Below are 52,918 nucleotides of genomic sequence, written 5' to 3'. Positions count from 1 at the left end.
ATGGCATCTCAGGAACCACACTTCAATGGTTTGAATCTTACCTATCAGATAGGTCCTTCAAAGTATCTTGGAGAGGTGAGGTGTCCAAGTCTCAGCATCTAACTACTGGGGTGCCTCAGGGCTCAGTTCTTGGACCACTTCTCTTCTCTGTCTACATAGCATTATTAGGTTCGGTCATTCAGAAACATGGCTTTTTCATTCCACTGCTATGCTGATGACACACAACTGTACCTCTCATTCCATCCTGATGATCCGACGGTACCTATTCGCATCTCAGCATTTCTAACAGACATTTCTTCCTGGATGATGGACCATCACCTTCAACTCAACCTTGCCAAGACAGAATTGCTTGTGATTCCAGCAAACCCATCGTTCCATCACAATTTCACCATCAAGTTAGCCACATCAACCATAACTCCTTCAAAAACAGCTAGAAGCCTTGGCGTTATGATTAATGATCAGCTGACTTTCTCAGACCACATTGCTAAAACTGTCCGATCCTGCAGATTTGCTTTATTCAACATCAAGAAGATCAAGCTCTTGTTCTGTCCAGGCTGGACTATTGCAATGCTCTCTTAGCAGGTCTTCCAGCCAATTCTATCAAACCTTTAGAATTAATCCAGAACGCAGCAGCAAGATAAATTTTTAATGAGCCAAAAAGAATACACGTCACACCTCTGTTTATCAATTTGCACTGGCTACCAATAGCTGCTCGCATAAAATTCAAGGCATTGATGTTTGACTACAAAACTACCACTGGCTCTGCACCCATTTACCTAAATTTGTTACTTCAGACTTATGTGCCCTCTAGAACGTCGCTTGATTGTGCCATCCTAAAGAAGCACAAAGTCACTTTTACGGACTTTAAAATTAAATGTTCCCTTCTGGTGGAATGAACTCCCCAACTCAATCCGAGCAGCTGAGTCCTTAGCCATCTTCAAGAATCGGCTTAAAACACATCTCTTCCATTTTTATTTGACCCTCTAACTTTAACACTCACTATTCTAATTCAATTCTTTAAAAAAATCTAACTACCTTTCTAATCTTTTTGTATTCTATTTTCTTTTCATTTATTATGCGTGTGTGTGTTTGTGTAAAGACCTCTTACTAGCTTGCTCTATTCTTTTATTTTTTATTCTATCTGTTTTCTTTTAATTTATTATATTATTTAAAAGCCCATGCTATGTGTACTGTGTTAGCTTAACTGAGACTTGTTATAGCACTTATATATCATTGCTCTTTTTGTTGTTTTTGATTGCTTCCACTGTCTTCATCTGTAAGTCGCTTTGGATAAAAGCGTCTGCTAAATAAATAAATAAATGTAAATTGTGATAATTAATCTAGTCAGGATAATAATGGTTCAAAAGTGTTTCAGCTTTACATAACCTTTTTTTTTATTGGAAATTAAATTATTATTAAAATCTGCAACATGGTATAACTCATTCATTATTAAAATATCAAGGTTATATGTTCACAAAATTATCTTTAAACTCTGTATAATCTTATGTAAAAAAAATAAATAATAATAATTATTATTATTTCATATCAAAATGATCATAATTAAGAAATAAATAGCTATTGTTTCTACCCTGCTTTGTTTGAATGGGCATTTCTGCTGTGAGACTTACCTGTATATGCTCCCTGCTATGATTGGCTAACATCTATGGATATGAAATAAGTATTATATGTGGATCTGGTGCTTCCTGGCAGTTAAGAGAAATTGAAACTTGACAACATTTTTACTGTTATAACTGCTTCAAATTAATCTTGAAAAGTTGATTTTTAGCTCTATATTTATGTCTACTGCAATTGCAATGAGCATCGAGCAGAAAACCGACAGTCTGTTAAGTGCATGAATGAAGAGATCTTGTCATTGCAACTTGGTTTCTGCATTCTCATGAATGCTGTCATTATTACTAACAGTGCAGTAGAATAGAAATATTCATGATTCTGCTTAGATGAAAATACAGAATTACTATATATAAACAATGTTTAGTGCAGACTGAAATATCTATTTTTAAGTGATATTGGTAAACAAAAATTATGAAATAACAACTGTACCTTCGAATTTTGTAAGCATAATGAATTGTTAAATTACCATTACAGTTTTATACGAGATCAATGCACTTTCTGTACGGTTGTCAGCTGTGCTTAATTTGAGCTGTTCTGTGGGTGCACCCAAGACATCAGAGTTTATATGTTTGTATATTTTGTACATCTGTAATCCCATCACCCAATTTTGATCATCTTTGCTTTTTAACATGTTGACTGGAGGCTGTTTTCTGTTACTGGCCACAAATAAATAAATAAATAAATAAAAAGACTATTTTAAGTTTTTATTTCTTTAAAGAAATATGTTGAGAGATAATAATCTTTATCTTAATTAGATGAGGATGAAGAGCTGCTAAAAAAGCAAAATAAAACACATGGTAATAAAGCATTGACAACAAGCAGACCTTTCCGTGAGTACATATTTCACACATACCATTGAATAGTTTTGATCTGTAAGATTTGCTTAAGGTTTTAAAAGAAATCTCATGTTCACCAAGGCTGCATTAATTTTTTACAGTAAAACAGCAATATTATGAAATATTATAACGGTTCAAACAACTGTTTTTATGTGAATATAAAGTTACATATTGTTTACTCCAGTCTCCAATGTCACATGATCATTCAGAAATCATTCTAATATGCTGCTTTGCTGCTCAAAAACATTTTATTTTCAATGTCCGAAACAGATCTGTCCAATGTCCGATCACATGCCTGGGTGTGGTACATGACAAGACACACATTTGCCTGTAGATATTTACCACGCATGTACCAGAGAAGTACACTAACTGTAAAGAGCTACCGTTGTGTATATCATATTTAGGTACATAAAGTATGTGTTGTGGTTGTGATAGTTTCATTTTAAAAAATAGTCTTCTCACAAATCCATCCATATGCCACATTACACGGAGAATCATTCCATCCATATGAAGCTAAGACACAGTCTTCCTCTAGACCCATGAAACTGTTTGGCTCTCCAGACATCCAGAAGCTGAAATTATAGATCAGAATTAGATGTTCAGTGCTGCTGTCTGTGCGATATGATACTGATCGTGAGGATCATATATGAAATATTTATCAGATTGATTCAGTGACTTCTCACCCAGAGGTCATTGTGCTGCCATCAACCCATTTCCATCTGCCTTCTTCATCAGCGTCAGTCAAACCAATCCAGATTGCATTAAAAACAGACACCTGCGTAACAAAGTCCTAAAAATAATAACACAGATACGTATCATCACTTAGCAGCCACACACACACCTACCTCTTACAGAGAACTGTGCATTTTCAAAAATAATTGTATTTATATGCTTGTTTCCTCATGGAGACCAAAAAATGTCCCGACAAGGATTTCAGACATAACTGTCTTTGTGAGGACATTTTGTCCCCATAACGTAGGGTTTACCAGGACCACACACACCCAATCTTTCACTCACTTCTTCCTCTCTGTTGTTGATGATGATCAGATCTGCTCCTCTCTCTCTGCAGGATCTTCTGCTCTCCGTCCAGTTCTTCCTCTCAGAGGAAAAAAAGTACAGACTGGATTGATGGCAGATCCATCCATCTATAAACACAACCAGTGCTTTATTTCAGTCTCCTTCAAACAAATGTTTTAACTCGTCTCTGTCCTCTGTGAGGTTTACCCCCGGTTTCACAGACAAGGCTGAAGCCTAATCCCAGACTAAAGTGTAAATCTGAGCCGTTTCAGCAGAAACAAACTTGCACTGACTGATCTTAAAATATATCAGTGTCTCTGTTTTGTCTCAAGATGCACACCAGTAATGTTTTTTCTTAGGCATGTTAATTAAATTACTTAAATGTCAGAATTGAACTTATCTTATTGCCTAATCCTAAAACCTGTCTGTGAACCTAAGTCTTATTGTTCTTGGCTGGTAGCTAATACTTATTTGATATAGGTCACTTTTGGGTTTATTTTGTAGATGTTTTTCTGTGTTGCAGCAAAAATGACAAAGAAACTCACCCACTTTACCGAGACTGGTCTGAAGATCATTTTTCTCCTGTTTCAGCTGGTCTCTCTCTCTAGTCAGATTCTCATTCCTGGACACGAGCTGTTGTCTCTCTTGAGTGAAGAAGACACACAACGCTACGACTGCAGTCAGCAGAAAAACACACAGCAGCTATGAAACACAGCGTTCGACACTGGAGCTTCTGATCTTCACACCATCGCTTTCTGGAAATCAGCAAACATGACTTCAGTCTCTTTATTTATCCACTTCACACAGCAAATGAAATCATGAGAAAACTCAGAAAATGTTTGTGTTAGGAGTCATTAACGATCTGATTTGTGTGATGAAATGTGTCCATGATTAATCTCAGTACCTGTATGTTTAGATGACTGAATCCTTGTTGTGTTGCAGGTTGTGATCTCTTTTCCAGATCGACCATATATAACGCCACTATTTTCATACACATCATCTGCCCTTCCATCTTCTTGTTGCATTTTGTGGGTTGTATCCTTTTCTGTAATTTCCTACCGTTTCAGTGTTTTTGAGAACACTCGTTTCAATACTGGAGGGGACTGTTGCGTTCCTCATCTTTATATGTGTGGTCAGTATTTATGCAGAAAGGAACTTCTTCTTCAACAATGCTCAGTGTGTAAATTAGATCCTTTCCCTCAGGTATTGTGCTGAACATTTCCTCAAAAACACAATGACCACTAATAAATATTTGAAAAACACAATCATTAGTACAATTGTATGTTAATGTGTAAAGTCATCCGGGTTTGTTCATTTTGAAAGTATGTGGTTTTGAAAACCTTCAATGTTTGATGAGCTTCAGGATGTTTAATCAGAAGTTCAGATATCTGAACAGTTGATGGATTTACAAGCACTGAATGCAATTGAAGCTCTGCCTTCAGTCTGATTATTAACTTGTTTGTGTAAGCAACTTATGATATTAGCTGTCAATCAGCATTCTGACGCCACCCATTCAATGCAGATGATCCATGTTTGAGCAAAAAACATGAAGAAAAACTTGTTTGCATTTTGGATGGCCCAAGGCTACAATGTCATCTGTTCCTTTGAACTGCTTATAAAACATGAAACAAGTAAAACCTGAAAAACATTACAATTAGATGTGATTATGAATGATTAGCTGTCTTTAATGTCTGTTTATATACTGTAAATCCTGAAATTAAAGGGTTAGTTCATTTAAAAATGAAAACTCTTCATTAATTAATCACCCTCATGTCGTTCCAAACCATTAAAGGCCTTTAATATTTTCAATGATATCTGAGAGCTTTATGACCCTCCCATACTAACAAAAACAACTGCAGAGCACGTCACGGAGGCAGCCATCCTGTACCGGCGCCAGGATCCTTACATGATCAAGGTCCAGAAACATGAGCTAGGAGATCAGTAAAATAACCCATGTGACATCAGGGGTTCAACCGTAATTAAACGAAGCTACAAGAAAACTTTTGCATGAACAAATAAACAAAAAACTAATTTATTCAACATTTTATCTCCTCCGCGTCACCTTGGCACCACTTTGGAGAGTATCCGCTGAACGCAACCAGCGTAAGCTACCGTAATCAATCAAATAAAAACTGGTAGTCAAATAAACGCCGGGGCTCTTATAGTGGCCGGGGGATTGGTCAACATGGATAAATATAGGCCAGGGGAAAATTTGTGCAGCAGAGCCAGATAACGAACGTACACGCCCACTGCCGGAGCGTTTCTCGTTCTCGAGTCGAGAACCGGTTGCATCGGTTTTCGGATCACCAGTACACTGAATCGAGAACAGTTTCTGTCGGACGCGTCTGATTCGAGAACCGAGGAGCTGATGATACTGCACATGTGTGATTCAGCGTGAATCACTGTGCGTCTGAACCGAACTGATTATGTGCTAATGATATGATCTCTGTGCACTGGAACGATATCGCTTTTAATTTAAAACGGGTTATTTAAAACAATTACTTATCAAACAGATGGAATTAGAAATAAAGTCCTGTCTCTAATAGAAGCCTGCTTCGAATAAAAAACTGTTACCTTCTGCATTTCAGGTAAATAAAGCCCCGGCTTTTATTTGAGGAATGGGCTAGTTGCATATGTCCGCCATTTTGGATTTCCGGTCTTATGAGTGTGCATAGATATTTCCGGTTGTGCTAAACGTCCATAAAGTCCATATATTACCTTCTATATGTTTACAGGATTTATAATATCACTTCAAATGCAATTAAGATATACACTGCTATTATCACTATACTAGAACTGTTAACTGAGCCAGTGGATTTTAAACTTGTGTATGTTTGGGTCTGGTGAATGAATTAAATACATTAACGTTCCCTACTTTTCACGAGATGAAAGTTGAACTCATGGTGTGTATGCACATCTATATAATGTATTTTTATCTTACCAAATATGTAAATGCACAACTTACTTATTTCTCGAAAATGTTTGCATTATTTATTTTTTTAATGAAATATTTAACTCATGAGACGTGGGCTGCGAAGTATCCATTTCTCAATTGTACACATACAGTCTGTTTCATTGTTATTTTTACAACATATTTTATTATTTTACACAGTAAAAAATGCATGACTAATTGTAATATCTGTTTAATCTGATAATTAATGCAAAAGAATAACAATATACATGGCTGCTCATAGACATATAACGATTTATGCTGCAGATCTTTCACAAAACAAATAAACATAGATGAAAACACATGAATGCAAATAGCGATCTTTCAATTAATGCAAACCTACCATAATTACATAACGTTTAATTGTACAGTTACAGTTATGATCAAATAAAGTTAATAAAACATGCTTTATCAGAAATATTTGTGCGTCTCGTTTGACAGTCAGAAACATTGATCTTACGTAACAGAACAAAACCAGCTCTTCGAACATGTAAATAATTGCATATTTGAGTGGTTTATGTTTGAGAGAAGAAATCTCTGTGGACCTGACCTGGCACTGATCCGCATAATCAACAGAAGAATCAAGCAATCTCCACGTTGTATCTTAATGAATTTCCACACAGAGATACGCAAAAAAGTATGTTTCCCCATGTTTTTGATATACCACTATCCGCTGTTAAATAAAAAAAATCATTGATTATATACATCTAGCCAAGTTTCCCTTAGTCAATGCAAGCGTGGCAAGACCGGAAGTATGCATGCACACACTCGCATCGCTGAAGCTCACTCTTATTTTAAATCAAAGCTAAATACACGTAGAAACAGCACATACAACGCGGAGGACACAGAAGAGCACACGCAGCATACGGAAATATGGAGAGACACAGAGGAGAGTGTTGACAAAGGGATTATTTAATAAAGTTGTTTTTTTATGTCTCTTTAAATTACGTTTATTCAATATCAGTTCTAAAAAGCCACAAATCAATCTTTTCAGATATTTTGCAAACATTTAAAAGATCTGATAAATGTGAATCTTTATATTAGTCTTCTCTACTAAATGTCACCATGCTATTTACCTCACAACAGAAAACCTGTCACTCACTGAAACACAGTGTAATTTTGGCCTAGGTGCTATAGGTCAAAACTTGCCCAAAACTTTCCAAAACTTAAATAGGTTTAAACTAGTTGTTAACGATATTGCCAATATCCACACAGCTGACAGCTTTACCTGTTGTAGTTTGTTCAAGTTGTGCACGAATTAGACGATGCTTTACTTTGACTTCTTACGTCTCCATCATTTCGATTTCTCTCGAGGTGCACATCTGAGCTGCGTTTATCAGGTGTGCGTCAGCGCGCGGGAGAGATGAAGACAGTTTGAGCTTTTATCCACTAAAACTTTAATGTGCATCATCTCAGTTTAAAACGTGAACATAGCAAATGATGCAATTGCAAAACAATCCAGAAAAATTAAATGCTAATTTTAGGTTATTATATGTACATAGCCCTCGTCATCAGTGGCAACCTCGCCATTTAATATTTTTGGTAGCAAATGTGACTCTTGTCAATTTAGTGCTCCAAACTGTGACTAAAACAAAGTACAGCAAGAATGTAGTGCTCCAAACTGTGACTAAAACAAAGTACAGCAAGAATGATTCAAAAGCATAAAGGACCATCTGCTCTGCTCTCTATAGCTCTTGTGAATGTCATATAGTGATTGATCCGCACAGTGAGAATAGTTAAAATCTGGATATTTGATCCAGTATAGAAATCCTAGCAAGGACGTGTCCCATAAAAATGGCCTGTATGGTCCCCCTAAAATTGCCCCATTTTATAGAATTAGTACTCTCCCAACTTTAATCTTTAAACAAAGGGAAACATGAAATCACATATATGATCGGCCTATGTACCATATAAAAAAGCATGGTTCTTTTAAGAACACTATGAAAAGGAATTTATTTAGCATAAAAAATTGTTCTGCTGTTAGTACAAGCTGAAGAACCATTTTCTGGTATGGTTTAGAACCATTTATCTTAAGAGTGTATGTGAAAGATGTCTCTAGAGAATGAATGTTTTCATGCCAGTTAAGGCGTTTCTTGTCTGTAAGTCTGTCCACACTGATGACAATGAAGCATCATGTGGTACGTAAGGGTATATTCACATGTAGGTTTCATACAAACCTCAACCCTTGTGCATTGTTCAAATTTACTACCCTTCTGTTATGTTCAGGATGAAGACATCCACTCAATTAAACTGCTGATAAAATGTATCAGATAAATATATATATCCAGTCCAGATCAAAACTACCCAAAAAAAATTTTTAATCCAAGGTTTTAACTATTTAATAGCCAAAACACTTGTAAATGTAATTGTGGTTGGATTATTTTTTTACTTTTTAATTACAGTCTTGGGCACGTCAAAAATTAGTCACAACATTGGCTTTGATGCATTTTTTTGCCCGATTGACTTCCATTATTACGACATTTTTTGATTGCAAAAACATGACACCATATAATCATGCATTCTTGATTGTTTGTGGTTTTCCCTTTTGGAAGAGGTAAAATTTGTTATTTTTTCAGTTGATCACTAGATGGGACCATTAAACCTTTAGATGGGCCTGTGCAAAAAAAGCCTTTGCTGTAAAAAAAAACTAACTAACAATACATAAAGCCAATGTTGTTACTAATCTTTGACATGCCCAAGCCTGTGAAAAAAGGTTAAAAAATCCAGTCCACAATCACTTTTTATATTGAAAAAAAAATGTTGTGTTGTGTTTTTTCCCCAAACCAAATCAGAAACATAATTTATTAACTTGGTAATTAAAGAGTTAAAATCTTGGATTGTTTTTAACATTTGGTAGTTACGATCTAGGTTGATCAATAGATTTATGCAAAAAAAATATTTATCTGATATATTTGTACTTTTAGTGGATGTTTTCATCCACGAACATAACGAAAGGGTAGTGAATTTGATTAAAGTGTATTAAGTTTTTTTTTTTTAGCATTTACCCCAAATATGTCAAAATAAGATTTGTCACCAAAAATCATTCCATTTGCTGAAACACAGATAAAGTTGTGGCCAAAATTAGACTCAACTTTACCCCCAGTGGATTAAAACGTCCCCAACAACGCATAAGGGTTAAGATTTCCTTTTTTTTATAAGTTATTTCCCCACAGTTTGCAGGTTTAACTACAGCTGACTTTTCATGTGTGAATCAAGGATTGCTTTATGTCTGAAACACTTTCCACACTGATCACATGAAAATGGCTTCTCTTCATTGTGAATGACCTTGTGAATCTTAAGAGATCTTTTGTGTGAGAAGCTCTTCTCACAGTGTGCAGGTAAAAGGCTTCTCTCGTGTGTGACTTTTCATGTGGATATTAAATTGTACTTTACGAGTGAAGCTCTTCCCACACAGACTGCAGGTAAAAGCTTTCTCTTTAGTGTGAATCCTCATGTGAACCTTAAGGCTTATGTTCTGACTGAAACTCTTTCCACAGTTAGTGCAGGTGAAAGGTTTCTCTCCAGTGTGGATTCTCATGTGAACTTTGAGGTTTGCTTTATATCCGAAACTCTTTCCACATTCATGACATTTGGATGATCGAAAATGAATTTTTTCATGCCAGTTAAGGCGTCTCTTGTCTGGGAATCTCAGTTCACAATGATGACAGTTAAAAGAGTTCTCATTTGAGTGAATCCTCATGTGGTAAGTAAGGGTTTTTTCACGTGTAAAAGTTTTTCCACACTGAGTGCACAGGAAAGGCTTCTCCTCTGTATGAGTTGTCATGTGAGTCTTGAGATTACTGTTTTTTGAGAAGCTCTTTCCACACACTTTACAGGTGAAGGGTCTCTCTCCTGTGTGATTTCTCATGTGGGTATTAAGGGTTGACTTATTTGAGTAGTTCTTCCCACACAGAATGCAGATGTATGGACTCTCTTCAGTGTGAGTTCTCATGTGTGAATCAAGGGTTGCTTTATGTCTGAAAGATTTTCCACACTGATCACATGGAAACGGTTTCTCATCAGTGTGAACAACCATGTGAATCTTAAGAGATCCTTTGCGTGAGAAGCTATTCCCACATAGTTCGCAAGTGAAGGGCCTCTCTCCTGTGTGATTTCTCAAGTGGGCAGTAAGGGTTGATCTATTTGTGAAGCCATTCCCACACAGTTTGCAGGTAAAAGGCTTCTCTCCAGTGTGAATTTTCATGTGTGAATCAATGGTTGCTTTATGTCTGAAACGCTTTCCACATTGATCACATGTAAACGGCTTCTCTCCGGTGTGAATGACCATGTGACACCTAAGAGATCCTTTGCGTGTGAAACTCTTCCCACACGATTTGCAGGTAAAAGGCTTCTCTCCAAAGTGGCATTTCATGTGGGAATTAAGGTTTGCTTTATTTGTGAAGGTCTTCCTACACAGATTGCAGATAAAAGGCTTCTCTCCACTGTGGCCTTTAATGTGGCGTTTTAGGTTTTCTTTACGGGTAAAGCCGTTTCCACATTGTTGGCATTTGAAAGCCTTCTTTCTAGCATGAAATTTCATGTGATTTTTAAGGTTATATTTCTGACTGAAAGTCTGTTTACATCGATGGCAGGTGAAGCAACTGTTAGATTCAGTCTTCTGTACTTCTGTTTGTGATGAAGTTGCTTCAGACTGTATGGATATTTCCACATTCGTGAAGTCATTTCTCTCATATTGATCTTTCTCTTCTATACCTGTAAGTTCTTGCCTCTCTTCTTTTAGTGCCACCAGGTCTAAAGTAAAAATAAAAAGACAAGTTAATGGCAAAATATTGGCTAAAAACAACAGACATCTAAACCAACATCTTCCAACAAAACTTGATTATAATAAGCTAGTCACTCCTGGTCATAGAGATCCACCTCTGCATAATTAGTTTGTCTACGTTATATGACAAACCTGATGCAGATCACCAATTCATTAGGGGAGAAGGGAAACATACAAAATGTGCTGAGCAGAGGGTCCCAGGACCAGGATTGAAAACCACTGTTAGAGACCAGTCCTGAATCTGTCATTCATGTCAATAAGCACTAGGACGGTTTAGATTTCTTATATCTAGTGTTCCTTTAGCTCAATTGGTTGAGCATTGAGCTATCAAGCTCAAGGTTGGGGGTTCGATTCCCTGGGAACACATGATAGGTAAAAATTGATAGCCTGAATGCACTGTAAGTCGCTTTGGATACAAAACATGATCTGACTGCTAATACTTTTATATAAACAAAAAGACATTTCATCAAACTCAAGTATGGAGTGCATCAGGGCTCAGTATTAGGTCCTCTGATTTTCTCATATTACATGATTACTTTGAGGGACATTATCATTAGAGCTCACAATGTTATGCCAATTACAAAATTGCGCAACTATCACAATTTAGTACAGATTATTACTGATTTTGTGTAATAAGCGATGATGAAAATGACCAATTACTTTTATTTGTTGATTTTATATTTGTATTTATACTTAATTTAATCATGAAGATCCCATTAACTTCTTTATCATATAAACACTTTATTATGAGAGAAAAATACTGTAGCAGGCAGATCACACACTGTACATGAATCACAAACTATTGGGAGAAAATCCTCAATATTGATTTGGAGGTTTATATGAATATGTTTCTGAGGGGAGCTGACTTTATTTGGAAAAGTTTATGGTATTTTTGTTTCTTCTCATCTCTGTATAGTTCATATTCAGCGCAGCGCAGCTTTGTCTACAGCGTTAACCAAGGAAACACGTATGTGATATTACAGAGCCGCCTCCTGCTGTCAGAGAGTGAACATGCGTCTCATTCAGAGTTTCTGCTGTTTGTTTCGTTCAGGCATGTAGTATAATTTCACAAAAGTCCTTCAAATTTGGATATTATTTACTCAAATTATGTGTATGACTATTATTATATAACTAAATCAAATGAAATTATAATACATTTTATGTATATGAATTATTTAACTACAATTAAATAACTAATTTCAGATTAAGGTTATATAAAGATGTCAGTCTAAAAAGAAAAAAAAGAAAATATTAGAAATGGTAGATTAAGTTTATTTTTCTTTATGTTGCTAAAAATCAAAATATATATTGTGTCCAGAAAAAATGAATAAAATGAATATATTTCAGAGCTGTAACAACATATTTTTGCTTAAGGTTATCATCAGTGTTGGGCAAGTTACTCTGAAAATGTAATCAAATTACTGAATATGGATTACTCCTTTTAAAAGTAATTATGTTACTCTTCTGATTACTTTATTTTAAAAGTAATTAGTTACATTACTAGTTACATTAACTTTTCTCTATGAAATTGATGAAATCCCAGCATACACGCTCCAGATAAATATTTGTTAATTAAGCATCAACATTCACAGAACACTTATTTTTAACTAAAGCAAGCGGCCGCTGCGTGCATGGTTTGACAGAATGCAAGCAAAGAACTCTGCATTTATAATCTCCAAAAGACATCTAAGTCATAGGCGGTGCGTGTGTAAGGCTCAACACGTATGGGGACTTAGGGGTAAAATGCCACTTAATTGGACAAAAAAATGCCCCTGCACAAACAAATATAATCTATTATCTCTGTTGCAAACAAAGTAAATATGAATAGACAGTGTCAAATGTGGCAATAAATCCTGCTCATTGTATTTTATTTAAGGCATTTTTACAGTGTTGCGCATTTTAACCAATCACACACAGTTCTGTTGAGTTTAGGAATGCAATGGCAAAACAGAAGCGTTCAGATGAGTCCTCGCTGAAACTCATCAGTTTTGTTGAGCGTGTGCACGTTCGCTGACTGAATTACGGACTCTTGCGAATTCCCTCATCATAAACAAAGCGTAGATGAATAAGTGAGAATTTCATTTCACAGTTTATCCAGCTTTAGTGATTATAATAAGTGTTTTTTTGTTTTGTATTAGAAAATCAGCTAAAACCGTAACTATAAGAATAACTTGAATCTTGAGAGTGCCTAAAGGGTTAGTTCACCCAAAAAATTTAAAATATGTTATTAATGATTCAGCCTCATGTCGTTCCAAACCCGTGAGACCTTCGTTCATCTTCGGAACACAGTTGAAGATATTTTAGATATTTTCCAACACTGGTTCAGTTGGAGAGGCATTTATTACACAGAGCTGTAGTCCACCGACCACCTACACAAAATAGCTTTCAAAATCGACAAAGAATCGCCTGCAATTTTAAAGTGACCCCAATACAAATAACGTAATGTTTAGCCCCTAAAATTTGAATTTTACCAAGGCAACCCTGACAAAAAATGTATTTTAACCCTGGGACGCAATTTTTATTGGGGAACCTTTCCTGGAAATGCGATTGGGCTAGTTTTGAGAAGCAAGTGGGCAGGATTTGTTGTGAAAACCTGACAACCCTGATCTGAGCGTACGTGCTGGAGATGTAGTTCTAATTACAGAACGCCTTCACTGACAAGATGCGCATGAAAATTGCATTTGATTTTTTGCACAGCCCTAATATTAAGTATGCAGGGATGATCGCGCTTTTGCAATGATCTGCCCATTTTTATTGAATGGCTTCATCTGTGGCCATTTTTAAGTCTCAATTAAATACCTATCTGTTCAATAAGGCTTTTAATTCTGGTTGAAGGACTCTTTTTATCCTTGTTCTATATATTTTGTATATTGTTGCATGTTATGTTTTCTTTTTCTTTCATTTTTTGTTTAATGGTTTTAATTTCTCATTGTGTTACTGATTTTTTTAGCTATTCTGTTGTAAAGCACATTGGTCAACTATGGTTGTAATAAATAGTACTATATAAATAAAATTGCCTTTGCCAAATTAATTGTGTTTATATTGTCATAATTATATATTGTCACAATTATAAACGTGACTTTGATGCTACATTCCTGACAACCCAAAATGTAGATTTTTTCACCTTCTATTTGGAAATAAAGTCTGGACCGGCGCTTGAAGCCAGTCATCTGACCTGTGAGTTATAGTTACCGTAGAGTGATCCCAACGCATGTCGAGGTTAAAAACGTTGATATTAAGTTTAATTTTTGCTTATATTTAGCTTTTTGTCAACCATTTTCAAAAATTAACAGAAGCATTTTATTAGTTGTTTTTCCTCATGTTTTTGGATTAACTGACTCAAAAAGATGACGAAGAAGTGTCATGGTGGCATCATGTGATCAGTGTGTATTTGACTGGAGATTCACTGGAACTCATTGAGGTTGGAGCACTTCAAATCAAATGTTTCCATATCTGACTTGGTCTCAAATGCAGCGTAAAAGCAGAACAATCTTTTTACAATTTGTTGGACATGACGCAGATTTGACACAAGTCTGTTTTGCTCCCTTATTCTTATCCTAAGTCACTCAACAAAAATTGTCATTTTGACCTTTGACATTTTGTGTGTTTTTGTCCAGTATTTGTCTGGGCAGCATGAGGACCTACTCCATGTCAAACAAAACCATATCATATTCTTAAAAACCATTATTCCTTTCTGTAGAGCTGGACATTTTAATAAATATCATGAGTGAGTTCAGCTTTGAGAATAAAAACCAACCTGTTTGTTCCTCAGTATCTTCTTCTTCTTCTTTAATTCTGAATATTTCTTCAATCTTCACGTCTTCACACTCCTCTTTAATAAACGCCATCTTTATAATCGTGTCAGGTGGATCTCAGCCAATTCACCAGCAACTGGACACTTTGTCTTGTTTAAGATGAAAATAAAAATGAAAAGTAAAAGAAAAATTAACAAATATTCAAGTGCATCTCAATCAGCTCCCTAGTTACTGAACTGTGAGTCAGCCAGAGTGATAGTTAATGATCTTAAATCAACAGACAAGACACAAACAAAAAACAGACAGCATTTATGTTTTACATTGGGTATTAGATTAAGGCTGCCAAACGTTCTGTATATTTAAGGCATCAAAGAAGCGTTTCATATGAAAGACATCTGGAAAACAGTTAGTCCGTTGGTTTTCATGAACAAACAGAATTTCATGGCTGAAATAATATTTTAGTAAAGTGTAAAAATTAAAGCAGTAAATATTATCATGTTTAGACAAATCCGGTTATTAGGCTAAATATTACACAACGTTTATCAATGGTAGATAATTTATTGAATTGTTTAATTCGTCAATAATTAAGAATTTTTTTTAGTTCTTCATCTGGCTGCATCGATGTAAACTCATTAAAAACACATACCCGTCTTCAGACGATCACAATAGATGCAGGAGGGCGGCGCAGCTTTGTGACGTCACAACACTACACCAAAATAAAAGTCTTGTCATCAGACGGCTGTCTGTAAAAATGCACATTTGAATGCCTAAGGAGTTCAGAGTTGATTTCTTGGTGAAATACATATTTAAAAAAAAATGTCTTCCATTGATGTGTTGGATATATTGAACTACAAACGAAAGAGTGTGAGATTCTGTCTGGGAGGCAGAACTTTGTTGTTTGGTTGTAGAAACCATTTCTTAAAATGCAAACAGAGGGTTTTGATAAGAAAAAAAAAAATAATAATCTCAGTGTTACTTAAAGGGTTTATATCCACACACACACACAAACACATTTTCTATTATTTGTATGTTTTAGGTAATAATAAATATACTTTATATGGCACAAAAAGCACTGATACAAAAAAAAAAAAAGAAATAAAATAACTAACTAAAGTAACTTCGATTTTGGTCGAAAACGAGTTATTGATTTATTTTTATTTTTTTCATTATAATGCAGATTATTCACCAGGCTGTCATTCCTATTTGGACACGTGCTGACTCTAATGTGTAGCATGTAGCAAGATCAATTATACAATCAGTACTAACAGTTTGCAATTAAATCCATATCCTACCTTTTCTTGTAACTTGATAAACTCAATCCATGGCCATGAATGTTATTGGAGATGTTAATCCACAAGCATTCTGAGCATCCTGGCATTCTCATCAATCCACAAGTTGCTCTTTTAGGTTAGGCTATTTTCACTCAAGTCAATATAAAAGCAATTAAGCTATCTTTAGCATTCTTTTACATTACTGAGCATAGCAAATAAATTGGTTGCAAAATGGTATTCACTCATGTTTAACTTATAGTCTGCTTGTTATGGTTAAATAAACAAGAAAGTAACATTACTATATATACTGAGACAGCCCATGATCACTAGATTTTATACAGGAGTTACTGTAAAGATTTTATAAATGTTGATCAGCAACCAAATATTGATAATGTGGAAGTTACTGTCTTTTGCCTTGGTGTGTCTTCTCACTTTTTGCAGAAAATGTAAAGAGACTGTACAGTAACTTCAAAACGGATAAAAATCAAAATCAAAAATCAATCATTTTTGAATGTAGACCATTTTAAATACTAATACATCTAATTGACAAATGTCCAGTGTCCTACCTATAATTAATTTGGCTGGACAAATAAAAACTTTAAAAGTAATTTTTCTCCATTTCACACTCTAGTGAGTGTTTTACCTTTGTATGGCAGTGTAGTTTTATCCTCACTTCCTCCTCCCCTCAAACAGTTCTCATCACGTAGTGTTAACAGTGCTTCTGACACTCTCTGCTTCACTTTGTATAATGATAAAATCATGATTAATAAATCAGTACAATTAATGGGATCCTTAACCCTAATGTCTTTCCAAACCCATAAAAGCTTTCTTCATCTTCGAAACAAAATGTAAGATATTTTGGATGAAAACCTGGAGGCTTGTGGTCCCATAGACTGCCAAGTAAAATACACTGTCAAGCTCAAGAAAAGTACAAAAGACATCGTGAGAATAGTCCAACTGCCACCAGTGCTTCAACCAAAACATTTTGAAGCGACAAATACTTTTTATATGAAAAAAAAAAAAAAAAAAAAAAAACGACTTTATTCAACAATTCGTCTTCTCTGTGTCACCACAGCACCATTTTGGAGAGTATCTGCTAAATGCAAATTAATATGCTGTTTTATTCAAAGCAGAGCGTAAATAGACGTAGGAAACGTATTGGTGTGGTGCTGCTGACACACAACAGCGTTCAGTGTATACTCTCCAAAATGGTCCTAACGTGACACAGAGAAGAATTGTTCAATAAAGTCGATATTTTTATTTTTCTGTGAAGGAATGTAACCATACGTAACCAAGAATTTAGTTCAGGGCTCTGAACCAGTTCAAGGAATGAAAGAAAGTACAACATTTTGACAGTAACCGAACCAGAAACAGTAACGAAATCAAATTGTATAGTTCTGAACAGATTCGAAAATTTGAAATGGCCATTAACCGGTTAATAACGTTGTTTTATCATTCCATTTCATATTAGAAATTTGCTGTAAGCCAATCACGAATTCCAGCAATACAGCATATGCAAACTTGATGCTGAAGCCAACGAGTCAAATGTCTGCTCAGCTGTGAACTCATCATAGGTAAGTCAATGCAACGTTTATCTGAGGATAGTGTAAAATGTAGTGATGTGTCATTCTTGAACGATTGAAGAAAAAAAAAAAATATATAATCTCAGTGTTACTTAAAGGGTTTATATCCACACACACACAAACACATTTTCTATTATTTGTTGATTTTGAATCAGTCGCGCATGCGCAATATTCTATAGGTTCTGTTCTGCTAGCAGTAATTCAGCTGCATCAGTCAATGCAGTCTTGAGCCGAAAAGAGAACTGATTAGTTCATCTTTCGGGTCTTTCGGGTTTTTGACTTGTTTCTTAATCACGTGACAGGCCCATGAGCCGGAAAGAGAATTTATTAGTTCATAGTTCGGGTCTGTCTGGTTTTTGACTCATTCCTTAATTACGTGACAGGCCCATATGCTAAACCAATGCAGTCTGAGCCGGAAAGAGAATTGATTAGTTCATCTTTCCGGTCTTTCTGGTTGTTCGTTCTTTTGTCCCATGACATGGCAACATTGACTATAGAAATAAGTTCATTTACAACCTTCCTTACAAATATTGGTGCATAGTAATTGTTTATTATTTTTTATGATTATTATTATTTACTCTTGCGTGATCCATTTCTGGTTTCAAATTGTTGCTTTTAATTTATGTAATGATGGCACTTTTCCATAACACTGAATTTGGTAATAAAGAGTTAGTTATGCTTTAAATTTCGTCCATATGATGGCGAAATCATTTTGATAAAGATACAACAAGCTTGGTCATAAATAAGGTATAAATTAAATATTACTGTGCCAAAAAATATTATATTATATCAAAGAGGATAACTATTAACAAATGACCGTTAAAATCAAAACAACAATAGCAACAAAATATTGCACAACAAGCTAGTCTTTTTCAAAATAAATAAAAGTAAATAAGCTTTAAAATTAATAACATACTGTGGCTATATTTTTAGGACTTTTTTAAGGCATGTTTGCATAAAACAAGCTCCCGGAGTCTGTTTCTTCTCTCTGAGAGAATCTGCCCAGTTTTAGAAATAATTCTTTCAGATGGCACGGATGTGGCCACAATGAAAAGTCTTGTCTTGTTGACTTCAGAAAAGGTTTTGTATACTGGTGAAAATCTCCTCCACCAGGCCAGAGGGTCTGATGCAAGGTTGATGAAGTATTCTCCTCTTCACTAGCTCCTGCAGCTGCTGTAATCCTCTTTACTGTCTCTTCTGCTGCCTGGTGATTGACAAAAGTCTGCTTTTTGAACCTTGGGTCCAGCCAAGTAGCATCAGCAAGCTTTTTAATGTGTTCCACTTTGCCAAACCTCCTAGTCATTTCTGACATCAGGGCATCCACTAGTTTTTTTAAGAGGGTCAAAGCTGGAGACTTTGGCTGCAGTCACAAACCTATGAAGAATAAAAATTATAAAAATGAATAATAACAAAATAAAATTCTAATATACTTCTCTGTTAAAAACAAGGCTACATGCATCAAGAGACTGTATAAAATGTGGTTTTAAAATTAAAATAATAAAAAATGGCTTAAAACTACTTACTTTTCTGCACTCACTTCTGTGGTGACCTCCTCAAATGGCTTAATAATGTCCAAGATTTCTCTGGAAATTGTCCACTCCTCTGGCGACATGGTTGGCAGAGAGGCATTAGTTAGCGCCAGGGTGGAGATGATTGGATCTTTGATTTCAGTAAATCTTTTAAACATGTAATATGGTGAATTTCACATTGTTCATCTTCAAGTTTTAAACTAACATTAATAATTCGAATTCAAAATGTTATTTGCTTTTAATTTACGTCATTATGTCCTTTTTGAGCAATCTTCTTATATAAGTAAGACCAATATGTCAAGTCTGCCCAGGGAAAGCAATTATTATACCAGCAAACTCAAAATTGGAGTAAAAATGAACAAACTAGGCTTGAAGTACTTTGTATTGTACAATAATCCTCCTTTGTTTACGTGAGCGATTCGAGTAATAGTTATCGATAATGTTCATTTTCAAAGAAACATCGATTCTAATTCATATTCCAGCTTTGAAACAGCATGTATTCCCTATAGATAGTCTCTCCTTCAATCACAGGCACTGTTATATCTCAGATCTTACAGGAGTAACTGACTGGTTCAGCGCACCACCATCAAAGTTTTTATGGATGGAAATGTAATGTGTTCATGCACTCTTGTCTTCACCACGCTGCATACAGTCATACACAGAACGACTTTGCGGCGCTGCATGGAGTGTTTATCAGCGAGCGGATTTTCTTCAAAGCTTCATCTAAATCTGTAAGTTACACCATGATCCGTCAAATTCAGAAGAGTTGTTGTGGTGTTGAGTGTTTTAGAGGAGGTGATGAGAAGCAGCGATGAAGAGCAGCAGAAAGACTTGGAGAGATGCATCTCAGACGGGGATAGCATGGTGTCCAACGTCGATTCAGCTCTAGAGAAGATGTTTATTCATGGACTCGATCCCGTTTTAGATCGGTACGTTTCAACATCATTGTATTGAATGTTTGTATATGTATATTATATGTTTATCATGTATTTACAGTGACAGCTGTGAGGTACAGATTTTAGGGTGCAACCTAACCTTATGTGATGGGGATGTATATTATACATAAATAAGGACATCACATTTATAATCATATATATACATATTATGTGTGAATTTGGTTCACTGAATATAATAGGAAAGGATTACAAGGTGAAAGTATATGGGGAAAAGTATAAAAATTATAGATTATATATAATTCTGTGTATTATAAGCAAATTATTTTGCAAACAAGCATTTATAATTGGAATGTGCAGAAATATTGATGCTGCTAATAGTTGTATGTCTGTTTTACTTGTGTGTGTGTTTCTCTGTGCTATAAATTAGGCCTTGAACTGACACAGATGAGGACTGGAATCAATTCATCTTCATCTTCATCTGAATCTGCTGCAGCTACAAGAGGTAGAGGTAAAGGTACAGGGAGGGGGAGAAGGAGCCAGTCAGTCCCTGCTGTGTCCCCTAGCACCTCACAGGAAAGATGGCATAATGTGGATGAGGATGACATTGAGCCTCCATGCAATCCGATGCAAACCATCGTTCAACACACAAATTCCTACAGATCCAAAAATCACCAGGGAAGAGCGGGCCATGGCAGACCATCTCTGTTGAAGACTTGACGTCTTACCTGGCACTTGTTGGGAAGGTCTCTTCTGTGACTGATTATTAGAGGAGGTCTCAAATCTATAGTGTTCCCCTTTCTGTCCTGTAGGAAGTTTCTGAACATAACAAACGCTATCTTAGCGATCCTCAGGATGTTGAAGAAAATGAAAAGAAGAAGGGAACAGCATCTTATGACCGCTTGAGAAAGATCAAGCCTCTCTATGACAACATGCCGTTTTTGCCGTTACACAACTTTTACACCAGTCCCATGCTTTTCAGAGACCTCCTTCTCTAAGAGGATTTGGGCATGTGGCACCATTCGTCCAAACAGGATCGGTTTTCCAAAGACAACTACCAACAGATTGCCGCGGAATTCTCAATGAGGGTTCATACAATGGCTCAGAGAGGAAGAGCTGCTGTTGGTGGAATGGAAAGACACCCGGGAAGTACTGATGTGTTCTACATTCCACAGAGCATATAAAGGTGAAGGACAATGATGGGCAGTGGTCTCAAGCTTGTTTACTAAAGTGTCTCAAATGTGCCTATTCCAGGTGCTGTGCTAGACTACCAACAGGTTCATGGGGGGAGTGGACCTGTCCGATGCCCTCATTGGATACTACAAAGTGCTCCACAAGACACGGAAGTGGTATCGGACCTTCTTTTACCACTTTGTAGATATTGCTGTTTGCTTCAGCATCTGGCCATAGCAAACAAGGAAAGACCCCTGACCCAGAAAGCATTCAGGGAAACACTTGTTCTGGAACTTGCAGGCTTGGACTGAGGCACAGCTGCTCCTGAGGCTTCAAAAGTCGACTGCCACAATCCAAAGCATGTCACAGACGACAGCACTGCTGGATGGAGGAAGTCCCAAAATGGGACTGTTACAATGTCCGGCATGAGCAGGGTGGGAAATATTAATCGTTTTTAGTTTACATGTTATATTGTATAAAAAGTTAAAATCTAATAGTTGTTGAATGCATAGCTTTGATTTATTCTAATTTATTAAAGTCTTCTTTGGTCTGTTTACACTTTTTGCTCTGTCTTTTTCGCTCTTATCTGCAGTCTTCTGAGTCGGCTCAGTTGAAGCAAGTGTGACAGGTTGGCGTGAGGCAGTATAGGTTAGTATTCACACACACATATACACACACACACACACTTGTGTATACAGCGTTGCAAATTTGATTTGTTCTGCTTCCACTTTCCCACTTTCTCTTTCTCCCTTTCTTGTCTTTCAGTGGCTTTGTTTTGCAGTTGGTCAGAGGACAAACCTTCTTCGTGACTACCTTGAGTGTCTTCCTATACATTGTAAAATGTGCTTTTTTTCTGGATAATTAATTAGTAGTTTACTGTTTTAGATTGATTACATTTACAAATGTAGTAAAAATAGTTTGTTCATTAGTTCTGAAACTTATCACTGGTCACATCTGTTTTTATCTGAATTGTTCAAAATAAAGACTTTATTTAGACTGTTGATATACACGGTATATGTAGTATGAAGTGTCATTTCCATTCTCTAAATAACCATTTTGAAAGGTCCTGAACTGTTCTTGGGGAGAAAAAATATTACAGAAACTACAGATTTGAAAATACAATATAGATGTCGTTTCTGTACACTTACTTCAAAAAAGCTTTTGTTTCAAGAAAAGTATAGGCGTCCTTTTAGAAATGCCTCCAAATGGACACATGCAAACTAAATGAGTCAACATTACAAATGTTATTCTGATTGTTTCTTGTGTGGTTTGGTGGGCAAAGCAGTTCTGAATTGATGTGTATAATGTAGTTTCGACTCATTAGGTGACAGGTGTCCATCTGGAGTCTCCAAGTAGCCTTTCTGAAAGGACGCCTAGACTTTTTTTATTGGGGATCAGATGGAATCGCGGAATCCAGTTATAATAATGAAATTTAAAGTTTAACGCGGAATGTCACAGAATTTGTTAAATTCTTAATGAATTTATCAAAAGTAGGTCATTGCACTTAACATCAGATCGTGATATGGACTAGTACTTGTAAATATTAAGCCGGAATAGTCTATTTAAATATAAATCCTGCATGTAATGCGTCTGTGTTAATGAATAAAAACACATGAACAACATCTCCAGAACTGGTCTGAGAGTCAAGATCATCTTACTGTTTGATTTGAGTAAAACTAGCGTCACATGACATACACAGAACTATAATAAATAAATATCCAATTTAATCCATGTAGAAACATGGCTTTTCATACCACTCCTATGCTGATGACACTCAACTCTACCTCTCATTCCATCCTGATGATCCGACGGTAGCTAATCGCATCTCAGCTTGTCTAACAGACATTTCTTACTGGATGATGGACCATCACCTTCAACTCAACCTTGCCAAGACAGAACTGCTAGTGATTCCAGCAAACCCATCGTTCCATCACAATTTCACCATCAAGTTAGGCACATCAACCATAACTCCTTCAAAAACTGCTAGAAGCCTTGGAGTTATGATTGATGATCAGCTGACTTTCTCAGACCACATTGTTAAAACTGTCCGATCCTGCAGATTTGCTTTATTCAACACCAAGAAGATCAAGCCCTTTCTTTGGGAACATGCTGCACAACTCCTTGTTCAAGCTCTTGTTCTGTCCAGGCTGGACTATTGCAATGCTCTCTTGGGAGGTCTTCCAGACCTTCTATCAAACCTTTACAATTAATTCAGAACGCGGCAGCAAGATTAATTTTTAATGAGCCAAAAAGAATACACGTCACACCTCTGTTTATCAATTTGCACTGGCTTCCAATAGCTGCTTGCATAAAATTTAAGGCATTGATGTTTGCCTACAAAACTACCACTGTCTCTGCACCCATTAACCTAAATGTATGACTTCAGACTTTTGTGCAAATCAGTTTATGTGCAAATGACAGGAATTTTCAGAAAAATTAATACAAGACGTATTTAACCAGACGATGAACATTATTTACAGCAATTATTATATGATGCAGTCACACTGGTAGCAATATTTGTTAGTTCTGTTTGTTGATTCAGGGTTAGCATTATCTGAGGTCCTCTGAAGGTCAGCATCATCTCTTCTCAGGTGTTCTGGATCCAGACTGGAGCTTGTGTAAATCCTAGTTACCATGGGATGTAAATCCTGTGACAAAACATAGAAACAAATGGAGATATCATTAGCATAGCTGCTGTTCCAACCAAGTAAAATTAATTAGTAAAATTAACCCTAGCTAAAGAATAATAATGCATATTTGATCAGATACAACTGCAGTCACAAATTATGAGATGCATTGTTCGAATGCTTGGTGAAAGAGATGTCTTTAATCTAGATTTAAACCGAGAGAGTGTGTCTGAACCCTTAACATTATCAGGAAGGCTATTCCAGAGTTTGGGAGACAAATGCGAAAAAGTTCTACCTCCGTTAGTGGACTTTGCTATCCTAGGAACTACCAAAAGTCCAGCGTTTTGTGACCTTAGGGAGCGTGATGGGTTGTAACGTGGTGTAAGTCAAGTCCTTTTATTTATATAGTGCTTTAAACAAAATACATTGGGTCTAAGCAACTGAACAACATTCATTAGGAAAACAGTGTCTCAAGAATGCAAAATGACAGTTAAAGGCAGTTCATCATTGAATTCAGTGATCTCTGTTCAGTTTAAATAGTGTCTGTGCATTTATTTGCAATCAAGTCAACGATATCGCTTTAGATGAAGTGACCCCAACTAAACAAGTCAGAGGCGACAGCGGCAAGGAACCGAAACTCCATCGGTGACAGAATGGAGAAAAAAAACCTTGGGAGAAACCAGGCTCAGTTGGGGGCCAGTTCTCCTCTGACCAGACGAAACCAGTAGTTCAATTCCAGGCTGCAGCAAAGTCAGATTGTGCAGAAGAATCATCTGTTTCCTGTGGTCTTGTCCTGGTGGTCCTCTGAGACAAGGTCTTTACAGGGGATCTGTATCTGGGGCTCTAGTTGTCCTGGTCTCCGCTGTCTTTCAGGGATGTAGAGGTCCTTTCTAGGTGCTGATCCACCATCTGGTCGGGATACGTACTGGATCTGGTGGCTACGGTGACCTCGGAATAAGAGGAAAACAGACTAATATTAGCGTAGATGCCATTGTTCTAGTGATGTAGCAAGTACATAGAGTGTTATGGGAAGTGTTCCCGGTTCCGGTTTACCTAATTAATGCAGCCTAAAAATCCTTTAACAGATTTGGATATTAAAAGCATATTATTATGTTGTAAGCAAGGTTAAGAGATGGGTCTTTAATCTAGATTTAAACCGCATTCAAACAAAAAGTAAAAAAAAAAAATGTATTTTACTACAGATTTAAAAAGTAATCCGTAATGTATTTTGTTACATTACTCAGATTTAGTAACTTAATCTAAATACTTAAGCTTTGTAACACGACGCTTTCCGACATCTACCAGCTGTAAGATTTTTGTTTTCTGTGCATTTTATTTTTAAGAAAATCTATTTTCCACAGAATTTCTATGAACAAAAAAAAGTTAAGTCATTTAAATCTTCCAATCAATATAAATTCAATTTGAATACAATGAATGGGATTCCGTGCAGTTTCATGCTGCATTCCAAGCTAGAATAAAGTCGTCGTTTTTGCTATTTTTGGACCAAAATGTCTTTTCGATGCTTCAAAAAATTCCAACGGACCCTCTGATGTCACATGGACTACTTTGATGATGTTTTTCTTATCTTTCTGGACATGGACAGTATACCGTACACACAGCTTCAATGGAGGGACTGAGAGCTCTCGGACTAAATCTAAAATATCTTAAACTGTGTTCCGAAGATAAAAGGAGGTCTTACATGTTTGGAACAGCATAAGGGTGAATTATTAATGACATAATTTTCATTTTTGGGTGAACTAACCCTTTAAGGCTGCTGGATCCTGGTTTGGCGAAGTCTTCTGTAATGGTGAGATAGAGACGTTTGAATCCATATGCAAAACTTTAATTATGAGAATGGTCAGACAGGCAATGATCATAACGGCATCAGGTATGTTAGGGATAACCATAATCGATAACCGAAACAAGCAGATGTTGGGGCAGGCAGCAGAGAATTAGAGTCGGTCTCAACAATCCAAAGGTCAGTTACAGAAGCAACAAACACAAGGAAAACCGCTCGGAAATGTAAGACTGGCTAAACAAGACTTAATAATGTGGCTGTGTGTGAGTGCTGCTTATATGCATGTGTAAATGAGGTGCAGGTTTGGCAAGGAGATTAGCTGATGAATGAGGTGCAGGTGTGGCAAGGTGTTAGTGACGCATAGGCTCATGGGAGATGTAGTTTGGGTGTGGTGCAACAGATGAGAGGTGCTAGTGTCCAAGTGATATGGTGACCTCTGGTGGTTGATGGGTGGAATGGTCCTGAGTGGAGTGCCCTCTACTGAAGTTTTTGGGCACTCTAGCTAATGATCATGACACTAGTGTTACACAGACAGTGCACGTCTCTCTGGCTCATCGCCAGCTAAAGCTGAGACTGTAGTGAGACTGTACCGCTCAAAGGGTTAAAGCATTTTTTACACGTAGGCATATATAAATAAAATGTATATATATATATATATATATATATATATATATATATACTGCTTTCAGAATGGTCTGGTTTGTGCATTGTAAATCACAGAAAGTCTACAAAATATATCCCAAAAACTTTGGTCTTTTTTTGTTGCTTAGTGTGCTTTAGCACTTGGTCTGAACCCGAGTTCAACTGCTCCCCCTGCCCCCGGTAGACTGCATTCATATTATGTTATTTGGGTCTGAACTGCAGTTCACTTGCGTCATCAAACCAGCAGCTGTTTATCCCATTGCTTAGTAACGACGGCACAGGAGAAGGTGGTGAATGCATCACTTCCTGTGCACTTTTATGTATTTATGTTTGTTAACTTTTCGTTTTGTTTACAAAGCTTTGGTATATAATGGCACTTACATCTGTCTTACGAGTACTGCAAATGATCTGAAGAACACTGAAGGCAAACTGAAATTGGATAAACATCTCTTTTGCCTACACCGCGTCAGTCACACTTGTCAGGAAAGTGAGTGAAACTCACAAACATGCATTTTCATCAAATAATACATCATTAATAGCGGTTCACTTCTGCAATTTGGTACATTTGCGTTCACATCAGCAGAGAGGAGTTCACAGGAACTGTACCCCAGACCAGCGTTTTTAAGTCGACTCGGGTATGGTTCACGGGTGCGCACCCGAGTTCAGAAGACATCATCCAAATGAACCAAACTCTTGATGTCAGTCAAACCCAAATGTGCACCAAAAGTGCTAGTGTGCAAGCACCCTTAACTATAATAAATGTGTATTTCCAAAATCTAATATATAAAAGTTTATAGATGGACACTTTTCTGATTTCTGCAGTCTATTTTTGGGGTTTTAGAAAAATACAAAGAGATGGTTCAATAAATTGGTAATGAAAACAGATTTATATTTCAGGTTATATTTGACTGTGAATGTCCCTGGAATTGCCAAGTAATGAAACCAAAAATGATATAGGCCTGTAGGAAGTCTCCAGACAGTTTCTTATTACTGCAATATATTTTACATTTGCATTTCCAAAAAAACTGCAGTGTTGCCACGTACAATAAAAAAGTGCAAGGCATTTATAATGAAAAGCCTGAACCTGCTCTGCAAGTGTGAAATGCTCATCAAAATGAACAGTAAACCCCTTTACATTATTAGTGTGTTTTATACTTAAATGTTTTAGCTACTTAAGAAATACTGTGTTGAAGGAATAATCAATAGATTGCTCCTGCTGACTATATCCAGCCTCTTACGAAGACTTCAGATGACTCTACACCCGTGAACAGATGACGCCAACACTTGAGAGGACTTGCTTTTGGAATGATGAAGACAAGGTTCCGGTCCATCTTCCTGCAAGCGCTGGAGGTGCTCTACACCTTTGTTCCTCATGTAAGTTACCAGCCAGTGTTATATTAAATTATTTTTTTTCAATATCACAATATACTAAATTTATATATGCTATTGCATGTTGTGACAGCATGCACCATCCTCCACAACATCTGCCTCAGTGCCGGAGACATGTTGGCACCTGAGGATGAGCCTGAGGACGATGTAGAAGAAGATGAGGGGGAGGCAGACATGGAGGCCATCAGCGGCGCTCAGTGGCGGGACCAACTCTGTGCTGAGGTGTCTGCCCTGGAGGTTGTACTACCAGGTCATGACTACCTTTAACAAGCAAGTAAACAATAACTTTAATATCTTATTTAAAAAGTACTTTGTCATGAAAGGATTGGATTCAATTTCTCCTGTTTACATATTTATTAATGCATGTTACAGATGTGACAGCCATTGATTGAGTCGCTCTGCAAGCCCTGCTGGTGGACGATGTAGTGGACAATGGGAGGAGACATCCTGAAGCTCTCTTCAGACCACCCTGTGATGTTTCACTCACCAACCAGAGGACCAGCCACGGATCCCTGCTGCACTCCATCCATGTCTCTCATCTTTCCGTGGCTCCAGCAACACTGCCAGGGACTCCCATTGTATTTAAACATAAAAATGGTCCAATACCTGGTCACTCAGATTAATCCTGCAGTGATTTGTTAAAATCTGTTGTCCTGTAAATAGTTCTGTAAATAGTTTCTGTATGTTCTTGAATTTTGTTACCTCAATTTTGTTTTCTTGAATGTTATTAAATAATTATATACTTAATTTTCTTTACAAATGTTCCTTTTACTTTTAAAAGTATGGAAATAAAAAAGAAATACAATGAATGAGAAGTATTTCTTTCAAACAATTTATTTCAAACAACTGAAGCTAACAATGGAAAAAATGTAATCCCTCCCACCCCAAGAAAAAACAAATATTTGGGGACCCAACGCTCCAGAATGGAGAAGAGCCTGTCCATGCTCTCCCTGCTCTCCTGTGCTCCAGAGCCATATAGAGAGAGAGTTGCGACAACGGAAGTTCGAAATGTTTGGTTGTCACGTGACTCATGTAGACTTCAAATAGTTCCAGGAAGTGCGTTGGCGGCCATTCAAACTTATAGAGTAGAGTGACAGAACTGCGATTTCTGGTAATAAGGAGTCAATAAATGCATTTATTTTATATATTTATACAACACTCTGACATATGTATGTAGCATGAGTATGTAGTTACAGCGATGTTGTTTTTAAAATATCAAATCGGGTAATATTTGAGGATTAGTGTTCAATTACCGTTATTTTAAAAACGTATTTCAGGCTAATGTTAAGTTGTATAAACACGGGTTGCTGTTGCCTTTTTACGTTACATATTGTCAATTTTTTCACTGATCTAATGTTAACTCATGTCATATTGATGACTTTCAGGTAGTACAGAGACAGGCTGGTGACAGGTGATTTTCAGCTCGCACCGCACTATGGGTCAATTAACTGTTAGCAGCAGTAATTAGCATGTTATATAAATGTAAAATGAAGCTTACTGTTTATAATTCTTACAATACTTATTCAGGTACACAATATATTCAGGTTTAAAACAACTTAAGCATACTCGAATATAAACATGTAGACTGCCATTCAAAAGTAATGATGCTGAAAATTCAGGTTGGCATCACAGGAGTATATTCCATTTTAAAATAGAAAACCGTTATTTTAAATTGTAATTATACAATAAACTATTTACAGCAATTCATGAATACATTTCTAATAAATTTAATAGCATGACAAGCATTTTGTATGTGTCCTTTCTTTAATGTTGTCCTTGCATAGTCTCCACCGTGGTTTACTGTGCTGCATGGGGATGCTCCACTCAGTCAGAGAAAGGTGTGCGAATGTATGGCTTCCCCGCTGACATGGAGAGGAGAAAATAATGGTTGGCTCAAGTCAGCAATCTAAAAACTAATAAAAATTACAACAACAAAAAATTGTTAGGTAATTATACTTAAATTTATTTGCACTTTTTTACATTGACAATGTTTTACTAGAAATAAGGAATAAGCAAAGCCTTGCAAAACCCAGGGAGGGGAGACTCATGGTGAGACATTGCAGGGAGTCATCAGTGTTACCTATAACTGTGCATTTAACCACCATGTGATATGTACTGTATGTGGGTAGACAAAAAAAAGGTGTGTGTGTAAACTAAACTGAAGTCAGTATGCAGACAAATTGCGGCAAAGCAATTTGTAATGACCAAAAAATTCAAGAGTAGGCTGAGGTCAGATGCTATTCCCACAATCTTTGTACATCATCCTGTGGTCAAAAAGAGGAGGGCCCTGCTCCACGATGCACCCCTAGATCTGTGAACAAGAAATGGCTGCTGATTACAGCTATGTTATTTCAGGTGATTCATATATAATAAGTACAAACTCGTACTAGTTGAAGTAAAGTGATGTGATTTTTTCAATATTTAAAATTAGCAAAACCATGTATTCTACCTCTATCAGTTTCAAAGGTTGAGGAAAAAAGAACAAGGATACTCAGAGAAGGGAAAGTGAGAGTGAAGAAAAAGGACATGGCTAGAGAGGAGAGACAGGGACAGGTGACACAGCCCAGTCAACCAGCAGCAGTCAGCATTCCAGTGAACCATCAGCCAGTTACCTGGGTCTATTAAAAAAAATTAAGAGACAAGAAAAAAAAAAAAATCAAACAATGCAAAGGCAGCACTAAGAAAAATAATGAAAATTCAGCTATCAAAAAAAAGGTCCCCTCAGCTCTCCTGACCTGCATCCTCACTGTCCATCCCAGAACAGTTCAGTGGCACCACTAATCCTCCACCCACCAGCACCCACAGAATGTTACAGTATGTTACATTTAAACACTAACACGTTTAAGTATATAATACAGTATTATTATATAATATAGACAGGTAATAGTAAATTAATCACAAAAACACTCCACCCATGTTTTTGCAAACTCAATTCACTCTAAATGTATATCAATAGGGTGCATTTTATTATTAAGGAATTTAATACGTGTAATAAGGAACAAACTTTATAACCTAATTTTTACCACTTCCACTCACCGCTGTCACACGTTATATTGAACTAACGTAATAGGCTATGTAACGTTAGCTAACCTTCCCCACCCTGCAAAAAAATACTCCTTTTTTTCTTATTGCAAACACGATGGATGAAACTGAATTATGAGAACAGATTTTACAATTATTAGGGTGTTCGTTACTAACTTTATTCAGCTCCAATCCTAGCCTAATCTGTTAGTTATCTGATAACAAACCTTAAATCTACTCATTTAATGAGTGATAATCTACTAGAAGGTTTTAATTTGCAATGTATTGTTATTAAGATGTACTGATAATATTCAATCTTATTATTTAAACGTCTTACCTTTTAAAAGTGCGTCGCGAACGGTTTGTTCTGCTGCATCTCTACGGCGCGGCATCGGTTTGCTGCTACTTCCGGGAACTATTGAGAGGCTCCACGAGCCGCCATTGCTGTAAAAAAAGCGTTCCATTGGAGTCAATGGAGTTGTCGCAACTCTCACTCTATATGGCTCTGCTGTGCTCTCCTCTCTTCAGCCTCTCTCTGAAGCCTCATGTCCTCCCTGATGAGGTCTAACAGCTCCTGGTCACTGTCTCTTCTCCTCTTCTTCGCTGCTGGCTGCCTATCTCCTTCCCTCTCTTCTTCCTCTCTCTCCTCTTGGTCACTCACTGCTGCACTTGGCGCTGGAGTGTCCATAGGGATGGAGGCAATAAGGATAGGGGGGCAAATTGAAGGCCTTTGTCCTAAAACCTCATCCATTTGGACAAACCAGGGCCAAGTAGCAGCAGTGGGCTTCCCACTCACTCCCTCTCCTGACGCTGGATACTTGCATTCCTAAAGACAAGTGAAAATCTAAACTGTTCACAAAACATGTAAGCTTAAACCTAGGATTTGTTTTAGCTGTTACTAACAAAAATATTATTTTCTATATATGGACATACTTTATATTTCTTTTTTAAATTGTCCCACTTTTTCTTTGCTTTGGCTGGTGGCACTTTGCCAGACAGGCCCATCTTCTCCAAAATTACCCTAATGTAGGAGATAAAGAGAAAATATAGGAAAGTGTGTTAATCACAGATATCAAAACGACAATCGTGGAACAATACCGTACAGAATTATACTACAAAAGGACAAAACGAGAAGGAAGAAAATGTTTCAGCTGTTTAATGACTGCAGGAAATGTTATCTGTACTGCACAAAACAAAAAAGAAACAAAACTGTCTTCATATTACAATGAGATTTCTAAATAGATTTATTCCTGTACCTCCATCCCACAATTCTCTGTATCGCTTTATAAACACCTCTGTCTGCTCTTTCGTCCCTAGAAGCGTTAAAAACAGATTCAATCACTAACAAATTAGATGTGTGTAAGGGGATATTCACACAGGCAGTAAGGAAGAAGCTAGTTTACAAAAGTAATGTTTGTTTTTTATGTTTTTTTACATATAAACGTACAAATGTAAAAAAAAAAATGTAGTGATCTAGATATAGTGATCTATTGCTTCGAATGTGTTAAAAGTCTTCAACTCAGTCACAGCTAGTCATATTAATATTTTTGGGAAAATGGAGGGAAGACAATTTCTTGCTGATTACCATCTGACATCCCTAGTGATATATATATATTCATCTTTCAGAAAGTACACTGGCTCTTAATTACATCTAGGACATGTGTGAAACTTGTTCTTAGTGATTTTCATAATGGTGTTTCCAATTTTTTTTTAAATATGACCTACAAACACACCGTCGTCTTTGAAAAAGGATGCCCACTTCATAACCCCAAGAACATGTACGTGCTCACTCAGCCCAACCACTACTCTTAATAAAGTTTCTAGATTATCATTAACCCATGGCCGCGGGAAGTGGGGGTGCTGGGGGTGCTGCAGCACCCCCTAGTGACGAGAGGGAGATAAAACAAAATGTAGGCCTATTAAAATATTTTGCACAATTTATAAATTCCTTATGAATATTTTAGAAAATGATTTTGACACACGCAGTCTATTACGTATATTTTGGATTTTAATTTCATATTTTGAGGCCTAATCAACACAGGTTCGGAAGTTACGTTGTCGACGTCAGGCAGGCAGGTTTGGTCGCCGAGTAACGAGGTTTCCCGCTCGTTCCATGCGGAATACATTCATCTTTATTTAATACCATAGACAGTAAAGTTTAATACAGCGCACCTCGACATTTGGACACCTGTAACCCCGCCTGCATGTAGCTCAGGTAAGAGCATTGTGCTGCCGCGCTTGTAACATTTATTTTTTTGGCAACAAGTGTGGGATCAGCTTTGACTAGCGAAGCAATTGTAAGTAGTACACTATAGTATTTTTGTAAGGTGGTGGGGATAGAGATGGAGAGTATTATTTCTTTGTGTGTTCTTTGCGTAATGGTTGAGGAGAACTGTTAAATAACGTTTAAATAGTCGGAGATTATTTCCTTGTGGTTTGTGTAAAAAGGTTGGAGATGGAGACAGAAAGCTTTATACTGTGCGTGTGTTTTTGCGTAATGGATGTGGAGAACTGTTCAATAAACAAATTGCTTAAATAGTCAGAGATTATTTCCTTGTGGTGTGCGTAAAAAGATTTTGGATTTAATAGAGTTGCGTGTGACATAAACGTGCAGTGATTCAAGCCAGCTGACCAAATCGATTGCATTGTTTTAGCGTTATTGTGAAGTTTGATTAATCTTATATTTTGTTGTAATATTATTTCTTGTATCTAAATAAGTTACATGTATGTATAGGCTATCTGAAATTGTAATGAAAGTAATTATTTCGTTTTCTTTCGATTATTAAACTATTATTTCTGCTTCTGCTTCAGATTAATAGCGCATTGCACATATCTGAGAACTGATGTCTGTGTGTTTCAGACCCTGGCTGGCTGTGCACTGAAGTGTATATGACAATAAAGTAGTAAATCTCAATGTATTTATTTTTTAAATGTATTTTAAATAGGCCTATAGGCTCATAGGTTTTTTGTCAAAAAAAAAAAAAAAAAAAATTCACAGCACCCCCTGTTCAAAATTACTTCCCGCGGCCCTGCATTAACCTATTAATAATTGTGGAAATGCATAATCATATGCACATAATATACATCAGCGTGTAAACCGGACTTTTATTTTGCTGTGGTGATGTGACGTCATAAAGCCGCGCCCCTTGCTCCCTGTGTTTGTTGTGATTTGGCTGAAGAAAGGTACGTGTTTTTACGCTTTTAAATCAGCGATTTTTCAAATGTATTTACACGTTTTTACAAGCTATGAAAAGTAAACTATTAAATCTTATGTTGTAATACTTTATTTTGCGTTTTTTTTTTTGTGAGAAAAGCGCATCCCCATATCAATAACAGAAAAGGTGCTTCTCATTTCGCTCCATATGTAAAAGAAGTGAGAGAAACTGAGAATCCGAATCATCTGAACCGAGTCATTAGTAAAATGATTCGGATCGCTTGAATCAGCGCGCGCTCAAGACAAACGAGAGAGCAAAACATAGACACGTTCAATCAGGGGCGGATCTAGAAAAATATCGATGGGTGGCGAGAAGCGGGCAGAAATTTTTGAGGGGTGGCAACATAAGGCAGACATATGTATAGCCTACTGATATTTAGTCACAGTTATCACAGTTTGATGATAAATAGTATATGTACACACTACAAAAGGGCACAGGCTGCCATTTACAAACTTAATCTCATGCAATCAATGTCTTGCATTTGAAACCGCTTATATAAGGAATAAGTGACCATACAATGTGATCTCACGTAGGAGATAGAAGTGTGATAGAAGTTAGGGGCATTATCACAGGAAAGGCATTAATGCTAAGACACAGATGATGAGTGGCAGATGTGTGAGACAGGAAGCAAACTTTTTTTTTATTACTGTGACTGTATATACAAAATAAGAAACATAAAAAAAACACTGCTTCATATTCAGCAGGATTTACACCCGTGTCACATTTTAAACTTTGTTTCTCACTAATGCATACAGTAGGTATCGACATGTAATTGAGAGCATTAGTGTTATCAACATGTCAATTTATTATAAGAAACACAAGACTTTAATAGCCAATGACATTTACAGCTGGGGAGACTGAACTGATTTTCTACTGTTTAGTGTTAATCACCATCTAACTCAACCTGTCAAAAGCTAAATTTAGCCTTAGATGTTATATGAATATAGTCCCTGACACATAGGTTTTATTAGCTGACAATCATAATAAATTAATAAACATTATAGGCACAAATACAAATGTACTTTTAGAAATTGTTTTTGAAAAATATGGTGTTATTGTTTTGGGAAGTTTATATTAAAACATCTATGAAAACTTGTGATATTCCTTTAAAAGCACGTTTTAGTAGATCTTTTTTTAAAGAGCCACACAGATGGGAAATCAAAAATTACCTGTATTACAGTGTATGATGTAGCTGTCCATCAGTGTAAACAATGTGCAAAGTAATTAAACCAAAAAGTACACGATTTATAAAGTTATTGGCTTCTAAAGTAAGGACTCTGAATCGCTGAAACGAGTCGCTATAGATTTCAAATCTTTTGCCCATCTCTATGTACGTCACTAGGAACACTTTGCATAATAATCTCCGCCTACCGTCTTGGGAGAAACGGAACTCTGACCTGCCCCCCCCCCCCCCCCCCCTCCCCCCACACACACACACACAGACGCTCTGGTTGGTGTGAGAGCATCATGTCTAGTAGACAGTGTTTTTAATTGTAAAGGCAAGTTTGTTTTATTTTCACTCCCAAAGAATGAAGATCAGAAGAACCAATGGCTAAAATTCATTTTTACCACAGTACCAGAGCAGTAAAACAAATCCCTTTTGTTGTGTTCACAACATGTCACTGATGACTGCTTTTCTAATCTCGGTGAGTACAGCGGGATTTTCAAAGCGTTTGGCCATAAAAGAGGGTTCATTAGCAACTTTATTTGGACCAAAAAGCATCTCCGAATCACAACGCGAAGTATGATTATGAAGTTATGTGTTTGTTTTCTCCCGAGCATCTTATCAGTATGTGTGCTGTCTGCAGCCTGTCTGCGCTGATCTTCATTTACAAACACGTCATTAAAATGAAGTGTAACTCCGTGAATGCTCAACGAAGAGACATGAGAGAGATATCTATAAAAAGCTTGACATGTCCACTTTAAAACTAAATAAGTGCTGCTAACAGATATTCTGTTATAAAGTAATCCATATGAAAACAACGCGATGTCCGTTTTTCACGTCTCCCTTCATTATATCCAATGTGACCACGCCCCCGCGCTGAACGCGCTATTCAGATTCAAACTGAAGCGCGCGGCTTGAATACGCACACAGAAGAAAAAGCAGCGAGACTGTTCAAGTTTTTTATTTTACTGTTTGCTTCGCGATGAGAGGAATAAGACATAATTCACCCCAAAAAGATGCTAACGCATTATTTACCGTGGAGGTGTGTGTGGAACAACCAATCAAAACTGACTATGTCAGTTGACCAATCAGAACACAGTATGCTACCGAAAGGTGGGGTTTAAGGAAACTGAATCTTTTGAACAGCTTCGCGCGAACCGTTTGGGGATCTCTGAGAACTGAGGTAATTTTAAAATGATATTTTGTCAAAATGACAATGTTTTTTAACCTTGGATGATTTAAACCTATCGTACATGACTTATAAACAGTGATAGGAAGCTTAGAATTTTCATCTTACTGGCTCTTTAAGTATATTTTACTGTGCAATTTCTTACATAATTTCGTTGACTTAGACCAATCTTTTATTTTTGTGGGTTGTAGACAGTTTCTGTGTTTTTTAATATACTTTTATTATTATTAGCTATTAGGCCCTTGAAGTTATACTGAAATTTCATTTTGACAGGTCGTCGTAAAGTTTATGTCTGTGTACGATACGAATGAATGACGATAGTTTTATCAAATGAAATGGTGAAATCCTCTCATAGTGCGCTTGCGTGCACATGTTGTAGCCTACATCATGTGTCAATATAGCGAAGAGCTAAAAAACACCACACGTGCTTCTGTGTGTGTAGTAGAGCACACATAGATCCCAGAGACGTGTAGAACAACAATTGCAGTCTCTTTGACCTTTAATATTCACAGACACTAGTCCATATCGAGATTTGATGAAATGTAGAGCCCTACTTTTTATTTATTCATTCAAAAATGACCGAATTCCGCGACGTTCTGCTTCATACAGCAAGTTCCATTTGTGACTGAATTCCGCGACTCAATCCCTGTCGCTTTGCAAATACAGACGGGGTGAATTTATGAATGAAAGTGTGAAAGTTTCGAAATGGGTAAAGTATCACGAAGTAGACTACACCACTGTAACATTAGTTAGTGAAATAACATTCTTCAACCCGATATTTATCATCTCAAAGTCAACATTTCAACTATGCTAGCACTGTGCTATCATTATAGCTTCATTTCTTGATATACAGATAATCAATTTTTTTTTACCTTTTTCCTCCTGTGTCTCCTCACGACTCCGGGTTCCCTCGCTACTCCGCTTCGCGTGCACTCATAAAGTTTTCCAAAAAAATGTAAAATATAGTCTATTGCTACTCTGTCGTATTCTCGTGCTGGCTGCATTCACTTTAGTCAGACATTGGAGATTCGCGCTTGTACATTTTCTTAAAAGCCATAACTTTTAATTTGTTGCTGCTAACTGGGGTGGCAAGGCTTTCTTTAAGGGTGGCATTTGCCACCCCGGTAGATCCGCCCCTGCGAATGACTTTTACAAATGTGTTCTTAAAACCGTAATCTATTTCATATTATGTTTAAATAGTTGAATACCAAATATACCATAAACACATGACAGTAAATGACTGTATAATTGTATTTAATTTGACTTTATTCAGGTCATTTAAAACTCTAACTCGACTTACTCCCTTACTCCCTTACTCCCAATTACTACTGAACTATGGAGGTGATTGAGACACGCTCAGATATTAAGTTTGCATTTATTTTTGAAAATAATTTACTGTTAATTATTGTCATCTTAAACAGGGCAAAGTGTCCAAATGCATAGAAAAACTCCTGAAGCAGCTGAGATCCACGTGACACACGATAATAAAGATGGCATTTATTAAAGAAGATAGTGAAGACATGAAGATTGAAGAAACATTCAGAGTCAAACATGAAGAAACTGAGGAACAAACAAAGATGGAGTTTATTAAAGAGGAGAGTGAAGACATTAAGATTGAAGAACAAACAGGTTGGTTTTCATTCTCAATTCTGAACTCATTTGATCCTTATTCAAATGTCCAGTTCTACAGAAATGAATGATGTTTATGAAGAATGTAATAGAAGTGTTGTGGAAAGGGGCGTTACATTTTCGACAAGTGCTTGCGGTGTGTGGTTAATTACAATGCACTTGGTCAGTTGGACAATTTGGACAAGTTGGACTTTGTTGAAAATGACGCGTTTATGAGAGGCGGGGCATGGAGGATCTACAATAATGTACAGTATTTGAAAAAGATTATGTAGACATGCTTTAATGTTCAAAAAACACATTCTGTTACACCAGATACACCAAATAATAATCTTTCAAAAAGAATCCCTCTGTATTAATATTTATTCTCTACATTTGTAGTTAAAATTAATTAATATTTTTCAGTTCAACTCAATGGATGTACAACAAACCTGTATTTGAAGTACCGTGAAATCTAGTGTAACGGCGCATGACTCACCGTCACTTCGGGGAAAGGTTTATTGCGTTAGATGTAAATAATATTCTTTGTTATATTTTCCTGTCAAAATAAACAGAGTTCCTACGGATTTTATCAGCTTTTAAGAACTGCCAGGTTTTCTAGTAGTGGGCAGAATTAATGCGCAAATGGCAATTAAATTGGCTGGTGCTCACCTGTTATCATCCCTGTTTTGATTTTAGGGAACCAGTTTGAGCAAACACACACAACCTAATTAATTTTCATGAATTCAGCAGCTTGTTAATCCTTAGTGTGTTTTATACTGTTCTTATTAGTAGAATTTCAGATTATTATTATTATTATTATTATCCTCATCCTCTTATCAGTATTATTATTAGATTTTCCTCTTTTTTTTTCAGAAACACTGAATGACCAAAAACCACCACCACCAGTCCTAAATTCAGTTAAAGTGCCTGTGCATTCATACATGGTTACCAAATTGTAATTCTAATTACTAAAATGATGTCATAAAAAATACTTGATCAAAATGTCATATTATAATGCTTGAAAGCTGTGCCATTTTACAAACCTATACAGTATCTATATCAGTTTGGCAAGTTAACAAACAATTGTACTAGCCAATGGCGATTCAACTGCCATGATGTCCATAGAGAGTTGATTAAAATAAATGATTATATGTTGGAATCAAACTTTGCATGCACTACATAATGGTCCATAAGCACTTAAGATAAATAGTTATCAATAGTAATGATTTTTTTTCTTCCATTGATGTAGCACCTCTGATAACTTTAGGCTTATTAATTTGACAGAAATCACTTTTCAAAAACCACAATGAATGACTTGTTTGGACTACAACCATAGATTGTACAAAAACATGGACCCATAGACTCCTGAAGAGCATTTTTAAAGCTCAAAGTGTGCAAAGCAGGCCGGCGCCATGTGACTCTCCCGGACAATCGAAAATGGGCAAAAAGGTGGGAGCTGGTTGCTGAAGCCACGCCCACCTAGCTCGACGGCAGTGTCAGCAGCGCCAATCCACCTGTCACTCAAGTGGCCACACCCTTAATTATATTATATAATTATTACTTACACACATTGCTTCAGGCACAAAAGTAAATTTGTAATTGACTTTATACGTCTCCCAATGAGCAACCATTTAAAATAATAATAGAAAGGGTGTGTGTGGTCTTATATAATTTTATGGTAGAGAAGCTTTTTATCTTTGCTGTTTACCTCACATTATGCTATGGAAGCTTTTGAAAGTCTTTAATTTTTAATTCCTCAGTGTTTGCCAAACGTTCTGTCATTTATTAGTTGGTATATAATTCATCTTATTGTTGCAAAAGAGGAACTCCCATTTACAAAATTCTAATCATTAATACTTCTACTGATTAAAACAAACAGGTTCAATATCAACCTTTGTTTCCAATTAACAATAAACTATGATAAAAGTTCACCATCATGCATTGATTAATCCCATGTTGTCACACAAAATAAATTCCCACCAAATCATGTACTCATGCGATCAACATAAAGACCAGTGGGAAGAATGAGCCTGGAGCCCTGATTGGCCTACAGAGTTAAACACTAATCCCAATTAAAGCTCATTAATGACTTTTTAACATCTCAGAAACTTCTAGCAGATTTAAGTTGGAGCTAAACTCTGTAGGACACCGGCCCACCAGGAGCAAGTTTGGACACCCTGGTATAGGATCTAGTATACATGCATTACATTTTGATTTAGATTGCTTTGTGCCATATAACTGGGGTTAACTTTTTTTGTTTGTTTTCCACCCTAGACCTAAATTCACTGAAAGAGGAGATGGAAGTACTGAATGAAACTCAAGAGAATGATCAGGATGAGAATCCTCATGATTTCGTAACTGGAGAAAATAAGTTTTGTTCCTTGCAGTCTGAAAAGACTTCCACAAGAAAAAGAGCTCAAAAGACAGGAACTATGAGTTATTTCATGTGCTTTCAGTGTGGAAAGAGTTTCAGTCAACATGCACATATTGAAGCTCACATGAGAATCCACACAGGGGAGAAGCCTTTCACCTGCAAACAGTGTGGAAAGACTTTCAGTCAACCAGGAAACCTTAATTACCACATGAGAACTCACACTGGAGAGAAACCTTTCACCTGCAAACAGTGTGGAAAGACTTTTAGTCAACCAGGAAACCTTAATTACCACATGAGAGTTCACACAGGGGAGAAGCCTTTCACCTGCAAACATTGTGGAAAGACTTTCAGTCAAAATGGAAACCTTAATTACCACATGAGAACTCACACTGGAGAGAAACCTTTCACCTGTAAGCAGTGTGGAAAGACTTTTAGTCAACCAGGAGGCCTTAATTACCACATGAGAGTTCACACTGGAGAGAAGCCTTTCACCTGCAAACAGTGTGGAAAGAGTTTCAGTCAACATGGAAACCTTAATTACCACATGAAAGTTCACACTGAAAAGAAACCTACTAGAAAGAAATGAAACCTTTACACCCACAGGCGAATTCACATTACGAAGAGTTATTTTTGTTGTTGTTTTACCTGCAAACAGAGTGGAAACTCACACAGAAAGGAAGTTTTAACAAGAACTTGAGAACTCAGATTGGAGAGAAGCCTGAGATGTGGAAGAGTTTCCATAAAAAATAATACCTTGAATTCCATATGAAAATTCACACTAGAGAAGTGGAACGACTGTGGAAAGACTTCCAGAAACAAAGCAAATCTTGAGTTAAACAAACTAGATTGATACATACCATCTTCCGTAAAGCTGAAACTGATCTTGAAACATTGAAATTGGTACCTAACTGAATTGTCAAGTGAACTGATTCTAACTCTACTTGTTATATTTTGTACTATTTCCTTTCCTCCACAAACCTCTAAAATTCACAGTACTTAGGCTATATGAAAGTCAACTAGTTCATTTAAAGGGAATCTGAAGCCTACCTCTCTCGTTTGGCACAGCATCCAAATATTTGCGAATATAGAAACATTTGGATCTAAAATATTTATTGCATATAGGTTTTACACTTAACTTGCATTATTGAAGTAAATCATCATCCTTCACAAAGGCTATACCAGCATAGTGAGGCACTGTTTACACTGAATGTAACAACAGACTATTTCTATTTTCTTTATACATATTTTATTTTGATAATGAACAGGCTGTGAGGTCAAGGTACCAAAAATGTTGTGCCTGTGCGTGAGGCTAGAGCACGATCTGTAGGGATCGACCGATATGGACCGATAGCCTTAGCCGATGACCGATACGGGCTGCTGATTTTCTTGAGCTGATATTTGGAGCCGATACTGCTTTTTCTCACTCAATTTACATAATAAAAATGACACAATGAAACCAAATGTTACAAGTCTCAAATTAAAAAAGGAACATTTACTGAACTTAAAGGGGGGGGGGGGGGGGGTGAAATGCTCGTTTTCACTCAATATCCTGTTAATCTTGAGTACCTATAGAGTAGTACTGCATCCTTCATAACTCCAAAAAGTCTTTAGTTTTATTGTATTCATAAGAGAAAGATAGTCTGTACCGATTTTTCCCGGAAAAACATGACCGACTGGAGGCGTGACGTGTGGGCGGAGCTAAAGAATCACGAGCGCCAGTAGGCTTTTGCGTTGAGAGCATGTGGAAGCTGTGACATTACCGTGAGGAAAAAAACATCATCCAAAACAAACCATGGCCAACCGTCAGATTCAGCGTATATTTATGATCCAGATGCTGAAATTTAACAAGAGCAGCATCAGCAACAACGTCTCTATGTGGTATTTACTGAAACTGTATATATTTGCTTAGCGGTTTTAGAAAATGACTAAGTTCCACTTTGTCATCTTTTTTTTTTTTTTTAAGCTGTACATGTGGAAAGTGCAGTTTGATGACAACATCTCACGTTGTTTACTTGATGTGCTTACGCGCCGATAGCTAAGTTAACAACACAGAGATATTTGAAGCAGTTTTACTCACCGCCTGCGGTTCCAACACACGATCGTGACCCTTTTTCGTTGGGACTGCATTATCCTTAAGAAATAAATGATGTGCAAACCTGGCGTCAAACTGGACCATGTTTGAAAAACAAGCATCTTCGAAATTCAGGGGAACAAACACAAACACTTGCACAACTCCGTTGATGCTCTGTAAAAATAAACTCCATCCACTGGTCCCTTAATGCTGTTTCTCTTTTGGTAATCTGTGCAGGGTTGTCTTGCCCTGGCAACCAAAAACACACTCCTTTTGTGACATTTCGCGACGCTCTCGCTCTGATCAGTGAAGTCTGTTGTGCTCTCAGTGCTCTGCTATACGGGAGCGCGCGCTCTTCCGGCAGACGAGCCCTTAGGACCCATATAAGGAAATTCCGCTCCATCTAACGTCACACAGAGCCATACTCGAAAAAAAACTTTCCGAAACTTGTGACAAAACGGAAGAAGTATTTTTGGTACAACTTAATTTTTGAAACTTTGTCCATGTTTAGCATGGGAATCCAACTCTTTAACAGTGTAAAAAACTCAGTATGCATGAAATAGCATTTCACCTCCCTTTAATATGGATGGGTGTACTGCATATGGTTAACTGTGCAAGGCTAAAAGGCTTTCATCAACATCTACATATGACATATTATAATCAGGTCATCACAAAATGTCCTGACTGTCAAGACATTTAAATAATTTAAGAAAACAATAAACCTGAAAAGTAGCCATTGAAATAAAGTGTTTGATTTGTAATTTAAGACTGCCATGGTTTCAGTTTTTCTACATATAATAAAATGAGTATGTCTTAGTAGGGTTGGGTATTGTTATTTTTAATAAATATTATTTATTTTAATAATAATAAAAAATTTAGTGGGGAAGGGCAAATACTTGAAGTGTAAATATTTCAATTTTAAGGAATAACCAATAAAATGGCTAAAGTGAAAGGAGTCTCATCAGTTAAAGATTATATTGATTACATCACTCCAGTAGGTGGCAAAAATCTACTGTTATTCTTTTTTTCATTTAATCATTTATTCAAGAAGACATGTTTGCGCTCCTGTGGCGTCTGTCGTGCACTTTCAAAGTGTATGGCAATATTTCAGCTAAGTCAAACAGTTAAACTATGCTTTGAAAGTTTCAAACTTACCAGAGCAGGCTTCCAGCACTCTACTAGAGGGCCAGTGTGTACTACAGCATCTCCAGCAACACAGAGCTGCCTGTGGATGCCTATCTGTAAATAATGGCAAGAAAATCTATTGGAGAACGCAGCAGTCACTTATTGGCCTATGCGATACACGTAAATCCCTCAAAAATCAGCCTGATATGTTGATCCCTAAGGATCACTAATGTTTTCCCAACTGTTAATCGTAATTTAGTCTTGGTTGGTCATACATGCAAGACATCATTTATCACTGTAAAGACTTGGTAAAAATAATAATAAAAAGAAAGGAAACTAAAGCGTTTGCAAAATAGATAAAACGGCTTTCTGGTTGGTTTTCCTTTAGGCCTAAAGCCTACGTGAACTTTGGATCGTGTCACAATGAATAGAAACTTGGCACAGTTTTTTCTCCTTTAATTTTATAAATCTCTTAATAATTTAAAGGCCGTGTTGCAAGGTTAATTTTTTAACGAATTTGTGCAATTTGCTTGTTGGTAATACACATTTAAACTGTTATCCATTGTATTTTATGTTGTTGGGTATCACAAAATGGAATATAATACGAAAAAGTAGGTACTATCTTGCAGCAGTCTCCTTTCCCCCACAATGCATTGCATCACGTCACGTTGGGGAGAGAATTTACCAAAGCCCGTCTTGAGAGCATTGAGAGTGACTAGAGAGAGACGAGTAGTAGACGAGAGTATTCAGATAGCACAGATTATAGATAAACAGATAAATACATAGATATATATAGATAGATAGACTACATATATAGATAGATAGACAGACAGATAGATGGAGAGATATCGACCAACAGCGACCCAAACGCACTCACTTCCCTACAGCAAAAGCTTTCCAACGCAATTTACATGGGACAGCGCCGCCCACACAAGCACCTGCCAAACACAGCGACACAAATGCGGCTACGTTTGCAACAACATTTTCACCGGAGGAAGAGAGAAACGCTTAGAAACGTCCATATAGCTAGCATGATGCCTTCTATTTCTAGATGACAAAGACAAAGTTTACCAGTTCTATGACACTATGACAAAGGTTACTGATACTTATCTGACAAAGGTTACTGATACTTATCTGAACTAATGTCATGATCACTGCCACTAGATATAAAGAAAACGTTGATTTTTCACTCTGTGCTACTCAATGACAGTAAAAAAACAAATATGTCATTATTGTGCACTGCTGCTCGTAGACTAGCTCCAGTGCTCATTGCTGCGATGCTAAATGATAGCAACTCACCAGGACACTTCACCAACTCCACTCATTCTCCTCGGACCATGCATTACAGGCTTTGACGGACATCAGTTCTTGGCAATTCCTCATTTGGCTGTCATCGTTGTTTCGTGTGCTGTGTGACCTCGGAACTCGGAGTATATCGATCTAGTACGAGACACGAGTTCACGGGTGGGAAGTCACGGGTTTGATTGTCGTTCCAGTGCACTTTCACGGGTTTAAGGTTGGAAAAACACGGGTTACGGGTTGCCTGGAACGCAGCATAATACTAGACTGAGGCTACCTTTCCTCGACCTCTCCCCAACATGACGTCATCACCGAGTTGCGTAAAAAAACCGTTAATACCAAAAACCTAAAAAATAGGTCTTTGAGCCCATTTTTGAGAAATTTTAAAAGTGATTTATGTAACCATTAATCGAAAGTGATGTTTAACCTGCAACATGGCCTTTAAGTGAAATATATTTGTGTTTTATGCCCTGGTCCGCTGCTGCGCTTTATCTTAACATATCATAAAATGCTATTGTTCTGTCGAAGGATGTACACATATAGCATTTTCTTCTAAGCCATTTATATTAACAGCTGTTTAAATATCTCAATTTAACTAAGGCCTAGTCCTAGCTTAAGCTAAATCCCGTCTGTGAAACTAGGCTCTTAAGTTCCATTCCAAGCTCCCAACAACTTCCTGTCGTATTTCCACTGTCCTATCAAGGAAAAATGCAAAAAGCCACTTTAATTACATAGCTGCAGTGGGGCCCCTTGGTGGTTTGTCGGCCATATGCAACTTAAGGCTGGTTCACACGGCAGGATAATTAGGCTGATTTTAGCTCCGATTCACCCCTTCCGACAATCTTAGGATGCTCCGATTATCGTAAAATAATCTGATCAAATATTCCTGCCGTGTGTGGTGTGTTAAGACTGCTCTCCTCTGCTCGGAAGGACGTCGGGACCGCTCCGATCTCAAATCGGGGATATCCAACATGTTGGATTTATTTGGCCGGATTTCTTCTCGTGTGTGGTGTCCCCCGAGGACAAACTCAAGCTCCACCACACTCATACAAAGTAGCTCCTTGACCCCTTCTCTGTCAGAAACCTGTCAAATATAACAATACAAATAAAGTCGATAGGCATAACTACAACCACAACTGCAGTCCACCAAAGTACATGGAAACGAATATATGAACGTTTATTTCAACGGTTATTAATCTGTGTAGTACAACATTTCTATGAGATAAAACAACAACTTACCTTCATATCATGATGTAGCAAGTAATGTCCATGCTCGCGTTGTCTCCACCTCTTTGACCATCGCCTTTTCTTGTTTTTCTTATGTTTTTTTTTTTGGATGAGCCAAGTGTAAAAATGTTTTGTGATATATGTGAGTTTTGCGAAATATTGACCGGTTTCTATTGCATGTATTTTCAATTCACAATTTCAGTTTGCGCAATTTAAAGGGAAATGGAAACACAGCTAGAGGTCAGTGTGACTAGTAAGTGCTCTATTCAACCAGCTAGAGCTTATTTCTTCTTTGTGCAATATTTATAAGGTGAAAGAGGCCATAGTTATAATTATTAACAATTTGTGAATGCAACTACCAGACACGTAATTGTGTAAAAAGTAAGAGTAGTAGACTCTTTCTGTAGTAGTAGATAATAGGATCTAATAATAATAGGATTTGATGCTTTTCATTTCTAAATGTGTTGTTTGTTGCTTCATGCCTTTAAAGTTACATGTAATAAAGTTTGAGGAAAGGAAGAAGTTGGAGTAAGCTTAAATCCACAGCACTCTGACGTTTCTGTGACCAACAGCAACAGTTCTCCTCTTCTCAGTCTGTCTCTCTCTGCCACTTTCTGATTCCCAGAGTCTTTTAGGCTGCATTTACACTGCAGGTCTTGATGCCCAAATCTGATTTTCTGACTATATCCGATTTTTTTGACGACTGCTTACATCATCTTTTAAAAGTGTCCCGTATCCGATTTTTGCATTTACACTATACACTGCTGAAACTACCAAACATAGACGTTCTGACCCAGAAAAGGTAGTAAAACAGCACAAAATACAATGGATGCAGATGTAAATAAAATTATACAGTAGGGCTGCACGATATTGGGAAAAAAATGACATTGCAATATTTTATTTTTCTACAATATATATTGCGACATGAAATCTAATCAAATTTTTTCTTACAAACAAAAATGGGGAGAGCAGATTTACATTCTCATTTTAAATTATTATGACACCATCCTGTCAGTTGATTAATATGCGTGAGGTAGAGAGAGCAAGACAGCACTCGTGTTGTTTGAAGACGGTGAGCGTGCAGCCGGGGAGCTCGCTCTCTCTCTCTCTCGCACACTCTCTCTCGCTGTCTTTCACGCGCACTATCTCTTTCGCGCTCTCTCTCTTGCTGACCTGTCAAAACTTTTTTGACCTGTGCAATTAATCAGTGAAAATTTATGGCATTTAAAGAATTTATGGCATTTAAGTTTCTGTTAGCCTTTATAATCGAATAAAATTATGAGACTAAGTATGTTTATGTAGAATAATTTGGTATTTATTAAAAGATTTGTTAAATATTATGGTTAAAACGAAAGATAATTATTGTCTTTTTTTATTATTTGAATTAATGGTGATGTTAACATCAGTGAATATACCAATAATGCTTTGGCAATTTAAATTTCTCAATGTTTTAGCATAAAATTTGTTAATAAGAGTAGATTTATTGCACAATAAATAGCAGACCTGTGTTACAAAGGAAGTTTAAGTAATATACTTGTGTTGTGGGAGTGTAGCGTGCAATATTTTTGTATTTTAATGAAAATTGTAAGTTTATTGTATAAAATACGAGGAATAAGAACACTAAATATTATAAAGGTGGAATAGGCAAATAGTATGTTAAATTGTATGTAAAAAATAAAAGAAAATAATGTGGTTTAAGAGTAAACAGAAATATAACAATTTGTAGTTTTAAAAGTAAACAAACACTGCAGCATAAAAAGTGTGGTCACAATATAATGAGTGTATGGTTAAGCATTCTGTAGATCTTTGGTTTTGGAGAAGTCTTTGTTGCAGCTTGTATTTCTGAAAAAAGGAAAAGAGGAAGCTATTTGATTGAAGAGATTTACTGTAGTAAAGGATATGTGTAATGAATGACAGTATATTGGAGTGGGAGTGTTTATTACCTTGTCTGTTGTTATTCTCAGGTAAGTGTTCAGGTAATGTTGAAGAGACATGCTCCATCTGTGTGGACATGTCAACTTGGTCTGTAAAAGTAAACATGTAGGTTTAATTGCCATTGTAAAGAACAATTGTACAGAAAAGGTAACGTATGAGAAATAATTACCATCTTTGAAAAAGTATTGGGGAAGCAGTGTTGATTTCTGCAGAAGTTTGAGCTTCTGAGAGTTGTTTTTTTCATGTCTTGTACTGAACAAAGTATTGTGACACATTCCTGGAGAGCCTTGTTTTGGTTGTGCCAGTGTGACATGATTTTTATGATATCAGTGCCTAGATTACAAAGTTGTTGTGCAGTTTCGATGGGGTTGACAGATGGATCTTGGCATTTGTACTATAGAAATGGCAAATAAAACACTGTGTTAAAATAGTATGGATGGTAATGGTGGAATTTGTATGTAGGCTATGTATTAGGCTAATATTAGTTGAATAGACAAAGGTAGTAAAGAATATGGCTTACAGCAATAAGTTGGAGGCGGTCATGAATTGATTCAGTCTCAGGGTTGTGTATTTTGGGGATTTTTGATGGTGAGGTGTAGGAAGCCATAATCTGGAAGAAAGTATGTAAGTGTTTTTTATGAAATTTTGTCTTATATATGGACTAACTAAGCTGTTAGAGTTAATTAACTAACTAACCAACCCAAAAGTTGGGTTAATCCATATGTGAAGTAAAGTTTTTTTTAAGGCATTTAATTTTTAAAGGCATTTATGTGCGGTTAAAAAAGGCAAGAAAATAAGCAATAGGCATAGATGCAGTCGCGTGATAAATTTTTGTGGGAAAAAAGGCATTTATGGTATAGTTAAAATAGACATGGCGGAAAAAGTTGTTTAAATGGGAAACACAAGAAATGTTTTGTATTTACTCACGCAATTGTAAGCATAAGGAAAGTATAAGCACAAAACATCAGTAAATCGTGTGAGCACTGTAATGATTGGATTGGTAAAGAAGAAGTGGAGCGCTAAATGCAAGTGGTCGGAAAATTGAATGGTGGCACTTAACTTGTTTGAATGGTAGGAGTTTGCACAAAATGTGTAGGTCTTAAAAATAAAGAAAATATTCAAGCTTTTCATGATGATCGAGTAATATGAATAATTGGGTATATTGTTTGCTAACTTAGGAACAATGTACAGAGGGCAAATAAGTTATGAAAGTTTGTATAAAAATAGTTATGTGTATAGTGTATTGTTAGCAGTATTGTCTTTTGCAATAGCGCAAATTAATATAATAAAATATTTTCTTGAAATTAAGAATGCTTACCTTGACGAGGGGTTAGTAGAGGTTATATTGTTTTTCTGGACACGATGTTGCTTCTAGTATGAATAAGTGGTCGTTGAGAGGTGCTATAAATGGAGTACAGTATGCAAATTGGAACAATGTGCGAACAATGCACTTTCACTTTAATTCAGAGCATGCAGCACAGCAAAAATAGACTTGGTACGTAAATGTGTCATGATTCTGCCTTCATGTCCTGACTTTTCTCTAGTCTTGAGGCAGGATCATGACAGACCCGTGTTTTGTGTACAAGCACATGACCTTGTCTTTGGGCCATGTGCTTGTGTTGTCTCGTTCCCTTGGCCCGCCCCCCTCGTTATCCTAGTCTTGTCGTGATTGCCCTATCTGTGCCACCTGTTGTGTCTTAATTAGTTCTCCTATTTAGATCCCCTAGTGTGCTCTGTCTTTTGTTGGTTCATTGTTCCACACTGAGATTGTTCCACGTGTTTTTACATGTCAGCCTCGTGAGAGAGTTTATCCTTGTAACCCCCTTTAAGAAGTCTTTGTATAAGAGTGAGTGAGTGAGTGAGTGAGTGAGTGAGTGAGTGAGTGAGTGAGTGTTTGTTGTTAGTGTTCAGAGTCTTTGTTTATTGTGTCTTGTAAAGTTATTTAGTGTCTACCCTAGTCGTTGTTTTCCCCCTCGTGGGTTTTGTTTTCCCCTTTTGTGTTAATAAATCCCGTGTTTGGTACTTCCTGTCTGCATCTGAGTTCATCCCAACCCCTCCACACAACAGAATGAACCGACCACTCAAGAACTCATCAGACAGGATGTCCTCCGGCCTACAACACCAATTGGAGTTCCGCCAGCAATGCTGGATGTCGTCCCCCACCGACAAGAAGAGGGTTGCCCTCCCATATTCGTCAGAAGGTGAGTGGATCCTTCGCAATTATGCCCAGCTGTGAGAGAAGTTCTCCCAGGAGGAGCCGCAGATGTCCCCACCACCTACCCAGCTGCCAGTGATCCCAGGGGGTCGTCTCCTGGCTGTTACTACACTGGGGAAACAGGCAGATCCCTCCCAGAGTCCTGAGGCGCCTTCCACACCCATCAGTCTCCCCAGGAAGCGAGGGAGACAGTTTTCGTGGGAGTCAGCTTCGGAATCGTCAGAGTCTGCCCTGTCTGAGACCAAACTCCCCCAACCCGTCTCTGACCCAGCTGTGACCTCTGCACTGCGGCCAAGGAGGAAGAAGAAGGGGTCTTCTGGTCCTGCGACCCTGTCTCCTGAGTAGGCGAGGCCTCCCAAGCCAGCAGCGGAGAGCGCTGGCGTGCCCGAGCCAGCAGCGGAGAGCGCTGGCGTGCCTGAGCCAGCAGCGGTGACCCTTGACCCCGAACCAGCAACTAAGAGAACTGTTTCCAAGTCTGCAGTCATGAGGGCGGAGGAGAGAGCCGCGGCCGACTCTGCAGCTGACGCATTGCTACACTCTGTCTCATCTCGTAAGGAGATGCCTGTTGTAATCACTGCCAAGACTTTGTCTGATTATTTGTCTCGTCTTGTCCAGATCCTTCAAGTCCCCACCAGTCCTGTCTTGTCCCCAGACCCTGTCCCCAGAGATCCCGAGCCAGCCGCAGCTAGCGCAGTTCCTGACCCAGTTTCTGTCCCCGCTGATGTTGTCATGTGTCCTGTTGATGTTGTCGAGTGTCCCGTTGATCTAGTCCCGTGTCCAGTAGATGTTGTTCCGTGTCCTGTGACTTCTCCTGTCATGTCCTCTGTCAGTTGTCCTGAGACCACTCCCCGCCCTAGACCACCCAGACCGGCCCGAACCCCCCGTCGTCAGCCTTTGTTCCGTCCTAAGACTCCTGCACCACCCACCCACCCTGGTCTGTCCCCCATGAACTTTGTTGTCCCGCCTCCTCCCCTTCCCTGTTTGTGTTTTTTTTTTTTTTTTTTTTATTTGCCACCCTAACCCTGTCGTAGTTTATTCATGTTTGCCTTTGTTGTTATTTGTCATGTCTTGTTGGTTTTTGTCTCTGTCCCAGTCAGTCATGTCCCGCGTTTGATGTTCCCTTGAGGAGCGTCTGGAAGCCGCTCCTTAAGGGAGGGGTTCTGTCATGATTCTGCCTTCATGTCCTGACTTTTCTCTAGTCTTGAGGCAGGATCATGACAGACCCGTGTTTTGTGTACAAGCACATGACCTTGTCTTTGGGCCATGTGCTTGTGTTGTCTCGTTCCCTTGGCCCGCCCCCCCTTGTTATCCTAGTCTTGTCGTGATTGCCCTATCTGTGCCACCTGTTGTGTCTTAATTAGTTCTCCTATTTAGATCCCCTAGTGTGCTCTGTCTTTTGTCGGTTCATTGTTCCACACTGTGATTGTTCCACATGTGTTTCTACTTGTCAGCCTCGTGAGAGAGTTTATCCTTGTAACCCCCTTTTAAGAAGTCTTTGTATAACCGTGAGTGTTTGTTTGTAGCTAGTGTTCAGAGTCTTTGTTTATCTTGTAAAGTTATTGTGTCTACCCTAGTCGTTGTTTTCCCCCTCGTGGGTTTTGTTTTCCCCTTTTGTGTTAATAAATCCCGTGTTTGGTACTTCCTGTCTGCATCTGAGTTCATCCCAACCCCTCCACACAACAAAACGATTGCTGCACTGCTGCAGACGCTCCGCTCCTGGAATGCACAGACAGACCGCAACTGCTCCTATATATCTCCTCTATATTAGGGGTGTAACGGTACGCAAAAATCATGTTTCGTTACATACCTCGGTTTTAAAGTCACTGTTCAGTTCATTTTTAGTACAGTAAGGGAAAGTGTAGGAGCCATTTTAATGCAATTAAATATTTGTCCATTGGGGGTGCTCTGACATTGGCATATTAGGAGCACATGGGTAATTAGACAACCGGTGTATTGGTAGTGGGGAAGCACACAGTTTTTGACCGTGTTAAGCCATGTACTACGTGGACTATTATGCTGACCGTGCTTCTAAGATTGTTTTGGATTGAATTTAATGGTGCTTAACCATGCTTCAAGGACATATGGAATATGGACAATGTTTATGCGCTATATTATGCAAGGTATGGACTTTGATTCTTTGAACAACAAATAATGAGACACTACAAGAAGCTAACTGGAAGCAACGTTAATCGATTAGAGCACAATAAATAAAAGACATTGTTGATCTTACATCTGTGTTCATGTAGTTTGTACGCGTTGACTACTTGCTCACTCCTATTACCAGTACAACAACAGCTTAATGAAAAGCTGTTACAGAAAGAAATGCAAGCAGCAGTGCACCAGTGCCGCATCAGGCACGATTCTGGTGTGTAAAGACACAGAAAACGCGCAGCCGTCACGCAACTGACACACAGCAGAAACCCCACACTCACGCCACGCAGCCAGTGTGCCGCCGGCCTTAGAATCAGCTGCAGGGCGGGATTTGCGCTCAACGTGTAGACTTCAGCCACTTAATATTTTCGTTTGGAAACACGAACATGTACCTATGTTCCGGACACAAAATATTGCATTCGGTCATTCGGCACACACGTGCACT

The 52,918-nt window shown here is 37.4% G+C and overlaps 3 protein-coding genes and 1 long non-coding RNA gene across 4 annotated transcripts; 1 reads left to right on the top strand and 3 right to left on the bottom strand.

Moving 5' to 3' along the window:
• Nucleotides 1-2,332: 2,332 nt before the first annotated feature.
• On the bottom strand, nt 2,333-4,604 carry LOC127956326 (C-type lectin domain family 4 member M-like). Its single transcript, XM_052554164.1, has 5 exons — nt 4,545-4,604; nt 4,031-4,187; nt 3,486-3,613; nt 3,152-3,258; nt 2,333-3,040 (listed from the first exon to the last, which is right to left on the bottom strand). Exons 1-5 carry the CDS (start codon nt 4,602-4,604, stop codon nt 2,911-2,913), a joined length of 582 nt encoding a protein of 193 aa, XP_052410124.1. The 3' UTR covers nt 2,333-2,910.
• A 5,016-nt stretch (nt 4,605-9,620) lies between these two features.
• Nucleotides 9,621-15,609, bottom strand: LOC127955961 (gastrula zinc finger protein XlCGF57.1). Its single transcript, XM_052553667.1, has 2 exons — nt 14,976-15,609; nt 9,621-11,187 (listed from the first exon to the last, which is right to left on the bottom strand). The coding sequence occupies exons 1-2, from the start codon at nt 15,064-15,066 to the stop codon at nt 9,761-9,763; spliced, it is 1,518 nt and encodes a 505-aa protein (XP_052409627.1). The 5' UTR covers nt 15,067-15,609; the 3' UTR covers nt 9,621-9,760.
• Nucleotides 15,610-29,511: 13,902 nt separating this feature from the next.
• LOC127956100 (uncharacterized) lies at nt 29,512-31,410 on the bottom strand. Its single transcript, XR_008153461.1, has 3 exons — nt 31,237-31,410; nt 30,328-30,496; nt 29,512-30,189 (listed from the first exon to the last, which is right to left on the bottom strand). It is a non-coding gene; the product is annotated as an uncharacterized LOC127956100 (long non-coding RNA).
• Nucleotides 31,411-34,027: 2,617 nt separating this feature from the next.
• LOC127956050 (gastrula zinc finger protein XlCGF49.1) lies at nt 34,028-41,956 on the top strand. Its single transcript, XM_052553808.1, has 3 exons — nt 34,028-34,082; nt 37,890-38,097; nt 40,351-41,956. The coding sequence occupies exons 2-3, from the start codon at nt 37,959-37,961 to the stop codon at nt 41,034-41,036; spliced, it is 825 nt and encodes a 274-aa protein (XP_052409768.1). The 5' UTR covers nt 34,028-34,082; nt 37,890-37,958; the 3' UTR covers nt 41,037-41,956.
• Nucleotides 41,957-52,918: the final 10,962 nt, after the last annotated feature.

The sequence above is a fragment of the Carassius gibelio genome, chromosome B4 (genome assembly GCF_023724105.1).
Source record: "Carassius gibelio isolate Cgi1373 ecotype wild population from Czech Republic chromosome B4, carGib1.2-hapl.c, whole genome shotgun sequence".
In the NCBI taxonomy this organism is placed as follows: domain Eukaryota; kingdom Metazoa; phylum Chordata; class Actinopteri; order Cypriniformes; family Cyprinidae; genus Carassius; species Carassius gibelio.
Note: the sequence above shows the minus strand (reverse complement) of the source record. Positions and strands in the feature narration are given on the sequence as shown.

Excerpts from the sequence above, each read along its gene's own strand:
- LOC127956326 (XM_052554164.1), bottom strand. The coding sequence starts at position 4,604 with ATGAGGAACGCAACAGTCCCCTCCAGTATTGAAACGAGTGTTCTCAAA. Across the intron at positions 4,188-4,544 it reads TTCTCAAAAACACTGAAACG|CTGCTGTGTGTTTTTCTGCT; the intron begins GTAGGAAATTAC and ends TGTGTTTCATAG. Across the intron at positions 3,041-3,151 it reads GGCAGCACAATGACCTCTGG|CTTCTGGATGTCTGGAGAGC; the intron begins GTGAGAAGTCAC and ends CTATAATTTCAG.
- LOC127955961 (XM_052553667.1), bottom strand. The coding sequence starts at position 15,066 with ATGGCGTTTATTAAAGAGGAGTGTGAAGACGTGAAGATTGAAGAAATA. Across the intron at positions 11,188-14,975 it reads AGATACTGAGGAACAAACAG|ACCTGGTGGCACTAAAAGAA; the intron begins GTTGGTTTTTAT and ends TTTTTACTTTAG.
- LOC127956050 (XM_052553808.1), top strand. The coding sequence starts at position 37,959 with ATGGCATTTATTAAAGAAGATAGTGAAGACATGAAGATTGAAGAAACA. Across the intron at positions 38,098-40,350 it reads TAAGATTGAAGAACAAACAG|ACCTAAATTCACTGAAAGAG; the intron begins GTTGGTTTTCAT and ends TTTCCACCCTAG.